General features: G+C 46.9%; 2 protein-coding genes across 4 annotated transcripts in view; both read right to left on the bottom strand.

Moving 5' to 3' along the window:
* Positions 1 to 3,026: 3,026 nt before the first annotated feature.
* LOC147096810 (delta(14)-sterol reductase TM7SF2-like) lies at positions 3,027 to 45,556 on the bottom strand. The gene is made up of 12 exons (XM_085973451.1): positions 45,474 to 45,556; positions 39,391 to 39,465; positions 39,120 to 39,231; positions 38,586 to 38,764; positions 36,746 to 36,800; positions 36,463 to 36,660; positions 36,123 to 36,226; positions 20,995 to 21,114; positions 20,736 to 20,904; positions 12,307 to 12,387; positions 4,280 to 4,402; positions 3,027 to 3,217 (listed from the first exon to the last, which is right to left on the bottom strand). Exons 2-12 carry the CDS (start codon positions 39,409 to 39,411, stop codon positions 3,057 to 3,059), a joined length of 1,323 nt encoding a protein of 440 aa, XP_085829577.1. The 5' UTR covers positions 39,412 to 39,465; positions 45,474 to 45,556; the 3' UTR covers positions 3,027 to 3,056.
* A 7,054-nt stretch (positions 45,557 to 52,610) lies between these two features.
* LOC147096809 (WD repeat-containing protein 20-like) overlaps positions 52,611 to 62,549 on the bottom strand; it is a 15,480-nt gene continuing 5,541 nt past the window's right edge. For 2 of the 3 annotated variants that reach the window (XM_085973450.1, XM_085973448.1), the window contains 2 exons: positions 57,562 to 58,821; positions 52,611 to 53,395 (listed from right to left, as the gene is read on the bottom strand). In XM_085973450.1, the coding sequence (XP_085829576.1) occupies positions 53,342 to 53,395; positions 57,562 to 58,821 (1,314 nt within the window). In that variant the 3' untranslated portion in view covers positions 52,611 to 53,341. The remainder of the gene's footprint in view (positions 53,396 to 57,561; positions 58,822 to 62,549) is intronic. The other variant, XM_085973449.1, reaches the window with a different exon arrangement.

Raw genomic sequence — 62,549 nt, 5'->3', positions numbered from 1 at the left:
GGGAAATCAGAGGGAGGGAGGGGGGAAATCAGAGGGAGGGGGAAGGGGGGGGGGAAATCAGAGGGGAGGGAAGGGAGGGGGGGAAATCAGAGGGAGGGAGGGGGGAAAATCAGAGGGAGGGAGGGGGGGAAATCAGAGGGAGGGAGGGGGGAAATCAGAGGGAGGGAGGGGGGAATCAGAGGGAGGGAGGAGGGGGGAAATCAGGGAGGGAGGGGGGAAATCAGAGGGAGGGAGGGGGGAAATCAGAGGGAGGGAGGGGGGGTAATCAGAGGGAGGGAGGGGGGGAAATCAGAGGGAGGGGGGAAATCAGAGGGAGGGAGGGGGAAATCAGAGGGGAGGGAGGGGGGGGGAAATCAGAGGGAGGGAGGGGGGAAATCAGAGGGAGGGGGGGGAAATCAGAGGGAGGGAGGGGGGAAATCAGAGGGAGGGAGGGGGGAAATCAGAGGGAGGGAGGGGGGAAATCAGAGGGAGGGAGGGGGAAATCAGAGGGAGGAGGGGGGAAATCGAGGAGGGAGGGGGGAAATCAGAGGGAGGGAGGGGGAAATCAGAGGAGGGAGGGGGGAAATCAGAGGGGGAGGGGGGAAATCAGAGGGAGGGAGGGGGGAAATCAGGGGGAGGGGGGAAATCAGAGGGATGGGGGGAAATCAGGGATGGGGAAATCAGAGGGAGGGAGGGGGGGAAATCAGAGGGAGGGAGGGGGAAATCGGAGGGAGGGGGGAAATCAGAGGGAGGGAGGGGGAAATCAGAGGGAGGGAGGGGGGAAATCAGGGAGGGAGGGGGGGAAATCAGGGAGGGAGGGGGAAATCAGAGGGAGGGGAAAATGAGCGAGGGATGGGGGAAATCAGGGAGGGGTGAAATCAGAGGGGGGAGGGGGAAACCAGAGGGGGGAGGGGGGGAAATCAGAGGGGGGAGGGGGAAATGAGGAGGGGGGAAATGAGGGGGTAGAATGAGGAGGGCGGAGAACTATGGGGGAATGAGGAGGGGGGAATGAGGGGACTGAGGAGGGGGGAATGAGGAGGGGAGGGGGGAATGAGGAGGGGGGAATGAGGAGGGGAGGGGGGAATGAGGAGGAGGTGGGGGGGTGGGGGGAGAGGGAGGGGGTGAGGGGAGAGGGAGCGGACAAGGGGAGGAGGGAAGGGGGAGAGGGGAGGAGGGGGAGAGGGGAGGAGGTAGAGGGGAGGAGTGGGGGAGGGGAGGAGGTAGGGGGAGGAGTGTGGTAGGGGGGTGATGAGAGAGAGGGAGGGGGGATGTGGGGGAAGGGGGATGAGATGGGGTGTGGGGAATGAGGGGGAGGGGAGGAATGAGGGGGGAGGAGGGGTAATAGGGGGTGAAATGGGGAGAGGGGGAGGGGCAAGGAGGGAAGGAGGGGGGAAATGATGGAGGGGGAATGAAGGAAAGAGGCAATGAAGGGGAGGGGGGATGATGGGGGAAAGGAGGGGGGAAGGGGAAATGGGGGGTGAAATGAGGGGAGAGGAAAGGAGGGGAGGAGGAGAGGAAATGAAGGGAGGAGGGAGAGGGGCAATGAGGAGGGGAAATGAGAGGAGGGTGTGAGGGGAAATGAGGGGGAGAGGGAACTGAGGGGATAGGGAGGGGAAATGAGGGGAGGGGGAAATGGGGGGAGGGAATGAGGGGAAGGGAGGGAATGAGGGGATCGGGGGAGTGGAATGATGGAGAGGGGGAAAGAGGGTAAGTGAGGGGCAGGGGGAAGTGAGGGGAGGGGTGAAGTGAGGGGGAAGGGAGTGTGGGAGGAAGTGAGGGGAGGGGGAAGGGAGGGAAGTGGAGGGGAAAGGAAAGGGGGAGGGAGGGGAGGGAGGAAGTGGGGGGAGGGGGTGGTGGACGGAGGGGGGAGGTGTGGGGAAGGGGGAGAGGGGCTAAGGAAGTGTGGGAAGGGAGGGTGGTGGTGTGGGGGAAAGGGGGTGCAAGTGGGGGAATGGGGAGTAGAGGAAAGGGGAGAGGGAAGTGGGGGAAAGAAGAGGGAGGGGGAGGCATGGGGGGAGGAGGATGTGAGGGAGGGAGGGGAACGGGGAGATGGAAGTGGGGGGAAAGGGGAGGGGGAGAGAGGGGGAGGGGATGGGTAAGAGAAGGAATGGGGAGGAGGAGCAGGAAAGGAAAAGAGTGTTGGGAAATGGAGAGGGGAGGGACAAGGGTTGGGAAGGGGGAAGGGAAAATAGGGGAGGGAAGGAGGAAATGTGAGAGGGAATAGGGAGGACGTGGAGATAGAGAGGCAGTGAGAGGCATGAGAAGGACTAGCATGGATTCACAAAGAGCAAGGCAGAGTGCTGGAGTGAGGTGGTGCTGGTCAGGAGAGGGATGATGGCAAAAGGGGACATGGAAGTGGGAATTCCCGTTGAAATCATTTGAGAATCGCCTCATTATCTTGTCCTAATGATCGACCCGCCTCCGCGAGCAGGTTACTCGCACGCAGCCAACGCGAGCCTCCGCTAAACCCCGGATGTGGGCTGGTTGAAGGTGGGCTGCGGACACTTACAATTAAAAAAAATTCCTTCATGGGATGTGGGCGCTGCTGGCATTTACTGCCCATCCCTAATTGCCCTTGAGAAGGTGGTGGTGAGCCGCCTTCTGGAACCGTTGCAGTCCGTGTGGGTGAAGGTGCTCCCACAGTGCTGTTAGGGAGGGAGTTCCAGGATTTTGACCCAGTGACGATGAAGGACCGGCCGATATACTTCCAAGTCAGGATGCTATGTGACTTGGAGGGGAACTTGGAGGTGGTGGTGTTCCCATGCGCCTGCTGCCCTTGTCCTTTGAGGTGGAAGAGGTCGCGGGTTTGGGAGGTGCTGCTGAAGAAGACTTGGAGAGTTGCTGCAGTGCATCTTGTAGATGGTGCACACTGCAGCCACGGTGCGCCGGTGGTGGAGGGAGTGAATGAGTCAGGCAGGCAGTATAGTGGGAGCCAGGTGGTCAATATGGTGGAGATTGGTCAGTGCAGTAAGAATTGGACAGCACAGCTGCAGGACAGGGTGGTGGGGGAAGTTAATGCCATTGGAATCATCAGTAAGATATTCTGATCCTGCAAACAACTTTATTGGAACAGCTTTTCAATAAATGTATGGGAAAATTTGATATTTCACACGTCTGCAATATTCTTCCCAGGCTGCTCCATATCTCCTGTGACAATCTTCCTCAATTTCTGTTGCTCGTTTAACGAGGGTGTTGATGCAATGAAGCAACGGTAAGTATGGAATGATATGAGAAAACCCTGCGGTTGAGGGGAAGACATGAAAAGAAATTGTTTTAGTGTAAATTGCAACAACATAAAATGCATGAAAGAGGTTCAGAAACTGTAAGTAACGGAGGTGTAACAGTGCTCTGATCTCAATTTTTAAATACCAAAGGAACTAAATCCAATAATGGATAAGGGCAAGACATTCCTGATCTATGGAACTTCCATTTCCTTTGGAAAGTTGTTAAGTGATTACAGAGGTCTTGTCGTTTCTCCTAGAACCTTCGGCTGCAGCTATACTGCAGCTACTGATTCCAGTAAAAGAATGAAAGACTTGCATTTCTAAAGCGCCTTTCACAACTTCAGGACATCCCAAAGCGCTTTACAACCAATGGAGTACTTTTGAAGTGTAGTCGCTGTTGTAATGTAGGAAATGCGACAGCCACTTTGCGCACAGCAAGCTCCCACAAACAGCAATGCGATAAACGACCAGATCATCTGTGTTATAAATCTCATCATCATCAAGAAACTACTCATGAAATAACGCTGGACGGCCAGCTGGTGTCGCTGTCCAAGGAGTATAAATACTCGGGCGTGGGCCCAGCTTGCTCAGGGACATTTTGTAAGACAAGGAACTAGTGAAGTACAACTAGACCTCCATGTTCTGAAACAAGTTGATTAAAGCCTTGCTTTATACTCAAACTAAGTGCGTAGTGAGTTTTATTATGTCAATCTGTTGTTTAAAGATGTTGGTTGAGGAGCAAATATTTGGCCTGGACACCAGGGAGAACTCCCCTGCTCTCTTTCAGCATAATACCATGGGATCTTTTACATCCACCTGAGAGGGTAATTAAATAAGATCTCTGCATCCGACAGCACCCGAATGGACAATCTGAAAAATGGCGCGACCATGAAGAGTCCCTTCAGCGTCCATGAAACAAGGAAACTCCCAACACCAAGGAAGATAGTTTGGCAGTCATTGTTGCTTCTTGCTTTGAAGCTAGTGAATTAAGCGCTCCGGCGGTTGTGCACGCAACCTCGAGCCGAGTCAAAATCTGGACTGATTATTCAACCATTTTTATTAAGAGTGCTTCTTACCACAGGGCAGAGACCAGGCCAAGTGGATGATGATGTCCCCCAGATAATTGGGATGCCGCAGCCAACCCCACCATTCAGAAATCAGCAGCTTCTTTCCTGTGCCTGTGTCAATGGTCTCCAGGTCTTGAAAGAGAGAAAAGAAAATAATCATGGTTGTGCATACTCCATAAATAGAACCATCTGATATTGGCCATGGCACAACTCAGTGGACACATCTCCTTGCATAAGGCTCCCTTTGCATCAGTGGATGTGGGGCGGTCGGGCAGAAAATTGGCTGGTGTCATTGAAATGAAAAAATTGCAATGTTACTGTATATTATCATTGTATATTATGTTATATGTTACGTTATCATTTTATATTGTAATGTTACTGTATCTGTAATATATTAAAATCGTATGTCTCGGCCAATGTTCCCAGCCCGGGACCGGCTTTTATCCATGTAAAGTTAAACTGAGAATGGGCAGCGCAGCCCCTTAAAGGGGCCGCGCACCCCCCAAAAAAAGAGGAAACAATGGTCCATTCAAAATACCGCGCATGCGTGGATTTCCTCGTTGAAAAGATAGCTATTGGGAGCAGCAGCGAGAGCGAACCGACCTGTGAGGGAACAGGTGAAGGAGGAGCGAGGAAATAAAGCCCGAGGCTCGAGGCCCAGACCGAGCTATTGGGATCAGGAGCGGGAGCGGACCGACCTGTGAGGGAGCAGGCGAAGGAGGAGCGAGGCCCAGACCAAGCTATTGGGAGCAGCAGCGAGAGCGGACCGAAACAGGCAACATTTCAAAGTGACGCCAGAGATTTAAAGTGATGTCGGCACAAGGGAAGCAGCTGATTGGTAAGTCGGACCTGGTGAGTATTTCTACAGTCCAGTCGTTAAAGTAAAAGTAGGTCTCTAGTTTAGAGTAAGTAGTGTTTAAAGTGAAGTAAGGTCCCTAGTGTATTTAATATTCTTTAATTTAAAGGAAGTAAAGGGAGTAAATTAAGGGTAGGACATGGCAGGGCAGCTCGGCAGCGTGGAGTGCTCCTCCTGTGCTATGTGGGAAGTCAGGGACACTTTCGGTGTCCAGGGCGAACACATGTGCAGGAAGTGTCTCCAGCTGCAGCTACTTGAAATCCGCGTTTCGGAGCTGGAGCTGCGGCTGGAGTCACTGTGGAGCATCTGCGAGGTTGAGATCTTCATGGATAGCACGTTTAACAAGGTGGTCACACCACAGGTAAAGAGTGCACAGGCAGACAGGGAATGGGTGACCGCCAGACAGAGTAAAAGAACTAGGAAGGTAGTGCAGGAGTCCCCTGGGTCCATCTCCCGCTCCAACAGATTTTCCGTTTTGGATACTGCTGGGGGAGATGGTTTCTCACGGGAATGCAGCAAGAGCCAAGTCCGTGGCACTACAAGTGGCTCAGCTGCACAGGAGGGGAGGAAAACGAGTGGGAGAGCAGTAGTGATAGGGGATTCTATCGAAAGGGGAACAGATAGATGTTTCTGTGGCTGCAGATGTGACTCCAGGATGGTATGTTGCCTCCCTGGTGCCAAGGTCAAGGATGTCACTGAGCGGCTGCAGGACATTCTGAAGGGGGAGGGTGAACAGCCAGAGATTGTGGTCCATATCGGTACCAACGACATAGGTAGAAAGAGGGACGAGGTCCTGCAAGCAGAATATAGGGAGCTAGGAAACCAATGAAAAAGCAGGACCTCAAAGATAGTAATCTCAGGATTACTCCCAGTGCCACGTGCTAGCGAGAGCAGAAATAGGAGAATAGACCAGATGAATGCGTGGCTGGAGAGATGGTGTAGGAGGGAGGGATTTAAATTCCTGAGGCATTGGGACCGATTCTGGGGAAGGTGGGACCTGTACAAGCTGGACGGGTTATACCGCGGCAGAAGTGGGACCAATATCCTCGCAGGGGGATTTGCTAGTGCTGTTGGGAAGGATTTAAACTAGTTTGTCAGGGGGCTGGGAACCTAAGTGTGGGCCCAGAACGGAGAGAAACAAAGCTGGAAGTGCAAGTTAGAAAAGTAGTCAGCAAAACTAGTAGGGAGCAGAAACAAAGGCCAACAGTAAAGAGGGTCAAGTGCAGAAAAATATTAAACAGGCAAAGTTGAAGGTACTTTATCTAAATGCACGTAGCATTCGCAACAAGGTGGATGAATTAATGGCACTAATGGAAGTAAATGGGTATGATGTAATTGCCATTACAGAGACATGGTTGCAGGGTAACCAAAGCTGGGAACTGAATGTTCCAGGGTACTCAACATTTAGGAAGGACAGACAAAAAGGAAAAGGAGGTGGCGTAGTGCTGTTAATAAGGGATGAGATCGGTACGGTAGAGATAAAAGATCTTGGCTTGGCAGATCGTGATGTAGAACTGGAATCAGTTTGGGTGGAGCTAAGAAACAGCCAAGGGTGGAAAACATTGGTGGGAGTTGTGTATAGGCCACCAAACAGTAGTGGTAATGTAGGGCACAGTATCAATCAAGAGATTAGAAGTGCATGTAACAAGGGCAATACGATAATCATTAATCTATGTATTGACTGGGCAAATCAAATTACCACTAATGGTGTGGAGGACGAATTCTTGGAATGCATGCGAGATGGTTTCCTGGATCAGTATGTGGAGGAACCAAACAGGGAACAGGCTATTCTGGTTCTGGTACTGTGTAATGAGAAAGGGCTAATCAATAATCTTGTGGTAAAGGGGCCTTTAGGGACAAGTGACCATAATATGATTGAATTTTACATTAAGTTTGAGAGTGATGTAGTCCAATCTGAAACTAAGGTCTTCAATCTAAACAGAGGAAACTACAAGGGTATTAGGGACAAGTTGGCCATGGTAGATTGGGAGACTACACTAAAAGGTATGAAGGTGGACACACATGGCTAACATTCAAGGAAATAATGAATAATTTGCAACAAACATATATTCCTCTAGGGCATAAAAACCCAAAAGGAAAAGTGATCCAACCATGGCTAACAAAAAGAAATTAAAGCTGGTATTAAGTCAAAGGAGGAAGCTTATAAAGTTGCCAGAAAAAGCGGTCAGCCTGAAGATTGGGATCTTTTTAGAAATAAGCAAAGGGGGACCAAGAAATTGATAAAGAAAGGGAAAATAGAATATGAGCACAAACTAGCGAAAAATATAAAAACGGATTGTAAAAGCTTCTATAGGTTTGTGAAAAGGAAAAGACTGGCAAAGGTAAATGGAGGTCCTTTACAGTCAGAGACAGGAGAATTTATAATGGGGAATGAGGAAATGGCAGAGAAATTAAATAAATACTTTGTTTCTGTCTTCACGGAGGAAGACACAAAAAACCTCCCAGAAATACGAGAAAACCAAGGGTGTGACGAGAATGATGAACTTAAAGAAATTATTATTAGTAAAAAAAACAGTACTAGCCAAATTAATGGGACTAAAAGTCAATAAATCCCAAGGACCAGATGACCTACATCCTAGGGTTTTGAAAGAGGTGGCCGTTGGAATAGTGGACGCATTGGTTGTCATCTTCCAAAATTCTATAGATTCTGGAACGGATCCTGCAGATTGGAGGATAGCAAATGTAACCCCGCTATTTAAGAAAGGAGGGAGAGAGAAAACAGGGAACTACAGACCTGTTAGCCTCACATCAGTAGTTGGGAAAATGCTGGACTCTATTATAAAGGATGCAATAACTGGGCACTTAGAAACTAATAGTAAGATTGGGCAGAGTCAACATGGATTTATGAAAGGGAAATCCTGTTTGACAAACCTATTGGAGTTCTTTGAGGATGTAACTAGTGGAGTAGACAAAGGGGAACCGGTAGATGTGGTCTATCTGGATTTTCAGAAGGCCTTCGGTAAGGTCCCACACAAGAGGTTGGTGAACAAAATTAGGGCACATGGAATTGGGGATAATATACTAGCATGGATTGAGAATTGGTTAACAGACAGAAAACAAAGTGTAGGGATAAATGGGTCTTTTTCAGGATGGCAGGCTGTGACTAGAGGGGTACCGCAAGGATCGGTGCTTGGGCCCCAGCTATTCACAATCTATATCAATGATTTGGATGAGGGGACTAAATGTAACATTTCCAAATTTGCTGATTATACAAAGCTAGGTGGCAGTGTCAGTTGCGAAGAGGATGTGAAGACGCTTCAAGGGGATTTCGACAGGCTCAGTGAGTGGGCGAGAACATGGCAGATGGAATATAATGTGGATAAATGTGAAGTTATCCACTTTGGTAGAAAAAACAGAAATGCAGAGTATTTCCTAAATGGTGAAAGATTGGGGAATGTAGATGCTCAAAGGGACCTGGGTGTCCTTGTACATGAGTCACTGAAAGTGAATGTGCAGGTGCAGCAAGCCATTAGGAAGGCAAATGGTATGCTGGCCTTCATTACAAGAGGATTTGAGTACAGGAGTAAAGAAGTCTTACTCCAATTATATAGGGCCTTGGTGAGACCACACCTGGAGTACTGTGTGCAGTTTTGGTCTCCTTACCTAAGTAAGGATATACTTGCCATAGAGGGAGTGCAACGAAGGGTCACGAGATTGATTCCTGGGATGGCGGACTGTCGTATGAGAAGAGATTGAGTAAACTAAGCCTCTATTCTCTTGAATTCAGAAGAATGAGAGGGGATCTCATTGAAGCATACAAAATTATTACACGGCTTGATGGGATGGATGCTGGGAGAATGTTTCCCTTGGCTGGGGAGTCTAGAACCAGGGGCCACAGCCTCAAGATAAAGGGTAGGTCATTCAGAACTGAGATGAGAAGAAATTTCTTCACTCAGAGGGTGGTGAATCTTTGGAATTCTCTACCCCCAGAGGGCTGTGGAGGCTCAGTCATTGGGTATATTCAAAACAGAAGTCGATAGATTTCTGACTAGTAAGGGCATCAAGGGATATGGCGATAGGGCCGGTGAATGGAGTTGAGGCAGAAGATCAACCATGATCTCATTGAATGGCGGAGCAGACCCGTTTATCCCTACTCTTTGTTTTCTGTCTGTTAACCAATTCTCAATCCATGCTAGTATATTATCCCCAATTCTATGCTCAAAGGGACCTGGGTGTCCTTGTAAGAACATAACATAAGAACATAAGAAATAGGAGCAGGAGCAGGCCAATCGGCCCCTCGAGCCTGCTCCACCATTCAATAAGATCATGGCTGATCTGAACCTAACCTCAAATCTTCTACCCCTCTCCATCCACCCGAACCCATGTGATCTCCCGGGAGAGGCGAAAAACCAGATAAAAAACCCAATGGCCAATTTGGGAGGAAAAATCTGGGAAATTCCTCTCCGACCCATCTAGGCGATCGAAACTCGTCCAGGAGATCACTCTGTCCCTATATTTTCTACAGTACTTACCTTCTTTAAAGGCGATCTCCACCCAGCCAGGAACAGGAATAAAACCATCTCCTGAAATCTAACACAGAATTAGAACACAAGAAGTAGGAGCAGAACCAGGCTACACGGCCCCTGGGCCCACTCCACTACCCACAGGGCCATGACCATTCCGAGCCTAGACTCATGTCCAATTTCCTGCCCGCTCCCCGTAACCCTTAATTCCCTTTACTTCTAAGAAACTATCTATTTCTGTTTTAAATTTATTTAATGATGTAGCTTCCACAGCTTTCTGGGGCAGCAAATTCCACAAACCTACCACCCTCTGAGTGAAGAAGTTTCTCCTTATCTCAGTTTTGAAAGAGCAGCCCCTTATTCTAAGATTATGCCCCCTAGTTCTAGTTTCACCCATCATTGGGAACATCCTCACCGCATCCACCCGATCAAGCCCCTTCACAATCTTATATGTTTCAATAAGATCGCCTCTCATTCTTCTGAACTCCAATGAGTAGAGTCCCAATCTACTCAACCTCTCCTCATATGACCACCCCCTCATCCCTGGGATTAACCGAGTGAACCTTCTTTGTACTGACTTGAGAGCAAGTATGTCTTTTAAGTATGGACACCAAAACTGTATGCAGTATTCCAGGTGCGGTCTCACCAATACCTTGTACAACTGCAGCAATACCTCCCTGTTTTTATATTCTATCCCCCTAGCAATAAAAGCCAACATTCCATTGGCCTTCTTGATCACTTGCTGCACCTGCATACTAACTTTTTGAGTTTCGTGCACCAGGACCCCCAGATCCCTTTGTACTACAGTACTTTCCAGTTTCTTGCCATTAAGATAATAACTTGCTCTATGATTTTTCCTGCCAAAGTGCATAACCTCACACTTTCCAGTATTGTATTCCATCTGCCAAACCTCTGCCCACTTACTTAGCCTGTCTATGTCTCTTTGCAGGTTTTTTATGTCCTCCTCACTCACTACTTTCCGTCCCATCTTTGTATCATCTGCAAACTTTGATATGTTACACTCGGTCCCCTCCTCCAAATCGTTAATATAGATTGTAAAGAGTTGGGGACCCAGCACTGACCCCTGCGGAACACCACTAGTTACTGATTGCCAGTCTGAGAACGAACCATTTATCCCAACTCTCTGCTTTCTGTTAGAGAGCCAATCCTCCACCCACGCCAGAATATTACCCCCAATCCCGTGACTTTTTATCTTGAGCAATAATCTTTTGTGTGGCACCTTGTCAAATGCCTTTTGGAAGTCTAAATACACTACGTCCACTGGATCCCCTTTGTCCACCCTGTATGTTACTTCCTCAAAGAACTCAAGCAAATTTGTCAAACAGGACTTCCCCTTCATGAAACCATGCTGAGTTTGTCCAATTAAGTTATGTTTATCCAAATGTCCCGTTACCGTCTCCTTAATAATGGACTCTAACATTTTACCAACCACAGACGTTAGGCTAACAGGTCTATAGTTTCCAGCCTTCTGCCTACTACCCTTTTTAAATAAGGGTGTTACATTAGCAGTTTTCCAGTCTACATGAGTACATGGGTACATGAGTACATGGGTGTCCTTTGTACATGCTAGTATATTATCCCCAATTCCATGCTCAAAGAGACCTGGGTGTCCTTGTACATGAGTCACTGAAAGTGAATGTGCAGGTGCAGCAAGCCATTAGGAAGGCAAATGGTATGCTGGCCTTCATTACAAGAGGATTTCGAAGAAGATCCGGGGAGTTCTCCCTGGTATCCAGGCCAATATTTATCCCTCAACTAACATCACTAAAGGAAATGGTCTGGTCATTGTTACATTGTTGTTTGTGGGAGCTTGCTGTGCGCAAATTGGCTGCCGCGTTTCCTACATTACAACAGTGACTACACTTCAAAAAAGTACTTCATTGGCTGTAAAGCGCTTTAAGCCCTCCTGAGCTCATGAAAGGCGCTGTAGAAATGCAAGTTCTTTATTTAAATGAAAGTATTATACAAAATAAGGACAGAATGTACGACTTTAAAATGAGAACTGAATTACATCCATGCGCCCTGTGGCAATTAACACCCGCCCTCTCACCCCCAGCTCACCTGAAAACTACACTTGCTCGATTTCCCATTCATAATGCCACAGGCAATCGACGAGTATAATATATTAATTTTAAAGTTATTGAATAATATAATGTAGCTTGGTTCACCCCATGCTATTACTAATTGTGAGTCGCTCTCATAGCAATGGGGGGGAGGGGGTGGGCGACGTTCCCTTTAAGCGGCCACGCAGCGGCTCACCGGCTTTTAAATGGGAAAAACCAGGCCTTAAAGGGGCCACGCACCCCAAAGAGAATGTAAAATGAACATTGGGTGGGGTGGTTAGCAATGTAAATTATAACAGTAGGTTACAGAGACTGGATCAAACAAATTTTAATGAAATTATTAGTGCTTTGGAATTGAATTCCATGACCCCTATATTCTATGAAAACTATAAATGGTCTTGACATTTTATGTATAAATATTCCTTTACCTGCGTAGTTAATTTTTATCCCTCAACCAGTTTTATCTCCTTAACAATCCTGAACCAGAGCTGACGACAGGAACGCAATTTAAAGTAAGCCCTAGCTTCATCGTCACGGCTATCCCATCATTTCCCAGTCTGTTAAAAGTGGGCAGCACTTCAGTTTTTGATGTAATATTTGATGGTTACTCACTGGCAAAAGCTGCGTCCTGAGGATTTCTGCGGAAGTTATCCTTCTGAGCATTGGACTGACAGTAAATGAAAATTCCAACGGCTGTGAGAGGTAAGATTAGAGTTACAAATAAAATTTAAAAATCACAAGCAAAATGAACAGTTAGCGACTGACAACCCTTTGTTATGATACTTAGAAAAACTAAGAACGTAAGAATGAGGAGTGGGAGTCGGCCATACGGCCCCTCGAGCCTGCTCCGCCATTCAATAAGATCATGGCTGATCTTCACCCTCAACTCCACTTTCCCGCCCAATCTCCCGGGGCGCAAAGCAACTAGTGCCCGGGTGTGGTCCTGAAATTCAGCGGGAGGTTAGCGGCGGCGGTAACCATTAGCGCCCCACGCCGCCGGCGATGACATCATGTCCGACGGGGTCAGGGTGGCCTACCTGCGGCCAGGGCGGCGCTAATTAAAGGCGCGGTGCCAGGCGGCCATTTATGTTGCTGGCCGCCTGCCAGCACCTGCCTCCGTTGCCATCCCTGGCCTCCTGAGCACCCCTCCCGCGGAGTGCCGGCTGCGCTCTTTTGCTGGCACTCCAATCCCTGGTGGCCCAGCTGGGCCCTGGGTCGCGCTGCGCAAGGCCCCTCCCCTTTAAGAAGGGGAGGAAGGCCTGCAATACCGCAGCGCGACATGCCGCAGTGCTTCCAGTAGCGCCCCACTTCCCTCTTGGGGTGCTACCATTCAATTTCGACTGCGGGGGCGCTAATATTTTCGGGGCACTAAAAGTAGCGCCCCAGCGAAGTTAGCGCCCAAAGGGGGCGCAACTCAATTTTTTCCCCCATATCCCTTCATTCCCCCAGTGTCCAAAAATTTAACCATCTCAGCCTTGAATATACTCAACGACTCAGCATCATACCATAATGCCACCATGCCATAAACATCAGTCGTCTCCCCTGTATATTGATGGGACAAACCAACTGGCGGACCCCTGAAATCGGACCCCTGGTTGAGAACCCCTGATCTACCCCATCGAATCCATTTTAAATTTTGAACACCTCGACCAGATCACCACTCAATCTCCTATACTCAAAAGCTTGGTCAAGCAAGTAGGTTTTAAGGAGGAAGGGAGGTTATTCCAGTACATGGAGCCTAGGCAGCTGAAGCTAATACTGGGGCAAAGGGATGGGCAATTCACAGGAGGCCAGAGTTAGAGGACTGAGAGCTTGGGGGGGTTACCTGATTTATTTCACAAAACTCTGCTGTCCGTATCCTAACTCGTACTCCTGTTCTCGCTGGCCTACATTGGCTCGCGGTTCAGCAACGCTGCGATTTTAAAGTTAACATCCTTGTTTCCAAACCCCTCCACGGCCTTGCCCTCTCCTTCTCTCCTCCAGCCCTACAACCCTACGAGATCGCTGCGCTCCTCCAATTCTGGCCTCTTGTGCATCCCCGACTTTCATCGCTCCACCATTGGTGGCCGTGCCTTCAGCTGCCTCAGCCCTAAACTCTGGAATTCCCTCCCTAAACCTCTCCCTGCCCCTCTCTCCTTCCTGAATTTGTTCCCCACCACCTTTTCAACTTTCTCCGCCTTGATTGTTTGCCTGCTCTCCCAACGCACACGGCCGTATGGAACTGGCCTTTTTTTTTTGTTCTTGCCTCATTAGAATTTGGTCAGTTAAAGAGCACAGGTTTTTTTTTCTACAGCAAATCAAATCGACGTTGAATGTGTCCTTACATTGTGCAGTTTTTAAGCAATTAGCACCAATTGCAGAGGGAAGGTACAGCACTTTATCATTTCAATGGCTTGGACCTCACTTACAGGCTGTGTTATTCCTTGTACAAGACTTTCAAGTGTTGCTCATCATTTTAGCCGATGGTGCTATCAGTAAGCAAAACTTGACTCCACTGATTAAATCATAGAAATTACAACACGGAAACAAAAAATAATATATTTTTTTTTTAAATGGATGCGATGCTTGAAATCTGAAACAAAAGCAGAAAATGCTAGAAACACTCAGCAAGACGGACATCTGTAAAGAAAGGAAAACGTAGATGTTTCAGCCCCTGATGAAGGGGTTCACCTGAAGAGTCCACATGTCCCTTTGCACTTTCCCCCGATCTGTGGATAGGAACAGGAGCAGGCCATTCAGCCCCTCAAGCCTGTTCCGCCACTCAATGAGATCATGCCTGAGAAGCAAGGGAGGAAACAGCGGAGGCTCTGACCATCATTTTCATAGAAACATAGAAGATAGGAGCAGGAGTAGGCCATTCGGCCCCTCGAGCCTGCTCCGCCATTCAATGAGATCATCCAAACTCAGTGCCCTGTCCCTGCCTTCTCCCCATATTCCTTGATCCCTTTAGCCTTAAGAAATATATCTAACTCCTTCTTGAATATATTTAATGAATTGGCCTCCACTGCCTTCTGTGGTAGAGAATTCCACAGGTTCACCACTCTCTGGGTGAAGAAATTCCTCCTCATCTCAGTCCTAAATGGCTTACCCCTTATCCTTAGACTGTGACCCCTGGTTCTGGACTCCCCCGCCATCGGGAACATCCTTCCTGCATCTAGTCTGTCTAGTCCTGTTAGAATTTCCAATCCTCTCTGGCTACAGGTGTGTACTGGAGGACTGCTAACATTGTACCATTGTTTAAAAAGGGAGAAAGGGATAGACCGAGTAATTACAAGCCAGTGAGCAAATTATTGGAAAAAAATTAATCGTCATTTAGAAAGGCACGGATTAATCAAGGACAGTCAGCATGGATTTGTTAAGGGAAGGTCATGTCTGACTAACTTGATTGAATTTTTTGAGGAGATAACAAGGAGGATCGATGAGGGTAGCGTATTTGATGTAGTCTACATAGATTTTAGCAAGGCTTTTGACAAGGTCCCACATGTCAGACTGGTCAGAAAAGTAAAAGCCCATGGGATCCAAGGGAAAGTGACAAGTTGGATCCAAAATTGGCTCAGTGGCAGGAAGCAAAGGATAATGGTTGACGGGCGTTTTTGTGACCAGAAGGCTGTTTCCAGTGGGGTTCCACAGGGCTCAGTACTAGGTGCCTTGCTTATTGTGGTATATATCAATGATTTAGACTTAAACGTAGGCGGCATGATTAAGGAGTTTGCAGATGATACAAAAATTGGCCATTTGGTTGAGAGTGAGGTAGAAAGCTGTAGGCTGCAGGAAGATATCAATAGACTGATCAGTTGGGCAGAAAAGTGGCAAATGGAATTCAGTACGGAGCAGTGTGAGGTAATACATTTGGAGAGGGCTAACAAGGCAAGGGAATACACAATAAATGGTAGGACACTGAGAAGTGTAGAGGAGCAGAGGGACCTTGGAGTGCATGTCCACCGATCCCTGAAGGTAGTAGGACAGGTAGATAGGGTGGTTAAGAAGGCATTTGGGATACTTGCCTTTATTAGCCGAGGCATAGAATATAAGAGCAGGGAGGTTATGCTTGAACTGTATAAAACACTAGTTAGGCCACAGCTAGAGTACTACGTGCAGTTCTGGTCACCACATTACAGGAAGGATGTGATTGCACTAGAGAGGGTGCAGAGCAGATTTACGAGGATGTTGCCAGGACTGGAGAGTTTTAGCTCTGAGGAAAGATTGGATAGGCTGGGGTTGTTTTCTATGAAACAGAGGAGGCTGAGGGGAGATTTAATTGAGGTGTATAAAAGTATGAGGGGCCTAGATAGAGTGGATAGGAAGGACCTATTTCCCTTAGCAGAGACGTCAATAACCAGGGGGCAGAGATTTAAAGTAACTGGTAGAAGAATGAGAGGGGAGTCGAGGAGAACCTTTTTCACCCAGAGGGTGGTGGGAGTCTGGAACTCACTGCCTGAAAGGGTGGTAGAGGCAGAAACCCTCATCACATTTAAAAAGTACTTGGATATGCACTTGAAGTGCCGTAACCTACAGGGCTACGGACCAAGAGCTGGAAAGTGGGGTTAGGCTGGATAGCTCTTTTTCGGCTGGCACAGATACAATGGGCCGAATGGCCTCCTCCTGTGCCATAAATTTCTATGATGCTCTGATTCTATAATCTAACCCTTGGAGCCCTGGTAACATTCTGGTGAATCTGCGCTGCACTCCTTTCCACTTCTAACGTGAGGTGCCCAGACTGTACACAGTATGTGGTCTAATCAGGGCGTTGTCACCACTCCATCCTCTACCACTGCCAGGTCTCTGTCTTTCAACAAGATGACTATTCTCTGAACCTCTTGCCCCTGAAACCTCTCCCCCCCCCCCCCCACTCAATACTGCCACATCCTGCAGGAACCACATATCACTGTCCCTTCCTGGAACATAAGAATTAGGAGCAGGAGTAGGTAATACGGCCCCTCGAGCCTGCTCCACCATTCAATAAGATCATGGCTGATCTTCGACCTCAACTCCACTTTCTCGCCCGATCCCCATATCCCTCGATTCCCCTAGAGCTGCCTGTCTTGCTATAAATGGTAAAGATATATGTTTAACTTTATCTGCTTGAATTTCAGTTAAACTATTCTGCACCTCCTTTATGCAAGGTGTGGAGATGCCGGAGTTGGACTGGGGTGGACAAATGTAAGAAGTCACACAACACCAGGTTATAGTCCAACAGCTTTATTTGAAATCACAAGCTTTCGGAGCGCTGCTCCTTCTTCAGGTGAAGTGGAGAAATGCATAAAGACACAGCTTATATAGTCAGAGAATCATGTCAGATGTTTACAGGTAACCTTTCCAACTGCCATTTATCACACCTCGGCAGAGAGATAATCACAGCAGTCAAAGGTGTGAATGGTGTCCCAGCAGTCAAAGGTGTGAATGGTGTCCAAACAGGTCAGTCAGGGAAACATTACATGGTGTAATGTTTCCCTGACTGACCTGTTTGGACACCATTCACACCTTTGACTGCTGTGATTATCTCTCTGCCGAGGTGTGATAAATGGCAGTTGGAAAGGTTACCTGTAAACATCTGACATGATTCTCTGACTATATAAGCTGTGTCTTTATGCATTTCTCCACTTCACCTGAAGAAGGAGCAGCGCTCCGAAAGCCTGTGATTTCAAATAAAGCTGTTGGACTATAACCTGGTGTTGTGTGACTTCTTACATTTGTCCTTTATGCAAGACTTTCAATACTCTACAAAAAGACAATATAACAGGTAGAAAATAGGCCAATAAACTTCAATTTGCCAGCATCAACAGAGTTCAAACAAAGTAGGCAGTAAATATGCCAACTACTGGTTTCTCTAATGAAAGAATAGAGAAAATAGAATGTTAAAATCACCGTAATAGCTGCTCATCAACAACCACCTTGTGACTGAATTCTGCCCTTTAGTAGAGGCAATGCCCGAAGATTATTCACTTTACTAGGGTAGTTTTCCAAATTTGCACTACTGGAGGAGTAGAGTACAAAATCTGAAAATTACCATTTTCACTTACGAACATACGAACAATGATGGACAGGTAAAGACCCTCTGGTCCATCCAGCCTGTCCCACAATTGCAATAACTTGCGTATCACAATATATACACTCTCCACCCCACCTAAAACTATATGGTTTCCTGGGAGAGGGAAAAAAAACATTAAAAAGAAAATGTCAATTTGGGGGGGGGGAATCTGGGAAATTTCTTTCCGACCCATCTAGGCGATCGAAACTGGTCCGGGAGATCACTCTGGCTCTGAATTCCCTGTAGTGCCTACCTTCTGTAAGAGGTGATCTCCACCCCAGCCAGAAACAGGTCCAGCTCTCACCTTGAAGTAATTCAGTGAATCAGCATCCACCGCACGAGGCGGCAGCCTGTTCCAGAGGTCCAGTATTCTCTGGGAAAAGAACCACCTCCTGACATCGAAACTAGATCTGGCCTCGTACAACTTAAATTTGTGACCCCTGGTCCTTCCTAATCTATTTAATTGAAACAAACTGTCAACTGGAACACAATCTATTCCCTTCATTATCTTATAAACCTCAATCAGATCACCCCTAAGTCTACGCTTCTCTAAGGTAGAAAGTCCCAACTCTTTTCGCCTATCTTGATAACTAAGATACTTTAAACTGGGAATTAGTCTAGTGGCACTCCTTTGCACCCTTTCCAAAGCCTCAATATCACCCACCATGTGAGGAGACCAAAACTGGACACAGTATTCCAAGTGAGGCCTGTCCAATGTCTTGTACAAGGACAAACTAATACACCTCGTCTTGTATGCAATTGTCCTGTGTTTCGACCCGAAACGTCAACTCAAATTTCTCTCCACGGATGTTGCCTGACCTGCTGAGTTTTTCCAGCATTTTCTGTTGTTATTTTTATAACCTATTTGCTCTAGCTATCGCTTCATGTCATTGTTCATGTACCTTTAGAGATGTATGCACTAGAATGCCCAAATCTCTTTCTATCTCCATCTTCTTTAATGCTTTTCCCTGAAGGCCCCAACACTGATCCCTGCGGGACACCACTGGTGACCAGTCTCCAAACAGATCCAAATCCATCTAGAACTACTTTTTGCCTACGTCCTGCCAGCCAGTTCTCAATCCAGCTCAATACATTACCACTAATACCAGAGGCTTCGACCTACTAGAAGCCTTATCAAAAGTTTTTTGGATGTCTAAGTAGACAATGTCTACTCGACTTCCCTCATCCACCAAATTTGTAACTTCTTGAAAAAGTACAATTAGATTTGTAAGACATGACCTCCTTTTTACGAAGCCATGTTGGCAATGTTCCCTGTAATTTTCTTTTGGGCTGTACAGCCCATTTAGAATTCTGCGTTTTTGCCAACAGTCAGCTCACTAGCTGAGCGGGACGCAAGTATTCATATATTGCATCCCTAACGATTCCCTCAAGCATCTTACCTATTACTGATGTCAAACTAATGGGCCTATAGTTACCCAGGTCTGTCTTGTCACCGTTTTTAAAGGCGAGGACTACATTAGCTTCCTTCCAGTCTACGGGAACCATTCCAGAGTGCAGTGAGCTATTAAAAATACAGGCTAGGGGCTCGCACAGCACATGTCCCATCTCCCTGAGGACCCTCGGGTGGATATCACCTGGCCCAGCTGCTCGATCTAGTCTTTCAAGTTCTTAATTATTTCCAAAGCAATATGTTCATCTATGTTAATATTACTAGTTTTGTTAGTAACATTATTAAATTCTAATAGTCGAACATCATCCTCAAGAGTGAAAGCCGATGCAAAGTGCTCATTTAATATTTCCGCCATATCCAGTGAGTCCTTTGTAAGCTGTCCTTGAACACCCTTCAATGGCCCAATACAGTCTTTGACGGTACGACAGCAAAATACTGCAGATGCTGGAAATCCGAAATAACAAGAGAAAATGCTGGGAAAACTCAGCAGGCCAGGCAACATCCGTGGAGAGAGAAATAGAGTCAACGTTTCAGGTCGAAACCCTTTGTCAAGACTGAAGAAGCACAGGAAATGAAACAGATTAAAAGGCCAGTTTGGGGGCTGGGAAATGGGGATGAGAGAACAAAAGAGAAGTGAAGAGACATTGAGAGGTATTCAAAACCAGACGAGATGGTGATAGGACTAGTGGAGACAAAAGACGACTCTGTCTTTGACAGTTCTCTGACTCTTCACATAACTGAAAAAGCTTTTCCCATTACTTCCACAAATGTCTATGATCCTCTTTTCCATTAGCCTTTTTGCTGATTTAATAGCAGCCTTTGTTTTCTTTAGTTGTTCCTTGTACTCGACTCTGCTTAGTTGAGTATTAAATGCCTTTAATTTGTAGAAACATTTCTGTTTACATCTTATTTGTCTTTGTACATAACCAGTCAGCCACCGTGGCTTTTTCTTACCACACTCCCTTCTTTTGACATATTTGTTTTCCACATTTTTTATCCTATTATTAAAAACTTTCCATTTGTATTCTACATCGCTCTCATCACCACCCAGTAGATTTACCTGTTCCAAATTGTCTGCCATTTTAGTGAAGTTGGCTCTTCTGAAATCTGGTACGAATTGCAGGTTCTCAGTCCCTTTAGTTCTACCAGCCAATTGAAACCGTATAATGTTGTGGTCACTATTGGCCAGCAATGTTACCCCGTACTTTTTTTTGGTGCGCGGTCCCTTTAAGTGGCTGCGCGGCCCATTCAAATTTTCCCCGCATGCGCGGTTTCTCCCATTTAAAACCCAGTGAACGGCCTGCGCGGGACCTCCAGACCGCTGCGCGGCCATGCGGGAATGTTGTTGGCCAGATGTTCCCCCCACAAGGAGGCCCAATCCGAGGTCAGGCTCACGACTAAACACCGGATCCAATATACGATTATCCTGAGTTACTTCATTAGCACGTTGAATCAGGAAACTGCCTTGTATATTTCCGACAAATTTTCCAGCTGCACTTCCCACCACCACAGAGGGTAAACCATCGTGCCACTGAATTCCGGAAAAACTGAAATCACCCGTCAAACAAAGGTAATTTATATCGAAACCGTCACCCTGCTTACCGTAAATCAGAATGATGATGGCGACTTGCAAGTAACTGAGATCTTGTGGGTGATGGACAAGGTAGATTGCCTGCAGACTTGAAATAAAAGGTATCCAAACCATTTCACCAAAGGTCATAATATATCCAAACGTGTCATTGACTATTTCCTTTGTAAACAGAATCGATTCCTGTAAAAGAGCCAGATTGAATTTGCAGTGCATTGACTGATCTACCTTATGAATGGTTTGATGAATTCTTGCCCTGCATTGTGTAACTACCTCATCATACAGTGCGTCCAGAATGTAGTAAAGCTGGAAAACAACAACAAGGCCGAGGGCTAGAGATACTCTTCCATTCTGCTCAACGTCTTCAGCCAGAATCGTTAAGTTCAAGAGTGCCTGTAATGATAAATAAACCACTATTCCAAACGTTATATTGAGCAAATTTGAAATAGCAAATTAAGGACAATTGGACACTACTTGAGTAATTCTTTGAAGGTATGTCTGGCATTACACACCATTAGAGCTCCATCTATCTTGCCATAACTCTAAGAAAGACCTGCATTTCTATAGCACCTTACAAGACCACCTGACGTCCCAAAGCACTTTACAGCCAATGAAATACTTTTTGAGTGTAATCACTGTTGTAATATAGAAACATAGAAGATAGGAGCAGGAGTAGGCCATTCAGCCCCTCGAACCTGCTCCGCCATTCAATGCGATCATGGTTGATCATCCAAATTCAGTACCCTGTCCCTGCTTTCTCCCCATATCCCTTGATCCCCTTAGCCTTAAGAAATATATCTAACTCCTTCTTGAATATATTTAATGAATTGGCCTCAACTGTCTTCTGTGGTAGAGAATTCCACAGGTTCACCACTCTGTAATGTGGGAAACGCGGCAGCCAATTTGCACACAGCAAGCTCTCACAAACAGCAATGTGATAATGACCAGATAATCTGCTTTAGTGATGTTGATTGATGGATAAATATTGGCTATGACACCACGGAGAACTCCCCTGCTCTTCTTCGAAATAGTGCCATGGGATCTTTTACGTCCACCTGTCTGTTCCTAGTCTGTCTAGTCCTGTTAGAATTTTATAAGTTTCAATGAGATCCCCCCTCATTCTTCTAAACTCTAGCAAATATAAACCCAATCGACCCAATCTCTCATACGTCATTCCTGCCATCCCAGGTATCAGTCTGGTGAATCTTTGCTGCACTCCCTCCATGGCAAGAACATCCTTCCTCAGATAAGGCGACCAAAACTGCACACAATACTCAAGGTGTGGTCTCACCAAGGCACTGTACAACTGCAGCAAGACATCCTTGCTCCTGTACTTGAATCCTCTCGCTATGAAGGCCAGCATACCATTTGCCTTCTTAACCGACTGCGGCACCTGCATGCTTACCTTCAGCGACTGGTGCACAAGGACATCCAGGCCTCGTTGCACTTCCCCTTTTCCCAATCTGTAGTGTATGTACCTTTAAGGGGAGAACTACTTTTTGTAAAGTCTGTGTGTTCTGGTTGTAATTAATAACACACAGACTACAAGATTAAAGTTCAACAGGTCTTTACTGGTTGGAGGTCAGGACTATACTAAATACCATCTTACTACACAGTGCTTATATACCGGTGGTCACCACCAGTATTACGTATACAGCAGCCAGAGAAAGTAGTACATCTCTTAAGGTGGAACAGGCTTAAGTTCTCTTAAGGTGGAACAGGTTACATACACCACAATCCTCCCTTTTTAGCTTAATAGTCATATCCCCATTTAACATAACATCGTAACATATATACATATATAACTTCAGGTATAAACAGTTCAAAGGTTCAGTCTCTCAGGAGGCCTTCTGATTCGGTCTGGATAACGCCTTTCAGTGGTCTCTGATTCTTGTTGCTGAGGTGACTCTTCTTGTTGGTTTCCTATGTATTGGACGTCATCATCAGGTACAGTCCCTGCCGAGGTAGATGCTTCAGGTTCATTAACGTCTTCCACAGTTGTCTCTGTCGCAACCATGGTTTCGACCCTTGCTCTTGATTCTACCAGTTGATCCGCATGATGCCTTATCACATTGTTACCAATATCTACTGTGTACATCAGAGGTCCTTGTCTGGCCCGAATTGTTCCGGACTGCCATTTTTCGTTTCCATAGCCCCTTGCCAACACTGGTTGTCCTACCTCGAAACTTCGAGTGGACTTGTTATTAATATGCCGGAACTGTTTGTTTTCCACTTCCCTCCGCACATTTGGTTTTAACAAGTCCAACCTGGACCGCAACCTCCTGTTATAAAACATCATGGCAGGACTTTGGTTAGTCACTGCATGAGCGGCGTTTCGATACGCCATTAGGAAATTGTCCACCTTGTGCTGTAGCGGAATCTGATCATCGTTCATGGCCTTTATTGCCTTTTTGAATGTTTGGACAAATCTCTCGGCCAACCCGTTTGTCGCCGGATGATATGGGGCAGAGGTATAATGTTTCACCCCATTCTTCTTTAAGAATTTTTGGAATTCTTCCGACACGAACTGTGGTCCATTGTCCGAACAGATCTGTTCTGGCAATCCGTTCCTTGCGAATATTGTTCTTAACACCGCAATTGTCTTTTCTGAAGTAGTGGTATTCATCTTGATCACTTCTGGCCATTTGGAATGTGCGTCCACCGCAATTAGGAACATGGAGTCCATGAATGGACCAGCAAAGTCAATATGTACGTGTTGCCATGGGGCTGAAGGCCATTCCCATGGGTGTAGTGGTGCGATCGGAGGTGCATTTTGCACTTTTTGGCACCCAGCGCAGCTTTTCGTCAACTCCTCTATCTGTTGGTCAATACCCGGCCACCATACATAAGCCCTAGCAAGACTTTTCATCTTAACTCCCCCCAGATGACCTTCATGCAGTTCTTTTAGAACTCTTTCCCTTAACTTGGGAGGAATAGTCACTCTTGTCCCGTACATCAAAGTACCATGGCAGACGGACAGCTGGTCTCGCCTTGCCGAGAATGCCGGTAACAGAGGATCACCACATGTTGGCCATCCTTTCACTGTCACCTCGTAGACTCTGGACAGTGTCGGGTCGTTCCTGGTTTCTCTTTCAATACTTGCATTGGTGACTGGTAAACACTCGATGATGGTCGAATGAAATAACTCAACAGGGTCAACTTTCGTCGTTTCTTCTTCAGGTAGTGGCAGGCGCGACAGCCCATCAGCATTGCCATGCTGCTTCGTACCTTTGAATTCTATTTGATATTGATGTGCCCCTAGGAAAAGGGACCATCTCTGGAGACGCTGTGCTGTCATCACTGAAACACCCTTCTTAGGGTTAAAAATGGATACCAACGGCTGATGGTCTGTCAGAAGTGTGAATTTTTGGCCTTGCAGGTAATGATTAAACTTCTTCACTCCCCATACAAGGCTGAGAGCCTCCCTATCGATCTGCGCATAGTTGCGCTCAGCGGAGGTCAATGATCTGGATGCAAACGCGACTGGCCTTTCCGTGCCATTTGGCAACTTGTGTGAGAGTACTGCCCCAATACCATATGGAGAAGCATCACAAGCCAACCGAATAGGCAGTGTCGGGTTGAAGTGAGCCAACACTTCCTCTGAGGTGATCAATTCTTTGCTTTTGCGAAATGCCTTCTTACAGTTTTCGCTCCATTCCCATGGTACCCCCTTCTGTAAAAGAGCGTTTAGCGGGTGCAGTACCGTGGATAGATTTGGTAGAAATTTATGGTAATAGTTAATCCTAGAAACGACCTCAACTGAGAGACATTATCCGGAGCGGGAGCCTTTACAACTGCCTCTATCTTGTCAGGAGACTTATGAAGCCCCTCCCGGTCAATGACATGACCACAGTACAAGATCCGCTTCTGGAAGAACTCACATTTCTGCCGATTAACTCTAAGTCCATACTCTTTCAGTCTGTTGAGCACCAGTTCCAAGTTTGCGAGGTGTTCTTCATCACCATCACCTGTAATCAGAATATCATCCAGGTAACATTGTGTGCCTGGAATTCCCTGTAATACCTGCTCCATGGCCCTCTGCCAAATTGCTGGAGCCGATGCCACTCCAAAAACCAGCCTATTGTACCGGTACAAACCTCGATGCGTGTTGATCGTGAGGTATTGGCGTGACTTCTTCAACCTCCATCTGCAAGTATGCCTGCGCCAGGTCTATCTTGGTGAAGTGTTTCCCGCCAGACAACGAAGCAAAAATATCCTCAATCCGCGGAAGCAGATACTGCACCGTGTGAAGCACCGGATTAACGGTGATTTTGAAATCTCCACAGATGCGAACCTTCCCTGGTTCTCCTGGCTTGTTGCTCGAAGGACGTTTCATAACGGGAACAATGGGCGTAGCCCACTCACTCCAATCTACCTTAGACAGTACACCTGAATGTTCTAGCGCTTCCAGTTCCGCTTCTACAGTAGGTCGTATTGCATAGGGTACCGGTCTGGCTTTAAATTTTTTTGGGTGTGCACGTTCATCAATCTTGATGTTTGCCGTAATTCCTCTCAGTGTTCCTAGTCCCTGCTGGAACACCTCTTTAGCATCATCCAATATTCTGGACAATCGTTTAGGTTTGACATCTGTTTCCCCGGAATCTACCGTTAGTGCCTTCAAGGAGTGCCAGTCCATATTCATTTTCCTAATCCACTCCCATCCCAGTAGTGGTGGACCTCCTTCAGGTATCACATATAAGTCCATTACTTGGCTTTCTTCGCCCTTGTGGACCACTTTTACCTCTATCTTTCCGATGGGGTACACTCTTTGCCCCGTGTATGTTTTCAATATAATCTCCGTATCCCGTAGGGGAATATGTTGGAATAACCTTTTGTAATCTTTCTTATTCATGACCGTCAATGCCGATCCAGTGTCCAATTCCATCTTTACTTGGACTCCTGCTATCTGAAGGGTGACCCAAATTGTCTGGAGATCTGCATCCTTACCAACGTTGTGTACTCTTAAGCTACCCAGTTCATTACTGCTAGCGTCTGAATCTGACTTCTGTTCGGTCGAACTGTTCTTTGTCACCTTGTGTACCTTTATGTATTTTCCTTGCGGTGACTTTTTGTTGCTGGTCTTCTTTCCTGACCGGCATACTTTAGCTATGTGGCCAAGCCTGCCACACGTTCTGCATTCTTGGTTTTTAAACCAACACTGGTTCTGATCGTGCGTTGTCTTTCCGCAACGATAACATTTTACAGTACTCAAACCCAATTTATTTGTACTGAGTTCCGGTGACCGTAGCTGCATTACTGCCGTGCCTCTCGCTGCGGCTTCGTGTGCTGCTGCCATAGTGACCGCTTTCTCAAGCGTCAGCTCATTCTCCTCGAGCAATCGCTTTTGTGTATCTTCTTTTAATAACCCACACACAAATTTATCTCGTAGCGCCTCTGTCAGTCTCGTTCCGAATTGACAGTACTTTGCTAGCTTACGCAATTCCATTAAATATTCAGCATTGCTTTCATCCTTCAGCTGCCTTCTGCTGTAAAATTTAAATCGTTCCGCTAGCATCAGCGGCGTGGGGTTTAGGTGATTTTTCAGGACAGTAACAATCTCCTCGAACGTCTTATCCGCCGGTTCATCTGGTGATAAAAGGTGTTTCAATTGCCCGTATGTCTTCGCACCCATTAAGTTTAATAACGTTAGTGCTTTCTCTTCATCTGGGATTTTATTTGCTTTACAATAATTTTGTATGCGTTCTACATACATAGCCCAATCTTCGATGTCGCTATCAAAGGTATTAATGTTCCCATGTTTAGGCATCGTTGCAATTTAATTTATTTTTATTTTTATCCAAGATGGCGGCTTCCGCGCTCTTGTCTTCGTCCTCCGCCTACAAAATGGCGGTTTTCCCACGCTTGGCGGTCTTCACCCTTCCCCCGACGCTGTCTCCGCTTCACCGCGGCTCTCGCGCCTTCAGTTGCCCCCAGACGCTGCGCCTTTTTAGCCCGAATGCGGCCCGGCCCTTATCTCCGGTCGCGATCGATCTCACCGCCCTTATTCCTCCGTCTTCCCTCCCCATCTGTACAGCCAACGCGGCCGACTTTCTGGTCGCGTCGCTGCCCGGCTTACCCACTACCGAGGTAGAAAGAAGATAGCTGACAGCCGCTGATGGAGGCTTCGAGTTCAGGATGTCTTCTGCACTCTGGTTTCTCGATGTCTACCACGCGACGTGTCTTCCAGCAGGGTGATGAGGGTGGAAGCCTCTCTTCGACGTCCGTTCTGTGGACGAAGCCGCCGTGGATATAACTGCCGCAGGGTAAGAATCTGACTCGTCGCCACTGTAAAGTCTGTGTGTTCTAGTTGTAATTAATAACACACAGACTACAAGATTAAAGTTCAACAGGTCTTTACTGGTTGGAGGTCAGGACTATACTAAATACCATCTTACTACACAGTGCTTATATACCGGTGGTCACCACCGGTATTACGTATACAGCAGCCAGAGAAAGTAGTACATCTCTTAAGGTGGAACAGGCTTAAGTTCTCTTAAGGTGGAACAGGTTACATACACCACACTTTTTACAGCTCCTGTATACTGTAGTACCGGCAGTGACCACACCTGTATATAAACCCTGAGTAGGGATCTGTACTGTTAGTTTTAGAGTAACCCTCACCCAGTAAACACCTGTTGATTGTTCCTCTGCAGTCTCTATTTCTTGAAGGACACCATACATCAAGATTCACGGATTTAACATTGGCGACGAGGCGATTTGAACCTACCTGCAACTCTGCAGAGGAAGGCCGATTCCAGAGACACGGGCGTCGACCATCCGGCGGAGACTCCAGCGAGGCGGGCTGGCAACAGGTACGGCGCAGACCCTTCCCGCACAGCGGCGGCTAGAGCCGACCGACGGCACAGGAAAAGGCCGAGCAGCGTCGACGGGAGCAGAGAGAGAGGGTAAAGCGCACAGGGCGCAGCCGGGGTTCAGGACCGAGCGGCGTCAACGAGAGAGGCGCGCAGGAAAACGCGCAGAGCGCGGCCGGTGTTCAAGGGCTGAGCAGCGTCCACGGGGGAAGAAAGGAAAGCGTGGGAGACGCCATTTGAGCCGCAGCGGAGAAGAAGGGAGAGCGCGGGAGACGCCATTTTTGAGCTGCAGCGGAGAAGAAGGGAGAGCGTGGGAGATGCCATTTTTAGCCAGTCTAACCACACCCAGGGATGCCGAAGAGTGGCAGTGTCACAGCGTTCGACAATGAAGTCGAAGATTGGGCGACATATGTAGAACGCATAGAAATGTACTGCAAGGCGAATGAAGTGCCAGATGCCAGGAAAGCACTGGTATTGTTGAATTCCATGAGTGCAAAAGCATATGGCTTACTGCAAAACCTAGTAACCCCAGAGAAGCCAGTGGAAAAGGATTTTGAAAGCATAGTGGCAATCCTACAGGACCACTTAAACCCCACACCGCTGCTGATAGCAGAAAGATTTAAGTTTCACAAAAGGAACCAGCATAAAGACGAAAGTAATGCTGAGTATTTAACAGAACTGCGCAAGCTATCGAAACACTGCCAGTTTGGAACGGGACTAGCAGATACTTTAAGGGACAAGTTTGTGTGTGGGCTTCAAAGTGAAGGAACCCAGAAATGGCTTCTATCAGAAAAGGATCTTACGCTGGACAAGGCTTTCAGCATGGCAGTATCACATGAAGCAGCCTCACGGGGCGCTGCAGAGATACAACGGAGACCGCAAGAATATGGCACAAATGAAATGTCATATGGAGCAGTGAAGTGTTATCGCTGCAGCAGAACAACACACGACCATAAGGATTGTTGGTTCAAGGACCAAGTGTGCAGACAGTGTGGAAAAGTAGGACACATAGCAAGAGTCTGCAGGTCGGGAAAGGAAACCAGCAGCAAGAAATCTCCACAGGAGAAGTACAAAAAGGTACATAAGGTGACGGAGAGTAGTTCAGACGAACAGAAAAGTGATACAGACTCTGGAAGCAAGGAGCTGGGTTGTCTGAAACTACATAATGTAATCAAAATGGAGGATCACCAAACTATCTAGGTCACGCTCAAGATAGACGGAGTCCAAGTGAAAATGGAATTGGACACAGGATCAGCCCTAACAGTCATAAACCGAAGGGACTACAAGCGGCTATTCTCACATATACCCTTGAGAGATACAGAGATTGTCTTGAAGACGTACACGGGGCAAAAAGTCTACCCCAAAGGAAAAATAAGGGTGAACGTTATATATAACGGCAAGGAAACACCAAAAATTAACCTATATGTATTGCCAGATGGAGCACCACCACCACTAGGAGGTGAATGGATCCGAAAGATACAGCTAGATTAGCATTCCATACAAGCACTGACTGTAGATGCCAAAAAGGATGACGACGTCACACCTGGACGACTGTCAAAAATGCTAACTGACGCACAAGAAGTGTTCCAGGAGGGACTCGGAACACTAAAAGGCATAACAGCGACGATCAAAATAGAGGAAAATGCAAGCCCAAAGTTTTTTAAGGCCAGACCAGTGCCTTATGCAATCCGCCCAGCCGTCGAAGCAGAGCTGGAAGGTTTGGAATGTTCTGGAGTACTGTCCAAAGTGGACTGGAGCGAGTGGGCTACACCCATCGTTCCTGTAATGAAGAGGTCGTTGAGTAATACACCTGGGGAACCAAAGAAGGTTCGCATCTGTGGGGACTTTAAGGTGACAGTGAACCCAGTCCTTCACACGGTACAATATCTGCTTCTGCGGATTGAAGATATTTTCGCCTCGCTATCTGGAGGAAAACGCTTCACTAAGATTGATCTGGCCCAGGCGTACCTGCAAATGGAGCTAGAAGAAGCCTCGAAACAGTACCTCACGATCAACACTCATAAAGGTCTCTACCAATACAACCGGCTGGTGTTCGGGGTAGCATCAGCTCCGGCTATTTGGCAAAGGGCAATGGAACAAGTCCTGCAAGGGATTCCAGGGACCCAGTGTTATTTGGACGACATCCTGGTCATGGGCGAAAATGACAGTGATCACCTCGCCAACCTGGAGCAGGTGCTCACTAGATTGAAGGAATATGGGCTCTGAGCTAATCGCAACAAATGCGAGTTTTTCCAGAAGCAGATCTCGTATTGTGGCCACGTTATTGATGAAGAGGGGTTACATAAGTCCCCTGAAAAGATTGAGGCAGTAGTCAAGGCTCCAGCACCGGAAAATGTGTCACAACTGAGGTCGTTCCTCGGGCTGGTGAACTACTACCATAAGTTCTTGCCGAATTTGTCTACAGTACTACACCCACTGAACACCCTACTGCAAACGGGGGTACCATGGAAGTGGAATGACGAATGTAAGCGAGCTTTCCAGAAGTGCAAAGAATTGATCACATCAAAAGAGGTGTTGGCTCATTTCAACCCAGCACTACCAATTCGGTTGGCGTGTGATGCATCACCCTATGGTATTGGAGCGGTGCTGTCGCACAAATTCCCAGACGGCTCGGAGAGGCCAGTAGCCTTTGCGTCTCGGTCACTAACCTCAGCCGAGCGTAACTACGCCCAGATTGACAGGGAGGCCCTCAGCCTAGTGTGGGGAGTGAAAAAGTTCAACCACTATCTGCACGGGCAGAAGTTCACCTTGCTGACTGACCACCAACCACTTGTCTCCATCTTTAATCCAAAGAAGGGCGTTCCGGTGATGACTGCGCAACGGCTACAAAGATGGTCCCTTTTTCTAGGGGCGAACCAATATGAAATAGAGTATAAGGGCACGAAACAGCATGGAAACGCTGATGGGCCATCACGCCTGCCACTGCCTACGGCGGAGGAAGCACCAGCAGTGGACCCTGTCGAAATATTTTATTCGACTATAATTGAACGCTTGCCAGTAACTAACGACATTCTCCCCATGTTTGCATGGGTTTCCTCCGGGTGCTCCGGTTTCCTCCCACAGTCCAAAGATGTGCGGGTTAGGTTGATTGGCCATGATAAATTGACCATTAGTGTTAGGGGGATTAAAATACGAGGGGTTACGGGGATCGGGTGGGATATGTGTCGGTGCAGACTCGATGGGCCGAAATGGTCTCTATCTGCACTGTGGTGTTTCTGTGATTCTGTGATTCTGTGATATAGAGAAGGAGACCCGAAATGACCCGACACTGTCTCGGGTATATGACTTGACGGTGAAGGGATGGCCAACACATGGCGACTCACTGTTGCCAGCATTCTCATCCAGAAGAGAACAGCTGTCAGTATGCCAGGGGACCTTGATGTGTGGATCCCGAGTGGTAATTCCACCCAAGTTAAAGGGAGAGAGTGCTCAATGAGCTTCACGAAGGCCATCTGGGAGGGGTGAAAATGAAAAGCCTTGCTAGGGCTTATGTGTGGTGGCTGGGGATCGATTAGCAAATCGAGGACCTGACAAAGAGCTGCTCAGGATGCCAGAAGGTCCAAAATGCACCACCACATGCCCCTCTACACCCATGGGAGTGGCCCTCCTCTCCATGGCAACGGGTGCATATTGATTTTGCTGGTCCATTCATGGACTCAATGTTTTTAATAGCCGTGGATGCGCACTCGAAATGGCCTGAGGTGATCAAAATGTCCTCCACCACCACGGAGAAAACGATTGCAGTCCTACGGACCATATTTGCCAGGAACGGCTTGCCAGAGCAGATTTGCTCTGATAACGGACCACAGTTTGTGTCCGAAGAGTTTCGGAAATTTATGAAAAGGAATGGGGTAAGGCATTACACATCCGCCCCGTATCATCCAGCCACAAATGGATTGGCTGAGAGGTTCGTACAAACCTTTAAAAAGGCAGTAAGGGCCATGTGCGATGACGACATTCCACTGCAGCATAAGGTGGACAATTTCCTGTTAGCCTACAGAAATGCGACACATGCAGTCACCAACCAGACCCCAGCCATGATGTTCTTTAACCAAAGGTTGAGATCTCGTCTGGATTTGCTCAGACCAAATGTACGAAGAGATGTTGAGAATAAGCAATTCCAGCACATCAATGAGAAGCCGACAAGGAGCTTCAATGTAGGGCAACCAGTCTTGGCCCGCGACTACCGAACAGAGAAATGGCAACCAGGAACGATATGCACACGGCAGGGGCCACTAATGTACACAGTGGATGTTGGGGAGAACATTGTGAGACGTCATGTCGACCAGATCCTAGAGTCACAGGAACGAGTCAACCCCATGTCTCGCGTACCTGGTGATGAACCCAATATACAGGTAGCATCTACCCCAGAAACAGTAGCATCGGAAGCTGATGAACCAACCGACGACAGGGGGCCAGAATCGCCTCCGCACCAAGAGCAAGACACTCAGGAAAGGCGCTATCCAGAAAGGATCAGGAAGCCGCCCCAAAGACTGAATTTATAAATGGACTATTTTCAGTTAATGTTGCATGTTAAAAGTGTTAATTGTTAAATGAATGTTATGGTACTGTTAATCTAAAAGGGGAGGAATTGTAGTGTATGTACCTTTAAGGGGAGAACTACTTTTTACAGCTCCTGTATACTGTAGTACCAGCAGTGACCACACCTGTATATAAACCCTGAGTAGGGATCTGTACTGTTAGTTTTAGAGTAACCCTCACCCAGTAAACACCTGTTGATTGTTCCTCTGCAGTCTCTGTCTATTTCTTGAAGGACACCATACATCAAGATTCACGGATTTAACACAATCTATTGCTGTTCAGATAATAATCTGCCTTCCTGTTTTTGCCGCCAAAGTGGATAACCTCGCATTTATCCACATTATACTGCATCTGCCCAATCACCCAACCCGTCCAAATCATACTGGAGTTTCTCTGCATCCTCCACGCCACCCAGCTTTGTGTCGTCTGCAAACTTGGACATATTACATCTAGTTCCCTCGTCTAGATCATTAATATATATTGTGAATAACTGGGGTCCTAGCACTGATCCCTGCGGTACCCCACTAGTCACTGCCTGCCACTCGGAAAAAGACCTGTTTATTCCAAATCTTTGCTTCCTGTCTGCCAACCAGTTCTCTATCCAAGTCAGTACCTTACCCCCAATCCCATGTGCTTTAACTTTGCACGCTAATATCTTATGTGGGACCTTATCGAAAGCTTTCTGAAAGTCCAAATACACCACATCCACTGGTTCTCCCTTATCTATTCTACCAGTTACATCCTCAAAAAATTCCAGTAGATTCGTCAAGCATGATTTACCTTTTGTAAATCCATGTTGACTTTGTCCGATCCTGTCACTGTTTTCCAAGTGCTCTGCTATTACATCTTTTATAATGGACTCCAGCATTTTCCCCATTACCGATGTCAGGCTTACTGGTGTATAATTCCCCGTTTTCTCTCTACCACCTTTTTTAAATAGTGGGGTTACATTAGCTACCCTCCAATCCATGGGAACTGTTCCAGAATCTATAGAATTTTGGAAGATGACCAGCAATGCATCTACTATTTCTAGGGCCACTTCCTTAAGTACCCTAGGATTTGGGGATTTCAGGCCCTGGGGATTTATTGGCCTTCAATCCTGTCAGTTTCCCTAACACCATTTCCCTACAAATACTGATTTCATTCATTTCCTCCCTCTCATTAGACCCTATGTTCCCCGACATCTCTGGGAGGTTATTTGTGTCTTCCTTTGTGAAGACAGAACCAAAGTATGTATTTAATTGATCTGCCATTTCTTTGTTCCCCATTATAAATTCCCCTGATTCTGACTGCAAGGGACCTACGCTTGACTTCACCAATCTTTTTCTCTTCACATATCTATAGAAGCTTTTACAGTCAGTTTGTATGTTCCCTGCAAACTTACTCTCATACTCTATTTTCCCCTTCTTAATTAATCCCTTTGTCCTCCTTTGCTGAATCCTAAACTGCTCCCAATCCTCAGGTTTGCTGCTTTTTCTGGCCAATTTATATGTTCTCTCCTTGGATCTTATGCTATCCCTAATTTCCCTTGTTAGCCACGGTTGAGTCACCTTTTTTGTTTTATTTTTATGCCTAACAGGGATGAACAAATTCTGTAGTTCATCCATGCGATCTTTAAATGTTTGCCATTGCCTATCCACTGTCAACCCTTTAAGTAACGTTCCCCAATCCATCCTAGCCAACTCGCGCCTCATACCATCATAGTTTCCTTTATTTAAATTCAGAACCCTAGTCTCTGAGTCAACTACTTTACTCTCCATCTTAATGAAGAATTCTATCATATTATGATCATTCCGCCCCAAGGGGCCTCGCACAACAAGATTGCTAATTAATCCTTTCTCATTACATAATACCCAGTCTAAGATAACCTGATCTCTAGTTGGTTCCTCTACATATTGGTCCAGGAAACCATCCCGTATACACTCTAGGAACTCCTCCTCCACAGTATTGTTACTAATTTGGTTAGCCCAATCTATATGTAGATTAAAGTCACCCATGATAACTGCTGTGCCCTTATTGCATGCGTCTCTAATTTCCCATTTACTGCCATCCCCAACCTCAGCATTACTGTTTGGGGGTCTGTATACAACTCCCACTAACGTTTTCTGCCCCATGGTATTTCTCAGCTCTACCCATACAGATTCCACATCATCAGAGCTAATATCCTTCCTTACTATTGTGTTAATCTTCTCTTTAACCAGCAATGCTACCTCATCTCCTTTTCCTTTTTGCCTGTCTTTCCTGAATATTGAATACCCCTGGATGTTGAATTCCCAGCCTCGGTAACCCTGGAGCCATGTCTCCGTAATCCCAATTATATCATATCTGTTTGCATCTATTTGCGCAGCTAATTCATCCACCTTATTATGAATGCTCCTTGCATTAAGACACAAAGCCTTCAGGCTTGTTTTTTTTAACACTCTTAGACCTTTTAGAATTATTGTTTACTGTGACCATGTTTGATTTACACTCTTGATTTCTCTGACTTCCACTTTTGCTTTTCTCCTTCCTGTCTTTTGCTTCTATTCTTGCTTCCCTTTCCTCTGTCTCCCTGCACAGGTTCCCAAACCCCTGCCATTTTAGTTTAAACCCTCCCCAACAGCACTAGCAAACACTCCCCCTAGGACATCGGTCCTGGTCCTGCCCAGGTGCAAACCGTCCAGTTTGTACTGGTCCCACCTCCCCCAGAACTGGTTCCACTGTCCCAGGAATTTGAATCCCTCCCCCTTGCACCATTCCTCTAGTCACGTATTCATCTGAAATATCCTTCTATTTCTACTCTGACTAGCACGTGGCACTGGTAGCAATCCTGAGATTACTACCTTTGAGTTCCTATTTTTTAATTTACCTCCTAACTCCCTATATTCAGCTTTTAAGACCTCATCCCATTTTGTACCTATATCGTGGTACCTATATGCACCACGACAATTGGCTGTTCACCCTCCCCCTCCAGAATGCTCTGCAGCCACTCCAAGACATCCTTGACCCTTGCACCAGGGAGGCAACATACCATCCTGGAGTCTCGTTTGCGGCCGCAGAAACACCTATCTATTCCCCTTACAATAGAATCCCCTATCACTATAACTCTCCCGCTCTTTTTCCTCCCGCCCTGTGCAGCAGAACCACCCATGGTGCCAGGAAGTTGGCTGTTGCTGCCTTCCCCCGATAAGCCATCTCCCTCAACAATATCCAAAACGGTATGTATATATGTTTGAGAAGGGGATGGCCACAGGGGACCCCTGCACTACCTGCCTGCGCCTACTACTCTGCCTGGCGGTCACCTATTCCCTTCCTGCCTGTGCAGCCTTTACCTGCGGTGTGACCAACTCATTAAACGTGCTATCCATGACGTCCTCAGCATCGGACACTAAGCGAATCAAGGGATATGGGGATCGGGCAGAAAAGTGGAGTTGAGGTAGAAGATCAGCCATGATCTTATTGAATGGCAGAGCAGGCACGAGGGCCCGTATGGCCGACTCCTGCTCCTATTATGCTCTTATGAAAGGGTGAGTAGATCAGGCAGAGACCATGGCTTGTTGCAAAGGAAAACGGATACAGTTCTGAAGCAGCGGAAGACACAGGGTTTTCAGGAGAGAGTGGGGCACTGAGATTAGTTTTGAATTGCTCTGGGAATGAGCCGGCACTAACGCAACAGGCCAAATGGCCTCTTTCTGTGCCGTAAACCTCAATTCTTCTTGAATTGGTATACTTTGTTTGATAGAATAGTACAGACAGTGAATGATGGATTGGAATTCTAATGAGTATGGAGATCACTGGTGGCCTGATATTCTTTTCTCAGCGTATGCTCATATGTATAAGGAGAACCATGGGCATACATCAACATCCTAACACTCAGCGACTTAACATAGACACATAAGGTCAGAACATGAATACAGACGAGGGAAGTCAGTCAGCCCATGGATCTACCTGACTCCACACAAGAGAAAGTAGTATTAAAAGGAAAGTAAGAGAGTTTATGCTAACAATGAATGTAATTCCTAAACTTAGAGAGATTCTTAAACTTACCCAGCCAATGAAGCCGATTCGTAGCAGGGAGAAAAACTTGATGTTTAATTTTCCAAACTTGGGGTTTAACTCTCGACCCATACAAAACTCTTGGATGAAGTTTCCTGTATGCAAGAGAAGGTCCATTCAATGAACAAAAGCTCTTACACAAGCCATATCGGTTTCAATCAGTAGGTTGCGCCTGATTTGCACCAATGTGTCTGAAGTTGCATCTGCATTTGATATTAGGGTTACCAAGAACTCCCCGCCCACCCCCTGCCAATGACCATGTCTGATAGTACAGCACTTACAGCAAATGTGCCATTCCTTTCTCCCCAGCGTTCTTGAGCTGTTAACTCACCATTCTCCCCATAGTTCTTGAGCTGTTCTTTGGAGACGGTGAAGGATTTCAGAAACCACACGATACTAAGAAACAGTGACACTGAGATTCCCGAGAAAGCAAGCTGTAAGCACTTGTCGTGGCCAATGGTGGCATCAACGAGGCCAAAGAACCAGAGGCCTCCAAGAACCACAATCGTGATCAGGAAAGCATAGAAGCCTGAGAATAATGACAAAGCGTGTTAATAGCCAACCTCAGTGCTCCTCAGAGCTGCTGTATTTAGAAATGAAGAACATTCTCTTACCATTGATATGGTAATGATCTCGTTCCCCAGTGGCCATTCGCTTTCCCTTGGCAACCTGCATCGAACACACAACAGACAGATAAAATCTCACTGAGCCATCGAATGTTACAGCGCAGGAGACCATTTAGCCCAACAGGTCTTTGCCGCTGTTTTTCTCAATAATAAGAACATAAGAAGTAGGAGCAGGAGTAGGCCATACGGCCCCTCGGGCCCGCTCCGCCATTCAATAGGATCATGGCTGATCCAAACCTAGACTCGCGTCCACTTCCCTGTCCGCTCCCCATAACCCTTAATTCCCTTATCAGCTAGGAAGCTGTCTATCTCCGTTTTAAATTTATTTAATGTCGCAGCTTCCACAGCTCTCTGAGGTAGCAAATTCCATAGATTTACTACCCTCTGAGTGAAGAAGTTTCTCCTCATCTCAGTTTTGAAACGGCAGCCCCTTATTCTAAGATTATGCCCCCTAGTTCTAGTCTCACCCATCAGTGGAAACATCCTCCCCGCATCCACCCGATCAAGCCCCCTCACAATCTTATATGTTTCGATAAGATCGCCTCTCATTCTTCTGAATTCCAATGAGTAGAGGCCCAACCTACTCAACTTTCCCTCATAAGTCAACCCCCTCATCTCCGGAATCAACCGAGTGAACCTTCTCTGAACTGCCTCGAGAGCAAGTATATCTTTTCTTAAATATGGAAACCAAAACTGTACGCAGTATTCCAGGTCTGGCCTCACCAGTACCCTGTATAACTGAAGCAAGACTTCCCTGCTTTTATACTCCATTCCCCTTGCAATAAAAGCCAAGATTTCATTGGCGCTGAAGCTGTTACAGATAACAAGCGTTGATGAAAAAAAAAGCACCACTAAAATCCAGAAGATTTACTGGGGCTGAACTGAAATCCTGACACCTGAGAAAGATTTATCACCTTTACATTACAAACATTCTAAGAGACCAGTTGCTGGAGAAGAGGCAAATAAGATTTACAAGGACGATACCAGAACTGAGAGGGCACAACTATCAGGAAAGACTGAACAGGCTGGGGCTCTTTTCTCCAGGGCGACTTGATAGAAGTCTCTAAGATTATGAAGGGATTTTATGAGGTAGACGTAGAGAAGGTGTTTCCACTTGTGGGGGAGACCAGAACTATGGGCCAAAAATAGAAGATAGCCTCAAATAAATCCAACAGGGAACTCAGGAGGAACTATTTTACTTGGTTAAGAGAGCGGTTAAAATGTGGACCTCGCTACCACAAGGAGTAGTTGAGGTGGGAAGGATGTTCCCCATGGCCGGGGAGTCCAGAACCAGGGGTCACAGTCTAAGGATAAGGGGTGAGCTATTTAGGACTGAGATGAGGAGGAATTACTTCACTCAGAGAGTGGTGAACCTGTGGAATTCTCTACCACAGAAGGCAGTAGAGGCCAATTCATTAAATATATTCAAGAAGGAGTTGGATATATTTCTTAAGGCTAAAGGGATCAAGGGGTGTGGGGAGAAAGCAGGGACAGGGTACTGAATTTGGATGATCAGCCATGATCGCATTGAATGACGGAGCAGGCTCGAGGGGCCGAATGGCCTACTCCTGCTCCTATCTTCTGTGTTTCTATGAATAGCATAGATGCATTTAAGGGGAAGCTAGATAAATGTTAAAGGCGCTATATAAATGCATGTTGTTGCTGCTGCACTGGGAGTGTCAGTGTGCATCTGGAGTAGGACCAACCACGCGATGTGTGAGGGGCGGGTGATTTGACGGGCCCTAGAGACTTCTCTTCTGTTGATTCAGTCGGGTGAGGTCAGAGGCCAGTCATGGATTACTCTATCATTTCGAGTGTAACTCTTCACCTTTCCTATGGGTAGGAGGTAGAGCACCACCTGGAAAAGCACAAAACCGATGACAATGAAAAATGAATTCAGATCCCACAGTGTAGAGAAAGCGAGCGTCTGACGTCCATCTTCATTCATGCACTTGTTCAGCAAGTACAGGACAAGAACTGGCAGACAGACGAACAGCACAGCAAGATCTAAAAGACAAAACAGTTACATGTCAAACCCTCAGCAGAGACACACTCAAGGCATCAGAGACAACGGGAATAGAACCTTGTCTTATAATGTCTGTAATCTGGTGATCCACAACTTTGTGAATTAACTGCAGTATCCACTCTAACCATTGATACAAAAAAAACTTTAAAAAACAACCTACATTTGTATCGCACCTTTAATGTAGTAAAACATCCCACTTGCTACCCTCTGCGATTTGTCTCTCTTATTTCTCCCATGTTTTTCCGAATACTCTAGCTCATCTCAGAAACCCAAGAAATATCTCACCCGAGCTTGAATGCAACAAAACTTAACTCTCCACTCTGGCTAATAACTTACGACGGGTGGAGAAGCCTTGGTCTTTCTCCAGAGGTGAAGCTGTGGGTATTTGATCCGTTTCTTCCCTCACAAGGTTGCTCTGCTTCTTACACAGAAGAGAGGACACTTGATTCTGAAAAGAAAAAAAGGAGGTTGTAATATTTAGGATCAATATGGGGGATGAGAGGAGAATCGCAGCCCAGTGTGGAAGGAGAAACAAAAACTACACATCTGAAGCAATGGGAAGGGAAGATCTCCTTCGAGTCTGGTCAAAATAAGTTGAATCCCTCACCCGAGAATGGTCGCTCATCATGTCTCTAATTCTCACTTTCACCAATCAAAAGGTAGGAGCAAAAAGTCAGCGCTACTGTGGAGACAAAAGCAAAACAATCAACGGTAAGAAGCAAATTCAGAAAGTTAGTTTGCCTGCTCAACAGTCCAATCACATTTACCCCTAAGCTTCTTTGTTTTTTTTTTAATATAAATATTCTCACCAATTTTCTTTCTTCTTATCCTACCCTTCTGGGACTTCACCCCAGTGACGATGTTGCATTTGCAAACCATGACATCCAGTGTTCAAATCCCTCCATGGTCTCACCCCCCCCCCCCTATCTCTGTAACCTCCTCCAGCCCTACAAGCCTTTGCGATCTCTGCGCTCCTCCAATTCTGGCCTTTTGCGCATCCCCGATTTTAATCGCTCCACCATTGGCGGCCGTGCCTTCAGCTGCCTGGGCCCTAAGCTCTGGAATTCCCTCCCTAAACCTCTCCGCCTCTCTACCTCTCCTCCTTTAAGATGCTTCTTAAAACTTACCTTTTTGCCCAAGTGTTTGGTCACCTGTTCTACTATCTCCTTACGCGGCTCGGTGTCACATTTTGTCTGAAAATGCTCCTGTGAAGGGCCCTGGGACGATTTACTACGTTAAACCAGATTCCTATGTTCCAGCCATGTGAAGATACAGTCCTTTTGCAAAGAGGAGGGAAAATGATAGGGTAGAGTTATGCCTGGATAACCTTCTACCAGCAGAGATATCAAAGGCCAGGGGATGGAGGGGGTAAAGAACACGGAGAAAATGACATCGAAAGAAAATAGTGACTTGAAAAATGAAGGCTGAGGGGCGACCTAATAGAGGTCATTAAAATTCTGAAAGGTTTTGATAGAGTGGATACAGAGAGAATGTTTCCACTTGTGGGGAAGAGCAAAACTAGAGGCCATCAATATAAGAGAGTCACCAAGAAATTCAATCGGGAATTCAGAAGAAACTTCTTTACCCAGAGAGTGGTGAGAATGTGGAACTCGCTACCACAGGGAGTGGTTGAAGTGAATAATATAGATGCATTTAAGGGGAAGCTAGATAAGGATATGAGGGAGAAGGGAATAGAGGGTGATGCTGATAGAGTGAGATGAGGAAGGAGCGTGGAGCATTAATGCCGGCATGGACTGGTTGGGCCAAATGGTCTGATTCTGTGCTGTATATTCTATGTAATTCTATTCAATACTATTTAATATCTGTGACTCGTATATTTAAATGTGTTCAGATTCGTTCCTAATGACTATAAAAGTCACTCCTCGATCTTGTTAGTTCTGTAACCCAAGTTTATTATAATAATTGGATCTGTAGCAGAGTGATTGGCCAACAGTTGCCATCTGCCAGTCTGCAGTTGCAGTAAGGGGTTTCCTTCTACATCAGACCTGTCGCTTGTGGTTTGACCTCAGTGTTCATCACAAACCGCAGCTCACATCCCGCCACTTTTCTCAACTTTTCACAAGAATTGGTATTTTCAGTGTGCAGAACAGATACAAGCACAAACTAATCCCAGACTCAAAACCATCTCACTTGATTTATCAGATTCGCAATTCACTCCAAAATAAATTCACCAATGTTCCTCCACACTGCATCAGTCTGCTCCACGAATATTGGAATTAAAATTACATCTCCACAGGACTTTATCTCAGCTCATCTGCTGCTGAAACCCTCATTCATTTGCCTATGTTACCCCAAGATTAGATTATTCTAACGCACTCCTGGCTGGCATCCCACATTCTACCCTACGTAAACATGAGGTCATCCAAAACTCGGCTGCCCATGTCCTAACTCGCACCAAGTCCCGTTCGCCCATCACCCCCTGTGCTCGCTGACCTACATTGACTCCCGGTTAAGCACCGCCTTGATTTTAAAATTCTCATCCTTGTTTTCAAATCCCTCCATGGCCTCGCCCCTCCCTATCTCTGTAATCTCCTCCAGCCCCACAACCCCCCCGGAGATATCTGCGCTCCTCTAATTCTGCCCTCTTGAACATCCCTGATTATAATCACTCCACCATTGGTGGCCGTGCCTTCAGCTGCCTGGGCCCTAAGCTCTGGAATTCCCTCCCTAAACCTCTCCGCCTCTCTTTCCTCCTTTAAGACGCTCCTTAAAACCTACCTCTTTGACCAAGCTTTTGGTCACCTGCCCTAATTTCTTATGTGGCTCAGTGTCAATTTTTTTGTCTTATTACACTCCTGTGAAACGCCTTGGGACGTTTTACTACATTAAAGGCACTATATAAATACAAGTTGTTGTTATGCTTTTACTTTGTCCTTTTTTTTTACCAAACTACCAATGGATGTTAACAAGCAACCGGAGACCAGAGAATAGGGTATTGTAGGACAACTGTTACCCCCTGAGTCAGCAGCTTCAGGAGGTATGGCGGGGAGGGGAGTAAAAGGATGAAGAAAAAAGAGAAAATACAATGCCTTTCGTTAAGAAGCTCCTCATTAAATGGGTTTTTACCATCTGTCCCTGAGACACTTGTCCCGTTCTGTACAGTTTAACATGAAGCCAAGACCTAGGCTTGTGGCTAGATGCTGACATGTTATGGACGTGCTCTACCCTGATTGGCTCCCAGGCCTATTGGACTATGTTAGTTGCAGTTCTACTTGATGCTTTTTGGTTAGTTGCACATGAAAAAGCCCCATCATCTCCCCATGACCTCTAACAGCGCCACGATCACCGGGCTCCACTCTAGCAACATCTTGAGGCTGTGACTGAGCAGAAGCTGAACTAGACCAGCTCTATCGACACCATGATCACAAGAGTCGAATGGTGGCTGGATATTCTGTGCCCAATGACTCACCTCCTCGACTTGAGAAGCTGAGCTTGTTCAGAATACAATACTGAAAAGTGTGAGGTTATGCACTTTGGCAGGAAAAATCGTAGAGCAAGTTATTATCTTAATGGCAAGAAACTGGAAAGTACTGAAGTACAAAGGGATCTGGGGGTCCTGGTGCACGAAACTCAAAAGGTTAGTATGCAGGTGCAGCAAGTGATTAAGAAGGCCAATGGAATGTTGGCTTTCATTGCTAGGGGGATAGAATATAAAAATAGGGAGGTATTGCTTCAGTTGTACAAGGTATTGGTGAGACCGCACCTGGAATACTGCATACAGTTTTGGTGTCCATACTTAAGAAAAGACATACTTGCTCTTGAGTCAGTACAAAGAAGGTTCACTCGGTTAATCCCGGGGATGAGGGGATGGACATATGAGGAGAGGTTGAGTAGATTGGGACTCTACTCATTGGAGTTCAGAAGAATGAGAGGCGATCTTATTGAAACATATAAGATTGTGAAGGGGTTGGATCGGGTGGATGCGGGGAGGATGTTCCCGATGATGGGTGAAACTAGAACTAGGGGGCATAGTCTTAGAATAAGGGGCTGCTCTTTCAAAACTGAGACGAGGAGGAACTACTTCACTCAGAGGGTGGTAGGTCCATGGAATATGCTGCCCCAAAAAGCTGTAGAAGCTACATCATTACATAAATTTAAAACAGAAATAGACAGTTTCCTAGAAGTAAAGGGAATTAAGGGTTACGGGGAGCGGGCAGGAATTTGGACATGAGTCTAGGTTCAGATTGGACATGGCCCTGTGGGTAGCGGAGCGGGCCCAGGGGCCGTGTAGCCTGATCCTGCTCCTATTTTGTGTGTCTAATTCTGTTAGATTCAGGAGATGGTTCTGTGATAGTAGATTGCGGTTAGGATCAGATCAGCCATGATCTTATTGAATGGCGGAGCAGGCTCGAGGGGCCGATTGGCCTACTCCTGCTCCTATTTCTTATGTTCTTATGTTCCTTGGAGCAGAGAAGGGTAAGGGGAGATTTCATAGAGGGGCTCAAAATCATGAAGGATTTTGATAGAGTAAATGGGGAGAAACTGTTTCCACTGGCAGGAGGGTCGGTAACCAGAGGACACAGATTTAAGGTAATTGGTAAAAGAACCAGAAGCGACATGAGGAAGATTTTGTTTTACGCAGCGAGTTATGATCTGGAAGGCACTGCCTGAAAGGGTGGGGGAAGTAGATTTAATAGTAACTTTCAAAAGGGAGTTGGGCAAATATTTGAAAAGAAGAAATTTGCAGGGCTACGGGGAACGAGCAGGGGGAGTGGGACTAACTAGACAGCTCTTTCAAAGAGCCGGCACAGGCACAATGGGCCAAATGGCCTCCTTCAGTGCTGTATGATTCCATGACATGGAGGCAGGTTCTATCCCAGCAAGGGAACCTTTTCATATCATAGAATCACAGAAATTTACAGCACAGAAGGAGGCCAATCGGCCCACCTTGTCCCTGCCGGCCGACAAAGAGCTCTCCAGCCTAATCCCACCTTCCAGCTCTTGGTCCGGAGCCCTGCAGGTTACGGCACTTCAAGAGCATATCCAAGGACTTTTTAAATGTGATGAGGGTTTCTGCCTCTACCACCCTTTCAGGCAGTGAGTTCCAGACCCCCACCACACTCTGGGTGAAAAGATTTCTCCTCAAATCCCCTCTAAACCTCCGACCAATTACTTTAAATCTATGCCCCCTGGTTTTTGACCTCTCTGCTGAGGGAAATAGGTCCTTCCTATCCACTCTATCTAGGCCCCTCATAATTTTATACACCTCAATCAAGTCTCCCCTCAGCCTCCTCTGTTCCAAAGAAAACAACCCCAGCCTATCCAATCTTTCCTCATTGCTAAAATTCCCCAGTCCTGGCAACATCCTCGTAAATCTCTTCTGCACCCGTTCTAGTTCATTCACATCCTTCCTGTAATGTGGTGACCAGAACTACACGCAGTACTCTAGCTGCGGCCTAACTAGTGTTTTACACAGTTTACAAGGAAGGCGTCGCCATGATTTTAGGCTGATAGGGATAGATACATCTGTTCATTTGCCTTGGTTGAGGAGAGGCAGCCTCTGCTGTGGCTGAGAGACCGTCCCACTTCAGCCCCTCTCCGCCACGCGCACCGAGTGCTGTATGGTTGGCAGGTACAGCTGGCAGAGGGACAACGGCGCGCCTCTTTGTAGGGCCTTCGATGCAGAAAAACATCCCGAGGCACTTCACAAATGAGAGAAGGAGCAAGCACTCAGGCTCTGCTGAGCGGATGGGAGGGGGGGGGACCGAAAATTTGGTGAAAGAGACACCTTCGAGATGGCTCTGGGGGTGGCAGTGAGGCAGAGGGGCCCGGGGAGCGAATGCGAAAAGCGTAGAGCCAGGGCAGGGCAGATGATGGCTCTGCCACTGAAGGTAGAGTGGAGCGGAGGGGCGGGGGGCGGGGGGAAAGAGGGGCAAGATACAGAACAGGGTTGTCGGAAGGACGGAGGAGGGCGCTCTTAACGATACACGCCAGCTGGTGGGGGATCGCCCTTTATATCGGTATCGGCCGGTGCAGAGATACACACATCCCAGTCTCCCATGGAGCCTTTACTCATGTATCAACAGTGCAACTTAATTTGACAATAGTAAAATAAGCAAAAACTAGTTTTCGATGGATTTGGATCTGTTTGAAGACCAGTCACCAGTGGCAACCCGCAGGGATCGATGCTCTTTACTTTTTTTATTAATGATCTCAATGTAGGTGTTGGGGGCACGATTTGCAAATTTGCAGATGATACCAAGCTCTGTGCGAGTATTAGGAGTGTAAATGACATTCGTCTGCTTCAGGCAGATCTTAATGCGTTGGGGAGATTGGGCTCATGACTGGCAAATGGTGTATAAGTTGGATAAGTGCAGAGTTTTGCATGTGGGCAGGCAAAATGCTCAACAGTCATACACCCTTCAGGGAAAAGCATTAAAGAAGATGGAGACAGAAAGAGATTCTCGGGGCAACTAAGGATGGACAACAAACACGACCTTGCCAGCGATGCCCACGTCCCGTAAACAAATTATTTTAAAAATGCCATTCATGTTCATCAAAAACTTCACTTCCAACATTCCCCAAATGTTGACAGTTTGATATTTGCTGCTTAAATTAAATTAGGAGGGTACAGAGAGCTACTTAATAAAATTAGCAATTGAAAAATATTACATTGATTAAAATGTTGAATTTAAAATTATATAAGAAAAAAACCCTTTTGTTTTTTACCTGCTGGCTCCAAGCTTGCTGCAGTTTCTTCCGTGTATCAGAGTGGAAAAACTCACCAAAAAGTTGCAACTTAGAATTATAACTAGAATAGGCCAATAGGATGGAAAGCCAATCAGCGCTCTGCACACCCACAAAAGGCTGGTCTCAAGCCAAAGCCATGGCTTCATTTTAAACTGTACAGGAGTGAATTGCTTCAGTGACCCAAGATCTGGGATTGAGCAAATGACTAATGAAGCAACATTACAAAAGTTATACTTGGAGGGCTTTACGACAGTGGAAATGGAGAAATATTTGATTTAAGCTATACTTTTGATATCAGCTCAGGTTCAACATTTTTAAGGGTTAATTCGCCTTTTTTTTTTGACAGAGCAACCCTGGAACTTCCTCTCTAACAGTATCGTGGGAGTACCTTCACCACACAGATTGCAGTGGTTCAAGAAGGCGGCTCACCATCACTTACTCGAGGGCTACAAGAGATGTGCAATAAATGTGGTTTGGTCAGTGTTGGTCACGCCCTACATAGGGTCTACTGTTGAAACATAGAAGATAGGAGCAGGAGTAGGCCATTCGGCCCATCGAGCCTGCTCCGCCATTCAATGAGATCATGGCTGATCATCCAAATTCAGTACCCTGTCCCTGCCTTCTCCCCATATCCCTTGATCCCTTTAGCCTTAAGAAATATATCCAACTCCTTCTTGAATATATTTAATGAATTGGCCTCTACTGCCTTCTGTGGTAGAGAATTCCACAGGTTCACCACTCTCTGGGTGAAGAAATTCCTCCTCATTTCTGTCCTAAATGGCTTACCCCTTATCCTTAGACTGTGACCCCTGGTTCTGGACTCCCCCGCCATCGGGAACATCCTTCCTGCATCTAGTCTGTCTAGTCCTGTTAGAATTTTATAAGTTTCAATGAGATCCCCTCTCATTCTTCTAAACTCCAGCGAGTACAAGCCCAATCGACCCACTCTCTCATACGTCATTCCTGCCATCCCAGGTATCAGCCTGGTGAATCTTCGCTGAACTCCTTCCATGGCAAGAACATCCTTCCTCAGATAAGGCGACCAAAACTGCACACAATACTCAAGATGTGGTCTCACCAAGGCCCTGTACAACTGCAGCAAGACATCCTTGTTTCTGTACTCAAACCCTCTCGCTACGAAGGCCAACATACCATTTGCCTTCTTAACCGCCTGCTGCACCAGCATGCTTACCTTCAGCGACTGGTGCACAAGGACACCCAGGTCTCGTTGCACTTCCCCTTCTCCCAATCTGTTGCCATTCAGATAATAATCTGCCTTCCTGTTTTTGACACCAAAGTGGATAACCTCACATTTATCCATGTTATATTACATCTGCTATGCTTCTGCCCAATCACCCAACCTGTCCAAATCATCCTGGAGTTTCTCGGCATCCTCCTCACAGCACACACGCCCACCCAGCTTTGTGTCGTCTGCAAACTTGGAGATATTACATCTAGTTCCCTTGTCCAGATCATTGATATATATTGTGAATAGCTGGGGTCCAAGGACCGATCCCTGTGGTACCCCACTAGTTACTGCCTGCCACTCGGAAAAAGAGCCGTTTATTCCAACTCTTTGCTTTCTGTCTGCCAACCAGTTCTCTATCCAAGTCAATACCTTGCCCCCAATCACATGTGCCTTAACTTTACACGCTAATCTCTTATGTGGAACCTTATCGAAAGCCTTCTGAAAGTCCAAAATACACCACATCCACTGGTTCTCCCTTATCTATTTTACCAGTTACATCCTCAAAAAATTCCAGTAGTCAAGCACGATTTACCTTTTGTAAATCCATGTTGACTTTGTCCGATCTTGTCACTGTTTTCCAAGTGCTCTGCTAATACATCTTTTATGATGGACTCTAGCATTTTCCCCACTACCGATGTCAGGCTTACCGGTCTGTAATTCCCCGTTTTCTCTCTACCACCTTTTTTGAATAGTGGGGTAACATTAGCTACCCTCCAATCCATGGGTACTGTTCCAGATTCCATCAAATGTTGGAAGATGACCAGCAATGCATCTACTATTTCTAGGGCCACTTCCTTAAGTACCCTAGGATGTAGATTATCAGGCCCTGGGGATTTATCGGCCTTCAATCCCGTCAATTTCACTAACACCATTTCCCTACAAATACTGATTTCTTTCAGTTCCTCCCTTTCATCAGACCCGACCTTCCTCTCTAACAGCACTGTGGGAGCACCTTCACCACACGGATTGCAGTGGTTCAAGAAGGTGGCTCACCATCACTTACTCGAGGGCGACAAGAGATGTGCAATAAATGCGGTTTGGTCAGTGTTGGTCACGCCCTACATGGGGTCTATTGTTGCCCACTCAACTACATTTATTCCTTTAACAAAATTTACCATTCCTCCCACCCTAATACACAACAACAACTTGCATTTATATAGCGCCTTTAACATAGTAAAAACATTCCAACGCCCTTCACTATTTGACACCGAGCCACATAAGGAGAAATTAGGGCAGGTGACCAAAAGCTTGGTCAAAGAGGTAGGTTTTAAGGAGCGTCTTATAGGAGGAAAGAGAGGCGGAGAGGTTGAGGGAGGGAATTCCAGAGCTGGGGTTCCCCGGCCGCTGAAGGCACGGCCACTAGTGGTGGAGCGATTACTTGGACTGTCCTTGTGCTGTAGTGGAAATTTGGAAAGCTCCCTCCCCCAAACAGCTGTTGAGGCTGGGGGGTCAATTGAAAATTTCAAAACTGAGATTGATAAGATTTTTGTTAGTTAAGGGTATTAAGGGATATGGAACCAAAGGGGATAACTGGAGTTAAGATACAGATCAGCCATGACCTAAGTGAATAGTGGAACAGGCACGAGAGGCTGTTCCTACGTTCCAAATTCCAGCAAAAACTGTAAAACTAAGAAATCTTGTGCGGAAGAAGCGTGAAAGGAATGTTAAGAAGTGGCTGGATGCCAAGGTGTCTGGTGGAGAAGTGATAAGCATCGGGGATGAGCGGAGCTTTGGACATAAGAAATGTCTTAAGAGATAAGAAAGACCAGATGTTCAAGGTCAGCCTGACCGTTCAGGCGGGTGAAATGTCCAGAGGACAATAAACAGAGAACACTGCAATATGCATGCACAAGAGGGGGGAGGTAGTCTGCATGACGCCTGGCGTACTCACGTACCAACCCTACGCACAACTAACGTACTTGTGTCTTAACTGCGTGTACTGTAGGTGTGCTTACAGCTTGCATTTATATAGTGCCATTAGAATAGTAAGATGTCCCAAGTTGCCACTATGTACTACGTTAATCCTATGCACTGAACAGTATAAAGTTACGATACATCTAAGGAATTCTTAACTAGTCATGCACAAGGCTACGATGAGCGGCCAGAGAACTCAATTCGGACAACCGATGACTTCTTTACTCGTGAGTGCAAAGTGTGTACCAATCACCTAAGTACTGCATACTAAATATGTTGAATTTGTAGTGTTTAATAAATAAAGGGTATTGATCAAACGCATCTCTGAGACCATGAGCCTACATTCAAATTAAAAGGAAGAGGATTGTCCTAACTCTTGGTCCCTTACAGCAGAAGGGGCAGTCATAGAAACTGGAGGCCATTTAGCCCCTCGAGCCTGTTCCGCCATTCAATGAGATAGATCATGGTTGATCTGCGACCTAACTCCATATACCTGCCTCTGCCCCTTATCACTTAATACCTTTGGTTAACAAAAATCGATCAATCTCAGATTTAAAATTAACAATTGATCATCAGTTGCCGTTTGCGGAAGAGAGTTCCAAACTTCTACAGGAAACTTTCGATTAACCGGCCCCTAAATAACCGGAACTGTCGGTTAACTGGCAAAATTCAGGAGTAGGTTCAGGTAACTTTTATTACTTGCCTTGCTCCATGTGTTGCTGTGCAAGGGTGTGGCTGCAGCTGTTGCTAAGCTACAGAGACGCTTGCAACTTGTGGCCATTGTTTTGAACCTGTTGCTAAGCAACAGGGTTTGTTGCTTTACACGGAGCTCTCAGCTCCGTATCTTTTACTATAGCGTTCGGTTATCCGGAATTTTTGATGAACCGGCACCACGTCGGTCCCGTCCGTGCCGGATAAAAGAAAGTTTCCTGTACCACCTTTTGTGTGTAGAAGTGTTTCCTAATTTCACTCCTGAAAGGTCTGGCTCTAATTTTTAGACTGTGCCCCCTAGTCCTAGACTCCCCAACCAGCGGAAATAGTTTCTCTCTATCCACCCTATCTGTTCCCCTTAATATCCTGAAAACTTCAATCAAATCACCCCTTAACCTTCTACATTCCAAGGAATACAACTCCAGTTGTGTAATCTCTCCTTGTATATAACCCTTGGAGTCCGGGTATCATTCTGGTAAACTCCCTCTAAGCCCAATGTATCCTTCCTAAGGTCAACGGCTAATATGGACTCGGGATACTCCAAAGGCTGAGGTGGTGCAGCGGCTGAGTCCTGGGAGGGTTGCATGATTAGTAGATTCTCTACAGGGCTTTCATGTTTTAGAAGACTATATTTAAATTCACTAAATGTCAACTTCCCCCCCCCCTCCCCACCATCTGCAGCCTGAAAGCCTACCATAGTCTGTCAGGCCGTGGCCTTGGATGGATCCCTCCCCCACGTACGCTACAGAAAAGTGGAGCCTCTCACCATCCAGGACCCTCGCAAGTTCCATGGTTCGAATCCTAATCCGGGTCTGAGCACTTCCCAATGCATCACTTCGACCATCCCTATCGGAAGGGATGGAAGACAAAGAGAAACAGAAGATCACAGAGAGAAGCAAGGGAGAGAGAGAAGCAAGGGAGAGGGAGAAAAAGGAAAAGAGATGAGGAAAGAAAAGCAGGAAAGGGAAGGGGGGATGAGAGAGAGAGAGAAGCAGCAACTCAAAGATGATACAGGAACACAAGAACAGGAGGCCATTCAGCCCCCACGCCTGTTCCACCATTCCATTTGATCATGGCTGATCTGTTCCTCAATTCTATTTATCCACCATATGCCTGTATATCCTTAGCTAACAAAAATCTATCAATCTCACTCTTGAACGTTCATATTGCCCCAGACTTTCATTTCTATAGCGCCTTTCACGACCACCAGACGTCTCAAAGCGCTTGACAGCCAATGAAGTACTTTTTGAAGTGGAGTCACTGTTGTAATGTGGGAAACGCAGCAGCCAATTTGCGCACAGCAAGCTCCCACAAACAGCAATGTGATAATGACCAGATCATCTGTTTTTGTTATGTTGGTTGAGGGATAAGTATTGGCCCCAGGACACCGGGGAGAACTCCCCCCCCCCCCCCCCGCTCTTCTTCGAAATAGTGCCCTGGGATCTTTTCCGTCCACCGGAGAGAGCAGACGGGGTCTCGGTTTAACGTCCCATCCGAAAGACGGCACCTCCGACAGTGCAGCACCGCACTGGGAGTGTCAGCCTAGCTTTATGTGCTCAAGTCCCTGGAGTGGGACTTGAACTCACGACCTTCTGACTCAGAGGTGAGTGCGCTACCCACTGAGCCACAGCTGACGGGATCCAGCGCCTTTTTGGGGAGCCCGTTCCAGATTAAAAAGGCTTCCCGATTTCACTCCTAAATGTCCTCGCTGTAATTTTAAAATTATGCCCACTTGTTGTGGATTTCCCCCACCAGAGCAAATAGTTTCTCTGTATCTACCCTACTGAATCCCTTTATCATCTTAAGCACCTCAAATGGATCACCCCTCAACCTGCAGAACTTAAGGCAATACAAACCACATTTATGCAACCTGCCCTTGTAATTTAACCTCTTAAACCATGGTACCATTCTGGTGAATCTGCACTGCACCCTCTACAAGCCCAGTATATATCACCTGAGATGGAGGCAACAGAGCAAGTCATCCCACTCACTGAGAGATGAGCCAGGGTATATTGGAATCACTGCACGTGGGCCCACTGCCCACCTCTAGGCAAGTCTCTTCCAGATGATTTTTGGAAGAAACCTGCACACAAGAGCATCTTTTAGAACGTTTGGAAAAATTCCCTATTAAACAAAGTATCGCAGGAGTCCTTCCCACTCTTGATTTCCTGATACACTCTTGGAATATCAGGAAATAAGATCGAATGTGCTGCAGCCTCTCCCAGGAAATTGAGAGGCTGTCATGGGCCAGAGTAAGCCTGCAACCAGCGTCAGAACATTTGGAAATTGAGTCTGCTCCGCCATTCAATAAGATCATGGCTGATCTTCGACCTCAACTCCACTTTCCCGCCCTATCCCTTGATTCCCTTAATGTCCAAAAAGCTATTGAATTCAGTCTTGAATATACTCAACAATTCAACATCCACAGCCCTCTTGGGGGGGTTAGAGTCATAGAGCACAGGAAGAGGCCCTTCGGCCCTTCGTGTCCGCGCCGACCATCAAGCCCTGTCTATTCTAATCCCATTTTCCAGCACTTGGTCCGTAGCCTTGTATGCTATGGCGTTTCAAGTGCTCATCTAAATGCTTCTTGAATGTTGTGAGGGTTCCTGCCTCTACCACCCTTTCAGGCAGTGAGTTCCAGATTCCAACCACCCTCTGGGTGAAAAAGTTTTTCCTCAAATCCCCTCTAAACCTCCTGCCCCTTATCTTGAAACTATGCCCCCTGGTTATTGACCCCTCTACTAAGGGGAAAAGTTCCTTTCTATCTAACCTATCTATGCCACTCATAATTTTGTACACCTCAATCAGGTCCCCCCCCCTCAGCCTTCTCTGCTCTAAGGAAAACAACCCCAGCCTGTCCAGTCTCTCTTCATAGCTGAAGCGCTCCAGCCCAGGTAACATCCTGGTGAATCTCCTCTGCACCCTCTCCAATGCAATCACATCCCTCCTATAGTGTGGCGACCAGAACTGCACACAGTATTCCAGCTGTGGCCTAACTAGCGTTTTGTACAGCTCCATCATAACCTCCCTGTTCTTATATTCTATGCCTTCCAAAGATTCACAACCCACTGAATGAAGAAATTTCTCCTCATCTCAGTCCTACATAAACACAAAGTCAGTGCTGGCTCACATGCACACCATCTCCCGGTCCTCCCACAGCTTACAGAGGTTCACCCGGGGTCACCCTGCTCTCTCCAGACGGTGGCTAGAAGTAGTAGTCAAGAAAAGCAGACCCTACCGTATTAGAAACATATTTTAAATATTTTAATAAAGGAGAAACCAGTCATTTGTTATCATTTGCAAATCACCGCATGGACATTATTTAAAGCTGGAGGTAATGGTACCAAATGTACTGCATCACAGTTCAGTCTCTGGTCGAACAATTCGATTAAGTGCAAAATAACAAAATAGTGACCATCAACTCTCCATCATCCCGTTTTGCAAACAGCAGCAGACGGATTGTTCTGTCCCAGCTTCAATTCCTCGGATGATTTTCCGCATCAGTTGGGGAGATGAACAGAACTGGGACTCGTCTTTGACCAAATCCTATTTCTAGTGCTCAGGAGTGTGGGATTTGTACTGCTCCCTGCTCGTACCTGACACAGTGATCAGAATTACATTGATTGCCTGTCCTCAATTAGTTCCTTTGAATCTTTGCCTATGTACACAATATATAATAATCTATCTGTAGTAAGACACTGATAAAGCTCCTCGTTCCACGCTCTGTGTTACATTTAGACTGTACAGTTACCATAAATTAGAAGTCATTTGAGGTTCGAGCGCCAGCGACAGGATTTAGTTCCAAACTATTAATAAATAAAGGAGTCTGTTTCGGTTCGTGACTGGCGCTGCTTGGGGGATTCCTTATCCGAGAACAGGGAGCGTCGATGCACCAGCAGCTCAGAGAGTCGACGGGCAAGGGCCGAGGTACCAGCAGTGCCCACGCAGCACGCACTTTCACACCAGGTTCCAGCTACACCACAGTCCCACTCGGTGAATTAGCCTGATTCTGTGCAGAGAGTAAACCCTGAAAACAGAAGACATGCATAGGTTACCACAACACAGCGGTTAACGGTTAAAATTAGAGTTAGGCCATTTAGTGGGTGATGTCAGGAAGCACTTCTTCTCCAAAAGGGTAGTGGAAATCAGGAACTCTTGCTTCCAAAAAACTGTCGAGGCTGAGGGACAACTGAAAATTTCAAAACGGAGATGTTTGTTAGGCAAGAGTATTAAGGGTTACGGAACCGAGGTGGGTAGAGTTAAGATACAGATGCTCGAACTGAATGGCCCACTCCTGTTGCTATGGCTCCGCCACCAAGCAAGCATGACATGGAGGTCACTGCTAAGGGCTGATTAACCTCGACTTAAATGTCAAGCTCGGCCTGGGAGAAAGTTTACCTTCTTTCTCGACTCTCGTAAAAGATAAAATAAATTGGGTAAATCCACGACAGCTTAAATTGTGCATGGTATTTTCGAAGGAGTGGTCACAATGTTCTGAGGCATGTTCCGTAGATTCTTAGACCCATGAAAAGACACGCTGCACTGAATAGTCTGTTTAATCATTGCGACAGGGACCATTGATGGAAGGTAATCAAAAAAAAATACTTTTGATCGAGTAACTAGGGAGAAACTGTTTCCAGTGGCAGGAGGGTCGGTAACCAGAGGACGCAGATTTAAGGTGATTGGCCAAAGAACCAGAGGCGACATTGAGAATATAGAATGCAAAAATAAGGTAACAACTCGCTCCGCATGGCCAAGGACCCTGCCAATCTAAAATGGAGGATCCTGTTAGCCTAAAATGGTGGTGCAATGTCGACATCGCTGAGTCACTTGCATATTGTAAGAGATGATCATGTTAACTCGGGAAGCTGTGAAGGCAGCAGGAAGAAGTAAAATAAAAGAAGCTAAACTGATCTGTGGCTAATATGGCTGGCCCCTACAATGTCACACCTTGCTGGTAGAAACAGTGTAGGGCGGAGTGCAGAGGATATACAGACAATAGGCGATCAGAAAACACATTACCATACTGATTAGGTGATCGTGAAGCCACTACCAGCATATTTACTTAACTATAAACCATTCAGTGAAATGTGACTACTTTATTTCAAACTGCCAGGCCAGGAAATCAATTTAAATGTGTACGTGCCCAGCTCAGGATTGGTGCAGACTGTAAGATGTGTTAATGTCTTCTCAAAAGCAAGTATAATAATGTGGCACTCTGTATGAAAGATTACTTGCTCTGGTGGAACCTGTCGAGACTCTGCTGGAGTCAGAACTGTGCTGTATCAGAGTAAGTCTCCCGGGACAACAGAATAAAACAACTGTTGAACTCAACCAGTATTCGACTCAGTGTTTGTACTGAACCAGATTGAGGGCAAAAGAATCCGTTTCAACAACATTAGGAAATAATTTTTTTACGCAGCCAGTTATGATGATCTGGAATGCGCTGCCTGAAAGGGCGGTGGAAGCAGATTCGATAGTAACTTTCAAAAGGGAATTGAATATATACTTGAAAAGGAAAAAAAATTGCAGGGCTACGGGGAAAGAGCAGCGTGGGACTACTTGGACAGCTCTTTCGAAGAGCCAGCACACGTATGATGGGCCGAATGGCCCCCTTCAGTGCTGTAAGATTCTTTAACCATTGACATTTTTCCGAGTGGCAGGCAGTGACTAGTGGGGTACCGCAGGGATCGGTCCTTGGACCCCAGCTATTCACAATATATATTAATGATCTAGACGAGGGAACTAGATGTAATATCTCCAGGTTTGCAGACGACACAAAGCTGGGTGGGCGTGTGTGCTGTGAGGAGGATGCCGAGAAACTCCAGGATGATTTGGACAGGTTGGGTGATTGGGCAGAAGCATGGCAGGTGCAATATAACGTAGATAAATGCGAGGTTATCCACTTTGGTGTCAAAAACAGGAAGGTAATTATCTGAATGGCAATAGATTGGGAGAAGGGGAAGTGCAACGAGACCTGGGTGTCCTTGTGCACCAGTCGCTGAAGGTAAGCATGCAGGTGCAGCAGGCGGTTAAGAAGGCAAATGGTATGTTGGCCTTCGTAGCGAGAGGGTTTGAGTACAGGAACAAGGATGTCTTGCTGCAGTTGTACAGGGCCTTGGTGAGACCACATCTTGAGTATTGTGTGCAGTTTTGGTCACCTTATCTGAGGAAGGAGTGCAGCGAAGATTCACCAGGCTGATACCTGGGATGGCAGGAATGACGTATGAGGAGAGATTGGGTCGATTGAAACTTATAAAATTCTGACAGGACTGGACAGACTAGATGCAGGAAGGATGTTCCCGATGGTCGGGGAGTCCAGAACCAGGGGTCACAGTCTAAGGATAAGGGGTAAGCCATTTAGGACAGAGATGAGGAGGAATTTCTTCACCCAGAGAGTGGTGAACCTGTGGAATTCTCTACCACAGAAGGCAGTAGAGGCCAATTCATTAAATATATTCAAGAAGGAGTTGGATATATTTCTTAAGGCTAAAGGGATCAAGGGATATGGGGAGAAGGCAGGAACAGGGTACTGAGTTTGGATGATCAGCCATGATCTCATTGAATGGCAGAACAGGCTCGAGGGGCCGAATGGCCTACTCCTGCTCCTATCTTCTATGTTTCTATGAGAACCGCCCTGCCAAATCGCACCGTTGAGGATTACCCTTTAAAAATGGCCACGGGTGAAGTACCTGGAGTACTGTGTTCAGTTCTGGGCACCACACCTTCGGAGCGATATACTGGCCTTGGAGGGAGTGCAGCGTAGATTTACTAGAATGATACCTGATAAATTACAAGGAGCGATTACACAAACTAGGGTTGCATCCCTTGGAATTTAGAAGGTTAAGGGGCGATTTGATTGACGTTTTCAAGATATTAAGGGGAACAGATAGAGCGAAACTATTTCCGCTGGTTGGGGAGTCTAGGACTAGGGGACATAGCCCAAAAATTAGAGCCAGGCTTTTCAGGACTGAAGTCAGGAACCACTTCTACACACAAAGGGTGGTAGAAGTTTGGAACTCTCTTCCACAAACGGCAATTGATGCTGGGCCAGTTGTTAATTTTAAATCTGAGATTTTTGTTAACCAAAGGTATTAAGGGATAAAGACTGGTACAAAATAACCTCATCTCCCCTCAGTGCGAGCAAACTCGTGCATATTTGTTTACATTCAGAATCCTCGATCAAAAATCTGTCAATCTCGGATTTAAAATTAACAGTTGATCTAGCATCAATTGCATTTAGCAGAAGAGTTCCAAACTTCTACCACCCTTTGTGTGGAGGAGTGTTTCCGAACTTTACTCCTCTGCGATCTGTGAGGAGGGGCTCATTCATTATTCTCTCACCACCCCGTTTGGCTATTCCTGCAGGATCTGAGATGCACAACAACTTGCATTTCTATAGCGCCTTTAACGCAGTGAAACGTCCCGCGGCGCTAAACAAAATTTGACACCGAGCCACACGAGGAGAAATTCGGGCAGGTGACCAAAAGCTTGGTCAAAGAGGTCGGTTTTAAGGAGCGTCTGAAAGGAGAGAGAGGCGGAGAGGCTTAGGGAGGGAATTCCAGAGCTCGGGGCCCAGGCAGCTGAAGGCACGGCTGCCAACGGTGGAGCGATGGAAATCGGGGGATGCTCAAGGGGCCAGAATTGGTGGAGCGCCGAGATCTCGGAGGGTTGCAGGCTGAAGGAAGTTACAGTTATAAGGAGATTACACACATGGCTATAAACTGCTCCAAGAACCTGTCTCATCTGTGGCATGGTTTGCTGTTAGAATATTGGCAAGCCCTTCACAAACCACACCTAGCCTGCATACAAGTGCGACTTATTCTCAATTGACTAACAACTAAAACTTGTATTTATATAGCAAAACATTCCAGGGTGCTTCACAGGAACCTTATAAAACAAAATGTGACACCGAGGCACATATGGAGATAGTAGGACAGGTGACCAGAGGTAGGTTTTAAGGAGCGTCTGAAAGGAGGAGAGAGAGGTGAATGGGGGGAGAGGCTTAGGGAGGGAATTCCAGAGCTTAGGGCCCAGGCAGCTGAAGGCACGGCCACCAATGAGGGAGCGATTAAAATCGGGGAGCAGAAGAGGCCCGAATTGGAGGAACGCAGAGACCCCGGGAGGGTTCTCGGGCTGGAGGAGGTTACAGAGATAACGCCTCTGGTCAGTCACCGTGCCTCCCATACTCACCACTTTACCTGGCCGTGCCCATGTGCAAATGAAGCCCTCTTGGCAGGCGGTAACTATGCAGTCCTCCAAGAATATCAACACTGTTAGTCTCTCGTGCGCGATTTTTTTGCAGACCAGAGGCTCCAGCAAGGGCACCTCGTCCATGCGGGGACACAAAGTGGTCCCCAAAGTCTTGGCCGGATCGAGTTTGTTTCTCGGGACCAGGTTGAGTTTGTCGTTGCTCTTGCTGGTCACGGGCCCGATGCTGTGGTTCCGCTTGTGCTCCTTCTCGCCGCTTTTATCCTTGGCTTCGTGCAGCGTCAGCGTGGCGAACTTGCTGATGCTGAAGGGAGTGCCCCCGTCCGTCGGGTGGGCCTTGCTGCTGGTGTTTGTGACGGCCGAGTGCGGCAGGCTGTTGGAGCGGGAGAGCGAGTGCGGGACGGAGTTGGCGGTGCCGGCCTCCAGCGCCAGGCTGCCGCCGCTCAGGGAGCCAGGGGCGGCCGCGCTCACCCCGTTCGTGTGCGTCCGAGCCCGTGAGAGGGGCTGATGGGGGAAGAGGATGTCTTCCGTCAGATCCCACAGGCAAAACTGCGTGTCCTGGCCCACGGAGCCAAAGCGGTAGGTCACGCTCGCCGGCCGCCCGTCGGTGGAGTTGTGCTTGGAGAGTCTGGATAAAGTGCTGTTGGTGCGGCCGCGGGCGAGCGGGGCGTGCTCCTGAAAGTCCTCGTCGCTGCCGCTGAACTCCGGCGGGTCCCCCTCGCTGCTGTTGTACGGGTCGAAGGCCACCACGCTGACCCAGGACTTGTGGCCGTGCCCCCGGGCGATCACCCGGCAGTCCCAGAAGGACCAGACCGTCACCAGGTCGTCCTCGCCCCCCGTCACGATGTAGCGGCCGTCCGGGCTCCAGCACACGCACAGCAGGCCCCCGAAGTAACTCTTCATGGCGCCGTGCAGCTCCATCGAGTCGAAGTGGAAGACTCGCAGGCTGCCGTCCTGGCTGGCGCACGCCACGTGCTTGCCGTCGGGGGCGAAGGCGAACTCGTGGAGGGCGCCCTCGCCCACCGACCACTTCAGCAGCGGGTTCCGGCACGACTTGCTTTTGCAGGTGTAGACCGCGAAGCCGGCCCCCTGCTTCAGCGGCTGGTAATGGGGGGCGGTGGTGCCGCACGGATGCTCCACGCTGTAGAGGTAGAGGTTGCCGCTGGTGTGGGCGACCAGGAAGAGGCTCTCCGACTCCGGCATCCACTTTAGGCAGGTCACCTTGGTCTTGTCGATGAACCTCTGCATGGCAAAGAGAAAGAAACCACTTTTAACCTTTTAGAAACATAGAAACATAGAAGATAGGAGCAGGAGTAGGCCATTCAGCCCCTTGAGCATGCTCTGTCATTCAATGAGATCATGGCTGATCATCCAAATTCAGTACCCTGTCCCTGCCTTCTCCCCATATCCCTTGATCCCTTTAGCCTTAAGAAATGTATCTAACTCCTTCTTGAATATATTTAATGAATTGGCCTCCACTGCCTTCTGTGGTAGAGAATTCCACAGGTTCACCACTCTTTGGGTGAAGAAATTCCTCCTCATCTCTGTCCTAAATGGCTTACCCCTTATCCTTAGACTGTGACCCCTGGTTCTGGACTCCCCGACCATCGGGAACATCCTTCCTGCATCTAGTCTGTCCAGTCCTGTTAGAATTTTATAAGTTTCAATGAGATCCCCTCTCATTCTTCTAAACTCCAGCGAGTATAAGCCCAATCGACCCAATCTCTCCTCATACGTCATTCCTGCCATCCCAGGTATCAGTCTGGTGAATCTTCACTGCACTCCCTCCATGGCAAGAACATCCTTCCTCAGATAAGGCGACTAAAACTGCACACAATACTCAAGATGTGGTCTCACCAAGGCCCTGTACAACTGCAGCAAGACATCCTTGTTCCTGTACTCGAACCCTCTCACTACGAAGGCCAACATACCATTTGCCTTCTTAACCGCCTGCTGCACCTGCATGCTTACCTTCAGCGACTGGTGCACAAGGACACCCAGGTCTCGTTGCACTTCCCCTTCTCCCAATCTATTGCCGTTCAGATAATAATCTGCCTTCCTGTTTTTGCCACCAAAGTGGATAACCTCGCATTTATCCACATTATACTGCATCTGCCATGCATCTGCCCAATCACCCAACCTGTCCAAATCATCCTGGAGTTTCTCGGCATCCTCCTCACAGCACACACGCCCATCCAGCTTTGTGTTGTCTGCAAATTTGGAGATATTACATCTAGTTCCCTCGTCTAGATCATTAATATATATTGTCAATAGCTGGGGTCCTAGCACCGATCCCTGCGGTACCCCACTCGTCACTGCCTGCCACTCGGAAAAAGACCCGTTTATTCCAACTCTTTGCTTCCTGTCTGCCAACCACTTCTCTATCCAAGTCAGTACCTTGCCCCCAATCCCTTGTGCTTTAACTTTACATGCTAATCTCTTATGCGGGACCTTTTCGAAAGCCTTCTGAAAGTCCAAATACACCACATCCACTGGTTCCATCCTGAAAAAATTCCCGTAGATTAGTCAAGCACGATTTACCTTTTGTAAACCCATGTTGACTTTGTCCGATCCTGTCACTGCTTTCCAAGTGCTCTGCTATTACATCTTTTACAATGGACTCTAGCATTTTCCCCACTACCGATGTCAGGCTTACCGGTCTGTAATTCCCCGTTTTCTCTCTACCACCTTTTTTGAATAGTGGGGTAACATTAGCTACCCTCCAATCCATGGGAACTGTTCCAGAGTTTATAGAATTTTGGAAGATGACCAGCAATGCATCTACTATTTCTAGGGCCACTTCCTTAAGTACCCTAGGATGTAGATTATCAGGCCCTGGGGATTTATCGGCTTTCAATCCCATCAATTTCCCTAACACCATTTCCCTACAAATACTGATTTCATTCAGTTCCTCCCTTTCATTAGGCCCTATGTTCCCCGACATCTCTGGGAGGTTATTTGTGTCCTCCTTTGTGAAGACAGAACCAAAGTATGTATTTAATTGGTCTGCCATTTGGAAAGAAGTAGGGAAAACGAAAACAGACAGCGGCGAAGGGACTTGGGAATCCCAGCCCGTATCTCACGGGATAGTTTTCAGTCCCGTTGATGACTGTCTGAGGGGAAAAGCCCAGGAGCAGGCGTGGGTAGCCCTGTTACCCAAAATATGCCCAAGTGCAGATAACAGAGCCTTGGTTTTCAGTAAATAACAGAAAGTGGACTGTCTGCACAAACTGCGCCCTGAATATTTAGCTCCATGATGTGGAGACAATCGTCACGAATTGGATGAGCTGCTTTTAAAAAAAATTCATTCACAGGATGTGGGCGCCGCTGGCCAGCATTTAGTGCCCATCCCTAATTGCCCTCGAGAAGGTGGTGGTGACAACTGAGTGGCTCGCTCGGCCATTCCAGAGGGCAGTTAAGAGTCACTAGTCGGCCAGACCGGGTAAAGGCGGTAGATTTCCTTCCCTAAAGGACATTAGTGAACCAGATGGGTTTTTACGACAATCCGGTAGTTTTATGGTCACCATTACTGACATTAGCTTTTTATTCCAGATTTATTTAATTAACTGAATTCCCCGGCTGCCGAGGTGGGACTTGAACTCTTGTCACTGGATCATTAGTCCAGGCCTCTGGATTAGCAGTCCGGTACCATATCCACTATGCTACCGTATCCCGTGGTGTGCGAGTGGTAGCTGTGGAGGGTGTCGCCCGGAATACAAATCCCATGGCAGCTCTCAAAGACAGAGAAGAGTGATATCCTGCAAATTTAACAACACTGGACATTAAAAAGCACATCTGGCCTATCGCACACTGTTGCCCATTCGAGGTCCAACCAGGTGAAAGGTCAGGTCTGACACGGTAAGAGCTGGGTTTAAATCTAGCCCACGCAGATGCCTGGCTGGGATCCCGAGTGCCATTAATTCGGTGAGTTGAGTGGGGAAAAAAGTTCCTTTAAAACGAGGCTGAGAGGAGCTGCAGTGTACAGCGCTACATTCCAGGATTGGATGACAAAGGAGATTTTAAGGGGGAAGGGGGTGAATAGAGTAATCATGTGGCAAAAATGACATCTCCAACAGTAACGGAATGGAGCGAATGGGAGGAGGATCTCGGTTAAACGGGAGTCTTCTCAGTAATGGCCCTCAGCCAAAGGCCACCCAGTCCTCTCAGTCTCAGCGATGACGGTCTCCCAGTTCTTTCTCTTCCCCATTCTCTCCCATTGAAAGGCCTTACTGGCTGGAGGCTAATATTCCAGTCCCCAACTCTCTCAGCTACAGCCCGAGGGTGACTGAAACCAGTACTAAACTACCGTGGTCAGGGGCAGACTCAGGAACACTCTCGGTCACTCTATATATGGACAAGGATATCACTTTACAAGGACAGGATAGACTCAGGGATAATCTTAATCACTCTACAAGGGCAGGAATAGACGCAGGAACAATCTTAGTCACACCACAATAACAGTGAGAGACCCGGGCAGACTCAGGAACAATCTTAGTCACTCCACAAGGACAGGGATAGACTTAGGAACAATCAATCACTCCATGAGGACAGGGGTAGACTCAGGAACACTCAGTCACTCCACAAGAACAGGGATAGACTCTGGTAGACTCAGGAACTCCCTGGCTGGAGAGTCTAGAACCAGGGGTCACAGTCTCAGAATAAGGGGTCGGCCATTTAGGACTGAGATGAGGAGAAATTTCTTCACTCAGAGGGGTGGTGAATCTTTGGAATTTTCTCCCCCAGAGGGCTGTGGGGGCTCAGTCAGTGAGTATATTCAAGGCCAAGAGCGATAGGTTTTGGGATATTAAGGCAATCAAGGGATATGAGAATAGTGCAGGAAAGTGGAGTTGAGGTAGAAGATCAGCCCTGATCTTATTGAATGGCGGAACAGGCTCGAGGGGCCAAATGGCCGACTCCTGCTCCTATTTCTTATGTTAACAATCTTAAGCACTCCACAAGGACAGGGATAG

The sequence above is a fragment of the Somniosus microcephalus genome, chromosome 34, assembly GCF_052327205.1.
Source record: "Somniosus microcephalus isolate GS21.2 chromosome 34, FLI_Smic_1.0, whole genome shotgun sequence".
Lineage (NCBI taxonomy): Eukaryota > Metazoa > Chordata > Chondrichthyes > Squaliformes > Somniosidae > Somniosus > Somniosus microcephalus.
The sequence above is the reverse complement of the archived record's forward strand: the minus strand, read 5'-3'. Positions and strand labels throughout refer to the sequence as shown.

What these genes read in the sequence shown, in the direction of transcription:
- LOC147096810 (XM_085973451.1), bottom strand. Translation starts at nt 39,411, where the DNA reads ATGATGAGCGACCATTCTCGG. An exon ending in CAAGAACTATGGGGAGAATG is followed by an intron (nt 36,227 to 36,462) that starts GTGAGTTAACAG and finishes TCTTGCATACAG; the next exon opens with GAAACTTCATCCAAGAGTTT. An exon ending in TCAGGACGCAGCTTTTGCCA is followed by an intron (nt 4,403 to 12,306) that starts GTGAGTAACCAT and finishes CTCTCTTTCAAG; the next exon opens with ACCTGGAGACCATTGACACA.